A 68,707-nucleotide genomic window follows, 5' to 3' on the forward strand; every position below is an offset into this window, starting at 1 on the left:
ATGTCCTTCTTGTAGCGAGGGGCCCAAAACTGAACACGGCACTCGAGGTGCGGCCTCACCAGAGCCGAGTACAGGGGGACGATCACCTCCCTAGCCCTGCTGGTCACACTGTTTCTGATACAAGCCAGGATGCTGTTGGCCTTCTTGGCCACCTGAGCACACTGCTGGCTCATATTCAGCCGACTGTCCGCCATCACTCCCAGGTCCTTCTCTGCCTGGCAGCTCTCCAACCACTCATCTCCCAGCCTGTAGCTCTGCTTGGGGTTATTGCGCCCCAGGTGCAGGACCCGGCACTTGGCCTTGTTGAACTTCATGCAGTTGACCTCAGCCCATCGGTGCAGCCTATCCAGATCCTCCTGCAGAGCCTTCCTACCCTCAAGCAGATCGACACACGCGCCTAGCTTGGTGTCATCTGCAAACTTACTGAGGGTGCACTCAATGCCCTCGTCCAGATCATTGATGAAGATATGAAAGAGGACTGGCCCCAGCACTGAGCCCTGGGGGACGCCACTAGTGACCGGCCTCCAGCTGGACTTGACTCCATTTACCACGACTCTTTGGGCCCGGCTATCCAGCCAGTTTCTAACCCAACGAAGCGTGCGCCAGTCCAAGTCAAGAGCAGCCAGTTTCTTGAGGAGAATGCTGTGGGAGACGGTGTCAAAAGCCTTGCTGAAGTCAAGGTAGACCACATCCACAGCCTTTCCCTCGTCCACCCAGCGCGTCACTTTGTCATAGAAGGAGATCAGGTTCGTCAAGCAGGACTTGCCTTCTATAAACCCATGCTGACTGGGCCTGATCGCCTACTTGCCCTGCAGGTGCTGTGTGATGACTCTCAAGAGGATCTGCTCCATGAGCTTCCCTGGCACTGAGCTCAAACTGACCAGTCTGTAGTTTCCCGGGTCAGTCCTCCGGCCCTTCTTGTAGATGGGCGTCACATTTGCTAGCCGCCAGTCAACTGGGACCTCCCCCAATAGCCAGGAGTGTTGATAAATAATGGTAAGCGGCTTGGCCAGCTCCTCTGCCAGTTCTCTCAGTACCCTTGGGTGGATCCCATCCGGCCCCATCGACTTGTGCACATCCAAGTGGCGTACCAGGTCACCAACCAGTTCTTCCTGGATAGTGAGGGCCACATCCTGCTCCGCATCCCCTTCCACCAGCTCAGGGTACTGGGTATCCAGAGAACAACCGGTATTGCCACTAAAGACTGAGGCGAAGAAGGCATTAAGCACCTCCGCCTTTTCCTCATCTCTTGTAACTAGGTTTCCCCCCGCATCCAGTAAAGGATGGAGATTCTCCTTAGTCCTCCTTTTTGTGTTGATGTATTTATAAAAACATTTTTTGTTATCTTTAACGGCAGTAGCCAAATTGAGCTCCAGATGAGCTTTGGCCTTTCTAATTTTGTCCCTGCACAGCCTCGCAACATCCTTATAGTCCTCCCTAGTGGCCTGTCCACTTTTCCAAGGATTATAAACCCTCTTTTTTCTCCTAAGCTCAAGCCACAATTCTCTGTTCAGCCAGGCTGGTCTTCTTCCCCACCAGCTCGTCTTTGGGCACGTGGGGACAGACCGTTCCTGCGCCATTAAGATTTCCCTCTTGAAGAGCGCCCAGCCTTCCTGGACCCCTCTGCCCTTCAGAACTGCCTCCCAAGGGACTCTGCCAACCAGTGTCCTGAGCAACCCAAAGTCAGCCCTCCGGAAGTCCAATACAGCAGTTTTACTGGTCCCCTTCCTGGCCTCGCCAAGAATAGAGAACTCCACCATTTTGTGGTCACTCTGCCCAAGACAGCTCCCGACAATCACATCCTCCACCAGTCCTTCTCTGTTTGTGAAGAGAAGGTCTAGCGGGGCACCACCCCTGGTAGGCCCACTAACCAGCTGCGTCAGGAAGCTATCTTCCACGCTCTCCAGAAACCTCCTAGACTGCTTCTCTGGGCTGTGTTGTGCTTCCAGGATATGTCAGGGAAGTTGAAGTCCCCCATGAGAACAAGCGCTGAAGATTTCACAACTTCTGTCAATTGCCTGTAGAACTCCTCATCCGTCTCCTCATCCTGGTTTGGCGGTCTATAACAGACCCTGACCAGGACGCTAGCCTTGTTGTCCCTGCCGATCCTAACCCAAAGGGACTCGACCTTGTCATTCCCAGCCTCGAGTTTTACAACATCAAAAGACTCTCTCATATAGAGAGCCACACCACCACCCCTTCTGTGCTGCCTGTCCCTTCTGAAGAGCTTATAGCCAGTCATTGCAGCACTCCAGTCATGAGACCGGTCCCATCACGTCTCCGCGATGGCAACCAAGTCGTAGCCTGCCCGCCGCACGATGGCTTCCAGCTCCTCCTGTTTGTTACCCGTGCTGCATGCATTGGTGTAGATGCACTTCAGCTGGGCCATTGCCTTATCCCTCGGCCTTACTATTGTTCCCTCTGACACAGCTCCAACAATCCTTGCTTCAGCCCCATCCCCCTTCTTACCTAGTTCAAAGACCTCTCAACGAGCCCTGCCAGCTCCTGGCCCAGGATCCTTTTTCCCCTAAAAGATAGGGACCCGCCTGCAGCCATCAGGCCAGGTGCCGAGTAAAGTGCCCCATGGTCGAAAAACCCAAGATTTCTGCGTTGGCACCAGCCCCTGAGCCACGCGTTTAACAGGTGGGCTTTCCGTGTCCTCTCTGTACCCCTCCCTGCCACTGTAGGGATGGACGAAAACACCACCCGCACTCCTGCTCCATCCACTAACCGTCCCAGCCCCCTAAAGTCTTGTTTGATAGCCTTCAGGCGTCTCTCTTCAATGTCGTCACTACCTGCCTGGACTATCAAAAGAGGATAATAGTCAGAGGGGGGAACCAGGTTGGGAAGCTTCCTGGCAACGTCTCTGACCCTGGCCCCAAGAGGCAGCAGACTTCCCTATGGGTAGGGTCAGGCCAACAAATAGGGCCCTCTGTTCCCCTAAGGATAGAGTTTCCCACAACAATAACCCTTCTGTCTTTCTTGGTGGAGGCAGTCCTGAGGCGTGGAGTTGACCTCCTCACCCTAGGCATCCTCCTGGGAACACTTGCTACCTCTTCCTCACCCACGGGTCTCTCGAGCTCCAGGGCCTCAAACCTGTTTCGTAAGGGCACCTGGGAAGGTGGGACCGGAAGGGGAGGGCATCGCTTGCGATGTCGAGCAGGGACCTGTTTCCATTCCTCCTCAACTCCCAGATCCCCTCCCTCTGCCCAAGGGCGACAGGGCTGAGGTCTGTTAGGAAGCACGGCCGAAAGCACGACAGACACCGGTTGAGTCAGATCATGCTGCTCCATTTTATTGCCCAAATGGCCTAACTTTTATAGTGAACTTAACAGGGGCGGACAGTGTTTCACACAAGATTATTGGTCAAAAGCACTCAGACAAACAACTACAAGAAAACAACCCCCCTTGTGATTAGCGGTCACGTAGTTCTTGTCCTTGAAGCCAGCTGCTGGTAACAATATTTTTCTGAATTCCTCAATTGGGCAATGTGGGAATCATTGTCGTGGGAGCTTCTCATAGTTATTCTGGTAGCTTGGTTTGCTCAGCTACAGCAGGCCATGAGATTTTCTAAGGCCTACTCCTGGTTGCTTAAGGCAAGCTCAGATCGAACAATTGTTCCGCGGACTCATGTGCAGGCCCTGTATGCCAATTCCCAACAATTCCCCCTTTTTCTTTTTGTACGAGCAGTACTTGGCCGAAGGTTTTTTCATCAGACGTCGAATACAGAACATAACACAACTACAATGACATAACAAAACTTAAACCTAATAACACTACAATTACTGTAATCACTTAAAGGTAACACAACTTAAACCTAATCACACTACAATAACTATAGTCAATGAATGGTACCCCGACAAGGTATGTAACAGAAGGTGTGCTAGGGCTGGCTAGTCTTTCACAGAAGGTGGTGGTATTCAGTTTCCTAGCCAGGGATACCCAGACATTCTCCTTAGGATCGCAGGCTGTCCTTGGCAGTCCTTGAGGTGTCGCAGCCCATGTCATTGTCAGAATGATTATCAGGAACCTCTTCATGGTCGTCTTCGGCGTGTGCAGATTCTATGGCTGCTTCAGTCCACTTTGCAGGGATCCACGGGGTACCTGTTTCCAGCACCCCTTCAAGATCTCTATAACATTTTTGCAAGTAACCCTTTAACCACATTGTGTTGGGTCTGTCTGAGCTGGAGTCACCTTTTCCCTGCAGCAGCCCGCACAGTGCTGTGCTCTGCACTCGTAGCTGGAACAGCACTGATATCACTCCAGTGTTGTGTCTATTGCTGCGTAGTGCTGGCACAGCATCAGGACTCCTAAGCCCCCAAGAGCCAGCAGGCTGGGGGTGGGCAAGTGATGGGGAGGGGACATTGCCGGGGCAGCTGACCTAAACCAACCAAAGGGATATTCCATAACACCTGATGTCACACTCAGCAATAAAAGGGGGGGCTCTCGTGGGGGAGGGGGCTGTTCCTCCTGAACAACCACTACGCGTTTGAGGCCCTGCTTCCCAGGACGTGGCCGAACACCGCTCGCTGATGGGAAGTAGAGAATAATTTTTCTCTCTCTCTGTGCTTCCGCGCGGACTGATTGTTTCTTTTGTACCTGTTTCTCCTTCCCGTTCCCTTTCCCTTTAATTAAACCTTTCTCATCTCAAACCTCGAGTTCTCTGTGTTGTATTTTCTCCCCCTCCTTCTGAGGAGAGGGGGAGTGAGAGAGCGGTTGTGGTGGAGCTTGGCTGCCCACCTGAGTAAAACCACCACACACATTTATCACAATACTACATGCAATGATGATTGACACCACAGCGAACAGAATCCCTAATCCCTCTTTGACTAATACCAGTAACCATCTATGCATTGTTTCAACCAAATCAGTGAACCATTGATTGGAAGGGTTGATACCATATTGAATCTTTCTCATGTGCTCTTTCAGGAAAGTAATGAATTTGTGAATTGACTCATTATGATCAAAAAGGTTTAAACAGTACATTCCCTTAAATTTCTCCAAGTGGCTACTTCAAACACTGACTCCGTACTTGTGAAACATGATTTTGCTCGACCGATTGCAACTAGTCCTGCTAGTTGCTTACAATCGACTCCCCGTTTTTCTAAAAAGCACTGTAATAAATCTAGGGCTACTTCGGCCTTCATTTTCCTATGATTTTTGCCGGCACCAATTTCCTATGCTTTCAGCCTGCACTATGGCAATAACCTGCACTATGGCAAAAGCATGCTCTCACTCACACAGTACACAGCACAATCGCACACCCAGAGCACCCAGATGTCCCTCTGGCACATCCCAATCTCAGTCATACCACAATCTCATTCACAAGAATATAATTTAGCTGCTGACTCTATCTGCTGTTTACTCTTCAATATTCTCCTTCTGGCGACAGCCGCCTGTGTCTTCAACGGCTGGTTTTACGCATCGGCTAGGCACCCAGATTGCACCTGTAGGGGAAGAAACACAAGCGTAACCGCGCCCCAGGTAGATCACTTCAGCAGGGCCTAGCCATTGCCCTGTTTTCATGTCTCTGTATAACACCTTCACGCGTGGTGGCTTAGAAGTTTCTGCCCCGGCATGGTGACGTACTATAGGGGGCTCAGTGCTGTCCCCAAACACACATAAATGGTTAAGTACAAAGAGAGCCTTTCCTATTCTTTCTTTTACGTCTTCAACGTCTCTGAACTTTTCTAAGTATCGTTTCATTCTTCCATTTGCCCTTTCCACTATCGCCTGTCCTGTGGAGGAGTGTGGGATACCAGTGACATGATTGATACTCCATAATTGCATAAATTGTTTCAGTGGCCCACTAGTATAAGCTGGACCATTGTCAGTCTTGATAGTGCTAGGTACCCCTAACACAGCAAAACAACTAGTGAGGTGACGCCACACATCCCGAGCCTTTTCCCTGGGTTGTGCAGTAGCCCATATCATGTGGCTATAGGTATCTACCGTTACATGCAAGTATTTTAACCGTCCCAAGGCTGTAACACGAGTGACATCCATTTGCCACACTTCATTAGCTTTCAACCCTCTTGGGTTAACTCCACACCCGAGTCCCATTCCTAAATTATGATTACATATGGGACAAGCCTTCACGATTGCTTGAGCGTCAGCATTAGACAAATTGTAGGCTCGAGCTAGTCCCTTCGCGTTCTGTTGAAATTTGGAATGAGCTTCTCGAGCTCGGCAAAATGGTGATAGTGGAGCTTCAGTGACTGTAGCAGCAACTAATCGGTCGGCTCGGGCATTGCCTTCTCCGAGCCCTTGTTCCCACTGATGACTGCGAATATGAATCATTGCATACGGCTTACTTCTCTGTGCGATTGCAAGCTGCAAACTTGTCAATAGTTGAACCAGTCGTCCATTCTGCACTTCTCGCAAACTCGAGTCCTCAATGCGATTGGCTATGCCTACTACATAAAGAGAGTCAGATACAACATTCAATGGAACATCTTTCCATTTTACAAACGCCCATACTACTGCGAACAGTTCTAGTGTCTGTAATGAATCCTCTTTCTGAGCTTGCAAAATCTGATGTTGCCAGCCATGCTCATCCTTCCATGTCACTGCAGCAGTTCTGGAGCACTTACCGACATCTGTAAAGACTGTTATTGCATCTGCAACTGGTTGGGGTGATCGCTTTGGTCTACTTATCCAGCCCTGGTTTTTCATCCAGGACAAGACAGGAGATTGTAATGGTTTTGCTATTAACATGGCTCCATCATGCAATAGAGCAGTTTGCAGTTCCTCAGAATTTTGTATATACCATTCCACTTGACTTCATGGGTAACCATATGGTGTTAGGAGGGGCCCCGTCTCCTTGCAAGGTTCTACTTCGTCCCTTTTTAATTAATTCTGCTAGTGTGGTGATTTTTTCTTGAATTGTTTGTCGTGGCCGCAACGGAGGAGCTAGCCATTCTAGTACCACCGTATCTCCCTGCTTCTCCCCCGTTTTTTATTTTTTGCTGTGTTATCGCACCCATCAAATATTGGGGGCCACACAGAGTAGTTAGATCAAGAGGCGCACCCTCTATACGCCAATGTGTAGCCCGTGTTGTAATCATTGAGGCTATTAGCTGTAGTGCTTGTTTTTGTTGGTCTGTAAGCTGAATTGGTGCTGCTGGATCTGTCCCTCGTAGCAAAGGTCATAGCTGATTTAACAGCTCGTTGGGAATACCAACCACTGGTCGAATCCATTGCAAATCACCCATCAGCTTCTGGGCGTCGTTAAGAGTCTTAAGGTCTGATTGTATTGTCAATTTCTGCGGTTGGATCGTAGCATCGGTGATATGTCGTCCAAGATATTTCCATGGGCTTGTCTCCTGTACCTTCTCGGGGGCAACTACTAATCCTCTCTGTTTAAGTTGTTTCGTTAGTTCATCCTTTTGCTATGAAGAAAATGGTGTTGACTGGGCCAATAGAATATCGTCCATATAATGATAGATTATTGTTCCTGACCGTTTTCGTCGCAACGGCTGTAGAGCATCGTCGACATAGAGTCGACATAGAGTTGGCGAATTTCGCATTCCCTGCGGCAGGACCGTCCACTCAAATCTCTGGTCCGGCCCTTCTCGGTTTATTGCAGGAAGTGTAAAAGCGAATCTTTGTTTATCATTTTCATGGAGAGCAATTGTGAAGAAACAGTCCTTTAAGTCCACTATGAGTAAATGCCATCCTTCAAGTATCATCGCACGATTAGGCAACCCTGGCTGCACTGCTCCCATATCGTACATCTGCTTATTTACCGCGCGCAGATCGTGGAGCAGTCAATACTTTCCCGACTTCTTTTTAATCACAAAGATAGGTGTATTCCACGGGCTTGTTGACAACCTTAAGTGCCCCTGTTGAAACTGTTCTTTAACCAGCTCATGCGCTTGTATCAGGCTTTCCCTTTTTAACGGCCATTGCTCGACCCACACAGGATCATCATTCTTCCACCGGAGCGGGATCGGGAAAGTCCAAACAATGGCCATATCTATAAAGGGCGTTCCGAGGTAAGGACCATTCCCATTTGAGCAAGGATGTCCCGCCCTATTAGTGCGTGCACCCCGTCAGGCAACGGAATAACAGAGACACAACATTTCACCACTTTGTCCCCTATTGTCCACCGCAGGGGTGGTGGCTGACGGGCAAGTGTCATTCCTCCTACCCCGGCCACCGTGGCATTGGTTTCAGATGTTGGCCAATGCTGCGGCCAGTTTTGTGTGCTGATTATAGATACATCGGCTCCCTCTTGTGGCTGGTCGGAGAGGAACGGGTTCCCCCTCGGTGTTGCTGTGTATGCGGCAGCGTTTTGTGTCGTCACGGGGCGACTCTTCCCGCTCTTCCGGCCGTTTCCCAACACCTTGCGTCGACATGCCGCTTCATTGGGATTGCCCGACTGACAATTTGAGCACCATACTGCCCCAGCTTTGCAGTTTCGTCTCACGTGTCCAAAACCACCACAACCAGAACATCGCAAGCGGGGTGGTATTTGGCCACTAGGGGTGGTACTTGACCACCAGAGCGTGAACCGGCCGTTTGCAAAGGAGCAAGAGCTGCAAGGACCTGACTCTGTGTAAACTGAGCATGCTCTTTGATAGCCTGTGCCTGCTCTCGCATGCTGTCACCTAATTGCTTTACTGCTTCTACTAACATAGCCTGGGGGCCTACTGGTACCTGAGCCAATATTTCCAACCCTTCCTCGATTGTCCATGTCCCGGGTAAGGAAGCCAATATATTGCGAGTAGAGGGGTTGCTATTCTGAATTGCGCACTGTTTTAATATCATGCCCTGGAGGTAATCAGGCACCTCAGCCGCCTGTATGGCGTTTGCTACGCGGTCAATAAAAAGCCCAAATGGTTCCTCTCTACCCTGTTTGATTCCCATGTAGGAAGGTATTCCCCCTGGCCCCTTTATCCGATCCAATGCTCTTCTGGCCATTCTCATCGATTCCTTCGCTTTATCAGGTCCCCGCGAGGCCTGTGCTTCTGTCCTAAAATACGGTCCTACCCCCATCAACTCTTCCAGCGTGACCCCATGTAAAGGGTCCCCAGGTGCTCTTATCACTGCGACTGCTTCTTGACAAGCAGCCTGCCAATGGGCATTAAATAAGAGCTGCTGGTGTTGGGTCAATATTAACTTCATTATGCTACGTATGTCTCCTGGAAGCAAAATATTTGTTCCCCAAATATAGTCCAACATCTGTCTCGTGGGTTCACCTTTCAGACCTGAGTCGTTCACTGTGGACCACAGCTGAGTTAACAATTTCCAGTCCAAATTCACTAGATTAACCGTAACATTACCCTGGGCGTCCGGTGGTGAATATACTACCGGGAAGGCCTCTTGAACCAATTGTGCAGCTATCCCGTGTTCACCCTCGTGTAGAGCCTCATCTGCTATTTGCTTCCACACCCTCTGCCTCTCTTGAACACCTTCTATAAACGGGCTTGTATTTTTTCTTTCTGGTTTTTGCTCTCTTATTTCCTCATCCATTTCCCCACTTTTGTGAGAAGGAGCCGGTGGTGCTGCTGGTGATGGCGAGAGCACCAACGCCGACTCTGAGAAGGATGATGAGAGAGGAGGAGGCTCCCATTGCCCCATAGCCCCCTGAGGCAGCGTTATCGTCCTCACTGAAGGCGGCAATGGGTAATCCCCAGCTCCCCCCATCCCTCCCTGTTGAGGGTTAACACTACCAGCACTTCCTGGCAATCCCAGTCGCTCTGTAGCAGCAGCAGCGACTCTCTGCTCAGCCTGATGTATAGCTAAGGCATTAGTGACTGCTCTCCAAGGCTTCAATAATTTTTTAGCAGCCTTATTTTCATTAATAACTTCATCAAACAATTTGTCCCCAAATTTACGCCACTCTGTTTGTTCAAAAACTGTATCCGGATTGATAAAACAACCCTTTGTTACTCCATATTCTAATAATCCTGGTAAATCCTTTTTGCAGTCTATACCCTGCGTGCTCCGCTTTTCTAAAAAGCGTTTGAGCAAATCATACGCCGCTTCTCTCTCCATACCTTTATTTATGCTGTTGCAGCCTTTGCGAGACCTCGTTCCCGCGTCCCTGCGCAGTTCCGTTTCCCGCATTTCCCCGCGGATCTCTTCCCACGCTCCCCACGGTTTCTTTTCCCCGTGTCTCACCGTGAGTCCTTTGTCCGGGTCCGTGCGTGGAGTTTCTCAGTGCCTCTCAGGTGTTCCAGCTTCTGTCAGGTCTGTGTCTTTCAGAGCCGTCCGTGGCTCTGCAGCGTCTCTCAGGGCTCTCTCCGTCCGGCAGGAGTCCCTCTGTGTGCCTCGGGTGTCCCGGCGCCGCTCCGATGTGCCGATGCTGCCGCTCTGATGTCCCGGAGCCGCTGCTCTCCCTGGGCTCCCGGCGCCGCCGGTCTCCCGCTGTGCTGCGATGTCCCGGCGCCGCTGCGATGTCCTGTTCAGGTCTCAGCCTGTTCGGGCGCCATTTGTTAGGAAGCACGGCCGAAAGCATGACAGACACCGGTTGAGTCAGATCATGCTGCTCCATTTTATTGCCCAAATGGCCTAACTTTTATAGTGAACTTAACAGGGGCAGACAGTGTTTCACACAAGATTATTGGTCAGCAGCACTCAGACAAACAACTAGAAGAAAACAACCCCACCTGCAAGAAAACAACCCCCCTTGTGTTTGTATGGGTGGGGAGAACGCTCTGCCCTTCCTGCTCCCCCTACCTGCGCTAACTGCTGCGCCACAGCCTTCTGACACGCCGTGCCCTGTTTGCCCAGCCATGCCCTGCGCCCCACATTTGGGGACCTTGCAGTAGCACGATTCTCAGAGAACCCCTTTCCCCCCCATTATTTTTATTCCCAACTCAGGTAGCCATGCCTTTAACAGCAGCTTCAATTTTTCTTCCTTTACTCTCACCGTCTCTGCATGGTCACGCTGGTAGAACCACAGGGTGGCACGGGCCGTGGTCCCGCTCTGCTCTCTTCCTTTCACAGAAGGACGCTTTCCCCAATACCTCAGAAACTGGTTTGTACAGCTCGATAGGCATGAGCCAGGCCCCAGCATGTTACAATGATTTGTGTTACTTTGGAACTGCCAGAGTCAAGACACCTTTTTTTCAAGCATTCTATCAGTTTTTTAGGATTTTGCAGTTGTTCGGGGGTGAATTTCCAGAACACTGGAGGTGCCCGCTGCTCTAGATGCCTGCCCATATCCTCCCATACTCCCTGCCACTCGCAACTATCCTGCCTCCAGGCAGATATCTGGATGAGATTCCTCAATAGTTGTTTAACTTCAAGCAAAACCTGAAGCATATTCAGGAGGCATAACAACAAGAACATGCTGGTCTGAGTATCCCAAGGATATTCAATATCTTGGAGAACTATTGTAACTAGCTTGGAGGATTAGAGGGTGGTGAAGGAGAAAGGGAGAGTGAACGAGTATGAAAAAGTATCTTCCCCTTTCCCCGCCACAGACTGACTCCACGATGAAAAAAGGCGATAGGTATAATTGCTAATAGTTTCCGAGATATGGTTTCCAGAGTATAGAGTTGACGACATCACTGAGTACAAATACCAAGTTAGAGTCATGACCAGATATTTCATCGTCTCATAAGCCACTGCTACAACACACAGTACCATAATGATCTTAAACCAGGGCCCAGAGAGGATAAACAACATGACAGAGAGCCCATACGGAAAACAATGTGCTATAATGCTCAATTTGGAAAACAGGCACAGCAGACTTGGGATAAAAGCAATCAGTATTATGACAACTAACTATTAAGCAAGTCTAATACTTATAACAATTTTAGTTTAACACACTCTGGTCAGATCTGTTATTATCTCAAAACTTTGTGCCCCACGTTGGGCGCCAGAATGGACTGTTGTGGTTTAACCTGGCTGGCAGCAAAACACCACATAGCCATTTGCTCAACATCCCCCCTCCCTCTCTGGGATGGGGGAGAGAAACGGGAAAGTGAAGCCCGTGAGTTGAGATAAAGAGAGTTTATTAAGACACAACAACACTACTAATACTGTGTAAAAACAAGTGATGCGCAACGCAATTGCTCACCACCCGCTGACCGATGCCCGGCCTAAACCCGTGCAGTCCGGCACACCTCCCCAGGCTAGCCAATCCTATATATTGTTTAGCATGACGTCAGATGGTATGAAACACAGCTTTGGCTAGTTTGGGTGACCTACCCTGAGTCTGACCCCTCCCTTCTCTTGCTGCGCAGCCAGCCTGCAGATCTGGGGACCTTGCAGTAGCACGATTCTCAGAGAACCTCTTTTCCCTCTTTTTTTTTTTTTTTTTTTTTTTTTTTTTTTATTTACAACTCAGGTAGCCATGCCTTTAACAGCAGCTTCAATTTTTCTTCCTTTACTCTCACCGTCTCTGCATGGTCACGCTGGTAGAACCGCAGGGTGGCACGGGCCGTGGTCCCGCTCTGCTCTCTTCCTTTCACAGAAGGACGCTTTCCCCAATACCTCAGACACTGGTTTGTACAGCCTGGGAGAAAGATAGTCTCTCCTCACTGGTGGACCTATTCCAAATCTTTCTCCACAGCCGAGACGCAGGCCTGCAGGGAAGAGGAGAGGCTTTCTTCACACTGCTTTTGACTTACATGTTGTGAAAGCGGCATTTCTTTTAGGAACAGCACAGTCTCGCAACTTCCACTTAGTGAAAGTTATGATAACTCCACCTGTACCTTCCCCATCGGTTTCTACTCACTGCAAGGCATAATCTGAGTGCACATTAAGGCACCTTTTTCCACACTGCCTGTTGTTGAATCCTAACAAATAGTTAAGAACATTCTTCAAAGTCATGCTTACCTGTAAGCACTTGAGCTTCTGAGTTGGTGGGGCTTTCTTTTTAGCTTTCATTCTCATTATATTTGGAAGGGCTGGAAAGGGAGCTTAGAAGCCACAGAAGTAATTTCACTGAAAACAGACAAGGTGAAGGAAGTACTCAAACTCCTCGACATTAAAGAACCGTAGAACCCAGGAACACTTACCTGCCAGCTCCTGAACTTGAGTCACTTCCACGCTGCTTCACAGTGACTTCGCGTAACCAGGGTCTCACTGTACTGAGAGGGCACCAACAACGTAGCTAGCTCATAGAGTCACTAAAACTGTTTCACAGAGATGGGAGAAAACGTGAAGAAATAGCAGCCCACCGAGGAACACTGAATCCGCTCCACCACAACAGCAGAAAAGCACCCTAGAGAACCTGAGCCTCAAACTCTCCCACCGGGAAGGCAATTCCCCACAAGTCCTCAGGCTTCCTATATAGCAAAAGTCAAATGATCCACACCTGGCAGGTTTCACTTCACAAGGGTGGAGCCAAGAGACCTCCTGGAATAGGCTCATCTACCTGGCTTCAGTCTTTTAAGCTTAATTGCTCCTTGTCACTACTAGAAATAACCTGACAAGGGGCTTAGTGGTTAGAGCTGACCTAATGAATTAACTACAAAAAGTGCACAAGGGTCATATTTCTGTTAGTCATTCTGTGAGGACAAGTAGTACAGAGCCTGTTTAAATAAATAAATAAATAAATAAACAGACAAACAAACAAACGAAAGAAAAGACATCAAAGAAAAAAAGAAAATGACCTTAAAGGCAAAATTGCTCTCATAGATTTTCATCTGTCTAGTCATGACAGATAAAGAATATAGCAATCAGAGTTACTTTTCTTGGCATTAATGGTATTTAAATCTGCTTTTCTGAGATGTCTTCTTTATGCAGGACTTTTCAAAATCTAGCCCCGTGACCTCCGACTACACTGTTTACTTCCACTGCGTATAAGCTATCACGTATGAATGCCAGGATCCGGATCGTCACTCACTATTCAGGTCAAGGACTGGTCCAAAGGTTTGGGTTTTGATTTGGGTACATGCCTACCTTGCTGTTTCCTGGCAGGTCACGGGAAGAAGATTGGCTGGCTTGGGGGAGCTCCTGTACACGTGGCTTTTAGGCTGCAGCCAAAGTGTTCCTCTAGATCTGGAAGTCTGAAGAGGGTTGCAGCCTCTAAGCTCAGATACAACCACATGTTAGTCTGGCGCAACTGATTTTTGTGTTCCTTGCACTGGCTGTGCAAGGAACCTCCTCTCCAGAGGCAAGGACATGCGTCTCTTTCGTGCTCCTTCGTTAGTGTCGCATTAAGGGGTGTAGCTGATTAACCGTTATGGGACCGGTCGGATTCAGGGTACCGAACCTGTCAGATACACCAATGACGCGTTAACTGTCTGGGGTCCGGTCAGATATTCACCAATAACGTGTTAACCGTCTGGGGTCTGCTTGGATTCAGAACACTGAACTATCACGGTCACAGATGCACCAATAACGTATAACCACCCTTACCCTAGTTGCACTTAATGAGAGCTATGACAATGCAATCAAGTGTGGTTTATTACAGCAACAGATAACCAGGTTCTTTGGATTGCCGGCGATAGTGCCTGTCTGCAAAAGCAAGCTAGCATGCATGAAATACACAGGTGTTACAGGTGCGCAGCCTAGAAATTAATGTGTTAAATGGATCAAAGATTCTAGAAAGATTTATAACTGTTATATATGGAGTGGTAATTCGTGTCGAGGAAACGGTTGATATTAATAAAGAAGGGGAACTTTGGGAATGTGGCCATGGGCGTTGGAAAGCCCTGTGGTTGAGATAACATTAGACTCTTAACGACGAGGCCATCAGGAATATAAAAATGTTTAGAGGGAACAAAGAAGGGTGATTCAGGAGACTCCATGCAGTCTCCCGTTTCTTGTTCTCCAGTTAAGGCGTGGATGTTTCTGGGTGTTTGCTGTTGTCGTTACATTCAAAGTTGTTTGAGCAATGAAAAGTTGTTTTGAAAAGAACTGCTGTGGAGAGAAGGGTATAAGAGGAGAGCCTGCCCTCAAAATAAAAAAAAAAGGCAACACGATGAAGTTGCATCAATAAAGAAGCAGGAACAAGAAGCGAAGAGGAAAAGGCTGGCAGAATGGAGACCAGGACGGGAACAGGCACTTTGATTGCCTCATGAAGATAGGTTCGGCCAAACTCAGCAAACTGCTCAGAGAAGCTCGTACAGAAAGTCGCTGGAAATAGGCGCACTGGAGCTGGAGAGAAGCTCGAGCTGAGAGAAGCGGAGCTGTGCACACAACTGCCTCTCGCTGGTAAGCAGTTGTGCATTATGGGGAATCATTCGTCCTTAGGAACAAAGACCGTCCTGGTAACCTTACAGCTTATTCTCCTTATTAACAATTGGACAGTTTATGAGCCTCAAATATGGGACCAAACTGAGGTTAAGGTGTGGGTCTCTGCAACTAAAAATGACAAGGTTGCAGTGGGATTTATCGGCACCTGGCGAGCAGTCTCTGAGGCCTTAAAGAGCCACGTGGAGCCACAATCACAAACGTGTGGCTTGCCAGATAGTGAGGGAGCTGCAGGCCCCTTTACTGATCCGACTGCTACGCCATGGGCCCCTCTGCTGTTACAGCCATCGAAGGCTTTTGCTGTTTCGCCCCCTGCTGACCTGAACGTGCCTTTTGACCCAGGCCTATTGGCCTTGAAAAGGAGATGGATATGCTTTTCTTCGATCTGGGAAGAATGAGATACATAAGGCCTGAAGACCGAGTTGCTTGACAACTTAAAGCGAGACACATCGCCCAAAAGGAATGGAAAATGGAGACTGTTAAGGCATGGAACTTAAAGGATTGTTTGTTACCTTTTCTGATCGTGCATATGTATAGGCGTACTCGATTTTTATTAAGTTATGGAACATAGAGGATTGTTTGCTACCTTTCCTGATTGTACATATGTAGAGGCATACTTGCGTTTAGTATGTAAAGCAATGTTCTGTATATTTAGAACGTTTGATGTTTGTGTGTGAGTGTTGGTGGAGCGTAGACCCCCCGCACGCCCAGCGCTGTTTACTTGCTGTTTATGCTTTTTATAGCTTTTATACCTTTTAGAAATGTTTGTTTTATAAATATTACAAAATTCAGATTGAGTTGAGACCTCATTTATAACAATGACCAAGTGTTCAAATCTCACCCAAAGGCATTCCAAATGGAAGGTGGGGGGGGGGGGGAGAGAGAGTCTCAGCCCATCGACTGGTCCCAGGAGTCAGGAGGTCCTAAGGATGTTGTATTCCCTCGGGGTGGTATCTCCCCTGATGGTGGTATCTTCCCTAACATCCCCTCTCTCTTAGGCCAATTTATATTATTTTCTCTCTTTTGGGTGGAGCTTGAGTGGCTCTAGTCAAGCATATCTTAGTTATGATTGGTGAAAAGTTCTCCCGTCTCCGTTTAAAGTAATAGGCTCCGAGAAATTCAGAGCGCATGCTCGGTGAGGGGTGGTTGCTAGTGAACAAAGCAGGAGAGATTAAAGCCTCCTTCTTCAAGTCAGTAAGATACTGGGCTACAAAGATGGCGAAGGGCCTAGAGGGGAAGTCGTATGAGGAGCGGCTGAGGTCACTGGGCCTGTTCATCCTGGAAAAGAGGTGGCTGAGGGGAGGCCTCGTCGCAGTCTACGGCTTCCTCGAGAGGGGGAGTGGAGGGGCAGGGACCGATCTATTCTCTTCAGTCACCACTGATAGGACCCACGGCAACGGTGTCAGCCTGAGGCAGGGGAGGTTTAGGCTAGACATCAGGAAGAGGTTCTTCACGGAGAGGGTGGTCGCACACTGGAACAGGCTCCTCAGGGAAGTAGTCACTGCACTAAGCCTGTCAGCATTCAAGAAGTATTTGGACTGCGCACTTGGTCACGCGGCCTGAATTTTTGGGTACACCTGGGTGGTGCCAGGAGTTGGACTCGATGATCCTTATGGGGCCCTTCCAACTCGGGATAATCTATGATTCTATACCCGCCTTTGGTTTCAGTGAGAATTCAGGCCCTGAAAACAACCAAAGTTTCTTCTGGGTGGTGTTTTTTTTTCTGAATAGGGTAACTTCATTTCCCTTTGAAGACTTACGAGGATGTCCTAACAAAAGTTACAAGGGCAGGAAACAGTACCTGAGGCATAGGCTACTTTGCAGCCGGCAACAGACTATAGGTATGATATTATCATTGCAGACAACTATAATCTATGTAATGTGAAGTGTTCCGGCATGCTTACGCTCTGCCAGAGGCCAGAAAATGGGACCTTCATTTTAAGACTGTATCAAAAAGGAAACAGAAACAACAACAAAACAATGGCAGCAAGGCCTGGCGGCGGCGGCGCTGCCACCGCCCGCCTGGTAACGACCACGGAGGCGGCTGCGTCACTTCTGGCCGCCTCCGGGTCACCGGTGCGCAAGGCCCATGCCAAGCGCACGGCGGCCGCGTCCCTGCCGCAGGCTCCCGAGCAGAAACGGCGCCGCTCCGGGCCCCTAGCGGCCTGGGCTCCCAGCAACCGCGCCCCGTTGCGGGCTATCAGCATCCCGACAGCACCAGGCCCAGGGCTTCCCTGCAAGGCCGTGACCCTCACCGTGACCCCGGCCAGTGAAAAGGACTCGGGGGCGGCTTCGGGATTGGCAGTGCCGCCTCCGGTACCGGGGGTGCTGCGGTGGGCGGCGGGGGACCCGAGGGGGCAGCTGGCGGAGCTGCGGGAGAAGACGAGGGGCCTGGAGGATGACATGCGCTCTCTGCGCACGGAGCTGCAGCAGTCCCGGGAGGAGTGCTCCAGGTGGCAACGGGAGGCGGAGGCGGGCGTGTGGTGGCGGCTGGCGGCCGAGCTCCAGCAGCGGAGCGCGGCCAAGCAGCAGCGGCTGGCGGCTGAGCTCCAGCAGCGGCACCGGGAGCTGGAGGAGCTCCGGGTGGTGGCCGTCCAGATTTTGGGGGTTCTTCCCCGAATTCTGCTTGGCTTTTCCTGCAAACTTTGGGGGAGTTTCCACCAATTCTGTGCGTTTCCCAACCAAATCTTGGCAAAGCTGCGGGAGTTGTCGGGGGTGCTGTCGCGGCGCGAGGCGGAGGTGTCGGAGCTGCGGTAAAATTCTTCTGTTACTTTAATTTTTCCAGGGAACTACAGGCTGGTCAGTTTGACCCCAGTACCAGGGAAGCTCATGGAGCAGATCCTCTTGAGAGTCATCACACAGCACTTGCAGGGCAAGCAGGCGATCAGGCCCAGACAGCATGGGTTTATGGAAGGCAGATCCTGCTTGACGAACCTGATCTCCTTCTATGACAAAGTGACGCGCTGGGTGGACGAGGGAAAGGCTGTGGATGTGGTCTACCTTGACTTCAGCAAGGCTTTTGACACCGTCTCCCACAGCATTCTCCTCAAGAAACTGGCTGCTCTTGACTTGGACTGGCGCACGCTTCGTTGGGTTAAAAACTGGCTGGATAGCCGGGCCCAAAGAGTCGTGGTAAATGGAGTCAAGTCCAGCTGGAGGCCGGTCACTAGTGGCGTCCCCCAGGGCTCGGTACTGGGGCCGGTCCTCTTTCATATCTTCATCAATGATCTGGACGAGGGCATTGAGTGCACCCTCAGTAAGTTTGCAGATGACACCAAGCTAGGTGCGTGTGTCGATCTGCTCGAGGGTAGGAAGGCTCTGCAGGAGGATCTGGATAGGCTGCACCGATGGGCTGAGGTCAACTGCATGAAGTTCAACCAGGCCAAGTGCCGGGTCCTGCACCTGGGGCGCAATAACCCCAAGCAGAGCTACAGGCTGGGAGATGAGTGGTTGGAGAGCTGCCAGGCAGAGAAGGACCTGGGAGTGATGGCAGACAGTCGGCTGAATATGAGCCAGCAGTGTGCTCAGGTGGCCAAGAAAGCCAACGGCATCCTGGCTTGTATCAGAAACAGTGTGACCAGCAGGGCTAGGGAGGTACTCGGCTCTGGTGAGGCCGCACCTCGAGTGCTGTGTTCAGTTTTGGGCCCCTCGCTACAAGAAGGACATCGAGGTGCTTGAGCGGGTCCAGAGAAGGGTGACGAAGCTGGTGAGGGGCCTGGAGAACAAGTCCTACGAGGAGCGGCTGAGGGAGCTGGGCTTGTTCAGCCTGGAGAAGAGGAGGCTCAGGGGTGACCTTATTGCTCTCTACAGATACCTCAATGGAGGCTGTAGCGAGATGGGGGACGGCCTGTTCTCCCACGTGCCTGGTGACAGGACGAGGGGGAACGGGCTTAAGTTGCGCCAGGGGAGTTTTAGGTTAGATGTTAGGAAGAACTTCTTCACTGAAAGGGTTGTGAGACGCTGGAACAGGCTGCCCAGGGAGATGCTGGAGTCACCATCTCTGGAAGTCTTTAAAAGACATTTAGATGTAGAGCTTAGGGATATGGTTTAGTGGGGACTGTTAGCATTAGGTCAGAGCTTGGACTCGATGATCTTGAGGTCTCTTCCAACCTAGGAATTCTGTGATTCTGTGAACAAAAAGAGAGAAGGAAGTTTTCCTTCACCTAAAGTTTATTATAATTTTGCAACTCCAGCAGGTGTCCACAAGAAATTTTGCCCATGCCCCCAAACTCCCCCAAAGAGAATAAAAAAATAAAAAATAAAAAAACACACAGAAAAAAAGAGCGACTCTGCGCCCCAGCGACTCTGCGCCCCAGCGACTCTCTGCGCCCCAGCGACTCTCTGCGCCCCAGCGACTCTCTGCGCCCCAGCGACTCTCTGCGCCCCAGCGACTCTCTGCGCCCCAGCGACTCTCTGCGCCCCAGCGACTCTCTGCGCCCCAGCGACTCTCTGCGCCCCAGCTCCAGATATCCATCATTGTCTGTTTCTACTGACCACAATGCAAATTCTGCGTTCACATTAATGGAGCTTTTTTACACAGCCTGTTTTTCAATCTTCCAAATACTTAAGAACATTCTTCTAAGTCAGGCTTACCTGTGTGCACTTGGGTGTAGGAGGCCTTTTTTTTCCCCCCCCAGTGCTTTGAATGGGGCCTAGAACCCACGTAAGGAATTTCACGGAAAACAGACAAGGTGAAGGAAGTACTCAAACTCCTCAACAGTAACAACCACAGAACCCAGGAACACTTACCTGTAGTCTTCTGAACTCGAGTCACTTCCAAAGCGCTTCGCTGTGAAATAGTGCCACCAGCGTTTTACTGAAGAAGGTGCCACCAATGTAACTAGCTCACAGAGACGCTAAAACTATTGCACAGAGAGGGCAGAAAACATGAAGGAAAAGCAGCCTACTGGGGAACGCTGAGCCCAATTCACCACAAGAGCAAAATACCCCAGGCAACCTAACCCTCAGTCTCTCCTGGGGGAGGCAATTCCCCCCACACCTCCTCAGGCTTCCTATATAGCAAAGGTCAAATGACCCACACCTGGCCGGTTTCACTTAACAAGGGTGGAACCAAGAGACCTTGTGGAATAAGCTCGTCTACCTGGCTTCAAAGTTTTAAGGTCAATTGCTCCTTATCACTAGTAGAAATAACCTGACAAGGGGCTTAGTGGTTAGAGTTGACCTAATGAATTAACTACAAAAAGTGCACAAGGGTCATATTTCTGTTAGTCATTCTGTGAGGAACATTAGTACAGAGCCTGTTAAAAAAATAAATACAAATAAACAAAAGATATGAATAAAAAAGAAAATGACCTTAAAGGCAAACTTGCCATCATAGATTTTCATCTGTCTAGTCATGACAGATAAAGAATTTAGCAATCAGAATTCTTTTTCTTGATATTAATGTTATTTAAATTTTCTTTTCTGAGATCCCTTCTTTATGCAGGACTTTTCTAAATCTAGCCCCATGACCTCTGACTGCACTATTCATAGAATATCCCGAGTTGGAAGGGACCCTTAAGGATCATCAAGTCCAACTCCTGGCACCGCACAGGTCTACCCAAAAGTTTAGACCACGTGACTACGTGCACAGTCCAATCGCTTCTTAAATTCAGACGGGCTTGGTGCAGTGACTGGTTCCCTGGGGAGCCTGTTCCAGCGTGCAACCACCCTCCTCTCGGTGAAGAACCTCTTCCTGACGTCCAGCCTAAACCTTCCCTGCCTCAGCTTAACACCATTCCCGTGGGTCCTATCACTGGTGATTACAGAGAATAGGTCAGCACCTGCCTCTGCACTCCCCCTCGCGAGGAAGTTGTACGCTGCAATGAGGTCCCCCCTCAGCCTCCCCTTCTCCAGGCTGAACAGGCCCAGTGACCTCAGCCGCTCCTCATACGGCTTCCCCTCTAGGCCCTTCACCATCTTTGTCGCCCTCCTCTGGACGCTCTCCAGCAGTTTACTGTCCTTTTTGTACTGTGGTGCCCAGAACTGCACGCAGTACTCGAAGTGAGGCCGCACCAGCGCAGAGTAGAGCGGGACAATCGCTTCCCTTGATCGACTAGCAATGCTGTGCTTGATGCACCCCAGGATACGGTTGGCCCTCCTGGCTGCCAGGGCACACTGCTGGCTCATGTTCAACTTGCTGTCAACCACCGCCCCCGGATCCCTCTGTGCGGGGCTGCTCTTCGGCATCTCGTCACCCAGTCTGTACGTATAGCCAGGGTGGCCCCGTCCCAGGTGCAGGACCCGGCACTTGCTCTTGTTAATCTTCATGAGGTTGGTGATCGCCCAGCTCTCCAATCTGCCCAGATCTCTCTGCAAGGCCTTTCCACCCTCAGCCCCTCAGCTGAGTCTACAACTCCTCCAAGTTTGGTGCCATCAGCAAACTCGCTCAAAACACCTTCTAGTCCTACATCTAAATCGTTTATAAAAACATTGAAGAGGACTGGCCCTAAAATGGAGCCTTGAGGGTCCCCACTAGTGACCATGTGCCAGCCTGGTGTGGCCCCATTTACCACAAGCCCTTGAGCCCTGCCTGTCAGCCAATTGCTCACCCATCGCATGATGTTTTTGTTAGGTTGTATGCTGGACATTTTGTCCAGTAGGATCCCACGGGAAACCATGTCAAAAGCTTTGCTCAGGTCCAAAAAGATCACGTCAGCTGGTTTCCCTTGATCGACCAGATGGGTGATCTTATCATAAAAGGAATTCAGATTTGTTAGGCAGGACCTACCCCTCATGAACCCGTGTTGGCTGGGACCAATGACTGCATTGTCCCCCAGGTGCGCTTCAAGAACTTCAAGGATCATCTTCTCCATAATTTTACCAGGTGCTGATGTGAGACTAACAGGCCTGTAGTTGCCACGGTCTATTTTCTTGCCCTTCTTGAAAATTGGTACGACATTTGCCAGCTTCCAGTCCACTGGGACCTCTCCAGATTCACAAGACTGTTGAAAAATAATTGAGAGAGGTCCCGCGATGGCGTCAGCCAGCTCCTTAAGCACCCTGGGATGAATCCCATCTGGACCCACAGACTTGTATAGATCCAGGTAGAGCAGCAAATCCCGCACACGTTCAGGGTCGGTTGGGAGTTTATCGTTCCCACCGTCATGGTCCTCCAGCTCAGGGCACCCGGGGTGTATTTACTTCGGCTGCATAGAAGCTATCACGCATAAATGCCAGGATCCGGATCCTCACTCCCTATTCAGGTCAAGGACTGGGCTGCAAGTTTTGGCTTTAATTTGGTTACCTGCCTACATTGCTGTTTCCTGGCAGGTCATGGGAAGAAGATTAGCTGGCTTGCGGCAGCTTACATACACGTGGCTTTTAGGCCGCAGTCAAAGCGTTCCTCTAGATCTGGAAGTTTGAAGATGGTTGGAAAAGCCATCTGAGTGGTTAGAAAGCTGCCTGGCAGAGAAGGACCTGTGGCTAGTCGACTCAATATGAGCCAGCAGTGTGCTCAGGTGCCCAAGAAGGCCAACAGCATCCTGACTCGTATAAGAAACAGCGTGGCCAGCAGGACTAAGGAATTTAAGAAGAGATTGGACTGTGCACTTAGTCACATGGTCTGAACTTTTGGGTAGACCGGTGCGGTGTCAAGAGTTGGACTTGATGATCCTTAAGGGTCCCTTCCAACTCAGGATATTCTATGATTCTATGAAGCGATTGTCCCCCTGTACTCGGCTCTGGTGAGGCCGCAGCCCAAGTACTGTGTTCAGTTCTGGGCCCCTCGCTACAAGAAGGATATTGAGGGGCTCCAGTGAGTCCAGGGAAGGGCAACAAAGCTGGTGAGGGATCTGGAGAACAAGTCCTACGAGGAACGGCTGAGGGAGCTGGGATTTTTCGGTCTGGAGAAAAGGAGGCTCAGGGGCGACCTTATCGCACTCTACAGATACCTTAAAGGAGGCTGTAGCGAGGTGGGGGTTGGTCTATTCTCATATGTGCCTGGTGATAGGCTGAGGGGGAATGGGCTAAAGTTGCATCAGGGGAGGTTTAGGATGGGTGTCAGGAAGAACTTCTTCACCAAAAGGCTTGTTAGGCATTGGAATGGGCTGCCCAGGGGAGTGGTTGAGTCACCATCCCTGGAGGTCTTTAAAAGATGTTTAGGTGTAGAGCTTAGGGCTACGGCTTAGTGGAGGACTTGTTAGTGTTACACCAGAGGTTGGACTACGTGATCTTGGAGGTCTCTTCCAACCTAGAAATTCTGTGATTCTGTGGTTCCCAGCCTGTCTCTAAAGATAGTTGTTTAGTGCTAAAATGTGAGTTTCCTTTCTGGTACGTGACCATCCTAGTCTTAAGATTTCCAGTACTCAGTCGTGTACCCCAGACTCCCGTGTTTTGAGAGGGATTGTACTCCCCTTACCTAATATGGGAATCCTGTTTTTGTGCCTCAAGTGTCAATGGTGTAAGGCACTTAGAAATCATTGCGGATTGTGGTTGTTGTCAATTGCCACGTAAATTAAGGCCATGCAAGTACCTTCTACTCTTTCATCTTCCCTTTCATTTGTTGTCAGGTTACTACTCAATATTACACCTTTGGTGAGAAGTCCTAAAAAAAACAACATTACATCTTAATGTTAACAACTCTTGTTTTATATTCGACGATATATTTATATTCTTGTTTATATTCGAAATATATTTATTATTATTTATTATTTTTTTAATGAAACAATAAATACTTGATGATTTCTATTTGTTGTCAATATATTTCACTTTGTGTTAGAGAATACTATTTCTACAGAATTGTCTATGCTGCCTTACTAGAGGAAAAATTTAGCCCAGTTTACTGGAAGTCACTTGAGATTGACACCAAGATATAACCTGAACGTGTTTTTTGAAACTGTACTTGACATATTGTAGTAACTATTTCTCAGTGGAATAAAATCTGGAGCATTTGGTATAGTCCTGTAGAAGAGGGACTGAATTGCTGGTGACTTCAGATAACTACATTAATCATAAGGCTTAGACATGCTGGTCATAGGACTCTGTTAAAATTAGGTTGCAAGAAAGAAAATTGCGTGAGACTGCCGCTTGGGGGGAGGAGGTGGAAGAGGGTGGATGGCATTTTGGGTTTCTTTCCTTTGTTTCTCGCTTCTCTAGCTTGTTAGGAGTAGGCAATGAATGTGACTGTCTCCCTACTCTGTTTGGCCTGTCACGATCATTGCTGAGCAATCTCCCCGTCCTTATCTCAACCCTCAAGCCCTTTGCATCCTCTTTTCTCCCTGTTCCTCTTGGAGGAGGGGGAGTGAGAGAGCGGTTGTGGTGGAGCTCAGCTGCCCACCCGAGTAAAACCATCCCAGAAGCACATGTTGAGAACTGCTTTGGAGAGCAGTTTTCCAAAGATGCCCAAGATGAGTTCCTGGAAGGTGCAAAGGGTGCAAAGGGCTCTTCAGTGAAACCTGGGGGAAAAAGGTAAGATCCAGGTTACAGTAGTATACGTCCTCTACGCTCCCCACGAAATGGACACGTTGGGAACAGGAGTGGCAAGCAGTTTCTTTTTAAGGGAAGAAACCAATTTGGAGGGGCGACGTTTGCTTTCTCCCGTTTGCCAGCAGCCTCTCCTGATCGCGGTGACGTTTGCTGGATAACCCTGGGAGGCCTCATGGTGAGGTCCACCAGCTCCTTCAGAACCCATTTGTGCATCCTGCCAGGCTTTTCCCCACAGGCCCCAACGTGCCCCCCTGGCCCTACGAAAAAGACCCTTTGTCCGCAGAGGGGAGGCCACGTTGAGTTGGATTTCCCCAAGGACACAGCGAGCGCTGAGACCACGTACATGTACAGAGTTTTATTGTCCACAGGGTGCCACGGCCACAGAGGGCCTTGTCTGCCTTCTCCACACTTGGGCGTCCTCAGTGCTGCTCGGGCCCTGGAAAGCTGCAACAAGACAGACAGAGCTGTGAGCAGCCAGCCCAGGCAGCTGTGCCCCCTGCCACCCTGGAGCTGCTCTCCAGATTCTCCAGATCACTCCCCGATGGTTGCTCAAGCTTTTGAAGGAACTCGGAGGCAGGTTGCAAGGAAAAGCCCTGCGTCCCTGTCTACCCCATCTTCAGCCCATGGGACACAGCACGGTGTCTGCCCTGTTCTGCAAAGGCAGGGCCCGGAGGAAAGAGAAAGCAGAGGCCCCTACAGCTCTCTGGTCAGGAAAGGGAGCGGTAAGTTCCAGTGCGGGCTCTCACCAAGGATTTCGAAGGTCGATGGGTGCAGCCTCTGCCCGTTCTCTAGGCAGCCTCTCCTGGCTACGGTACGGAGCCTCTCCAACTTTGAGGGGGCGTATCTGGCCTAGGGCAAGACAGGAAGGCACAAGTTCACGGGGGTCCAAAAAGATGCCTTCTGTTGCCCCTCAGCCAGCTGGGGCAGGGGGAAGGGGAGAGGCAGTGGGTGGCCAGGAGGGATGGCCATGGCCCAGTCCCGGCCAGCCCCACGTGCATCACCGCGCACTCCCCTGAGGGAGCCCGGGCAGGGCCCTGACGTCTCGCTGGAGCACAGCTTCCTTACCAGGTGAGTGCAGAGCGCATCCTGCAGCTCTTGTGCACCCAGCCTCTTGCACAGAGAGATGATCTCCCGTGGCCGCCTCAGCCCCATAAATGGAACACAGAGCCTGAAGGTGATCTTGCACATCTGAAGAGGAGAGTTGTGCCGTCATTCCTCCTCCAGCAGCGGGTGTGGGACCTGCCCAGGGAGCTCAGCCAGCCATGTGCTGCTGAGCTCCAGCTGGCGGGGGGCTGCCCGAGGGGCACTCGCTGGCAGGGGAACGCACTGGCGGCAGCAGAGGGGACCTGCTCCATCCCTTCGGCCGGCACCCAACCCAGTCCTGATGCCTGGCGGCCGAATCCGTGGGCTTGCTCCCCACTGCCTGCTCCCAGGGGAGCACCAGCTCCGGGAGGCAAAGGCAGGCACGAAGGCGCGTGGCCAGCAAAAGGGCCCAGAGGCCTGAGATGCTCGCTGGTAAGACTGCCCTGGGCAGCACAGCGCAAGGCTCGCTGGCACACTTTTAGGGGGGATCTGCAGAGACGCCCGGCAGCCGCTGAGCAGGCAGCAGTGGCAGAACGCCTCGGCCCTGGCCACGCAGCTTTCTGGGGCTTTGGGAGCAAGCTGCAAGGGCACTTACGCTGGCAACTGCCAAGTCGGGATCCCGGAGGTGCAGGAAAAGGCTGACCCATGTTTCTGCCACTTCTCTGGCAAAGAACAACCCCTTGGTCGAGGCTGAGGAGGCCAGGACTGAATAGAGGCGCAAGGCCGAGTAGCGAAGGTACTCTTCTTCCTGCAAGCAGAAAGCCGTTTGTCAGCTGGGTAACGAGGCCGAAGCAGGCACTCAGCCAGCAGAGGCCATCCAGGTGGCGCGTGCAGGCCCCTGCCCACCCCACGCTTCTCAGAGCAGCGGCAGCAAGAGCTGGCTTCACTCACAGACTCGAAGAACATCTTGGTGGACCTGGCGATGTCTTCAAAGGCCGATCCCAAGTTCACCACCTGCAGCACCCTCACAAGCTCAGCTAGCGCCAGCATGCTTTCTGCAACCACCTCGGGACGGGCAGTGCCCGCCAGGCTCTGTTGCAGCACCCGGACAACTCGTCTCCTGCACTTCCGCACCTGCAAAGCCAAAGACGTGCACAGACTTTTTGACTCTGACATTTGGCACCCAATTTGCCCTCGGCAGCCCTGCTGGCATGAGGGAAAGGAGCGCGGCCTTAGGAAGGAGCCCTGCTTTTGCCTTTGCCGCTCTGTCCAGGCCCTTGAAGCAGCTCTCCCCTGGGGTCTTGCTAGGGAGGGGAATATCCCTGCAGTCAGAGCGCAGGGAAATCCGTCTCACCTCCATGGGCACGCTGCCGGCTGCGTTGCCCAGAGCTCTCGCTGCCAGCTGCCTGATGGTGCTGCTTCGGTGGTATGCTTTCTCAGCCAAGACACGCAGAGTCTTCAGGACGTTCCTCTTCTCAAGAGGCGGCTCCTTCATCAGCTGCAACAGAGCAACACAGCCACGAGAGTCAGGACACAACCTCAGCCCAGGCACAGCACACAAGCAGGCTTCGCACAAAGGAGTCTCGATGGGGGCGCTTGCTTCTCATCTCTCCCCACAGCGAGAGGCAGCCCAAGCAGCAATCTCTTTCAGAAAAGCCCTGGGGAGCCCCCCTGCCCTCCTACTGCCTCACCTCAGCAAAGAAAGCCATGGCCGTCAGCTGCAGGTTTGCTGATGGGTAGAGCAGCCACTGGGAGAAGATCTCAATCAGCTCCCAGGAGATGAGCTGGGCACGGAGCAGGACACTGCACAAAGAGCACAAGGGGCAACGCCCGGTCAAGTGGGAAGGCTGCAGGCTGCCACCGCGGACTTCCCCTCCTCCAGCACAGGCGCTGCTCTGCCCTGCAAAGAGCTCCCCAAGCACGCAGGAACGGGCCCCGGCAGCTGTTCCCCTGGGCGCAGCCACCGAGAGGAAGGCGAGATGCTGCCCTGGGGCTCTCACCTCGTCAGGAGGCACATGCCCTCAGCATAAGTGCGGGGGCTCTCCAGCAGCGCCGACATTTTCTGCCTCCAGAACGGCGTCAGCCAGCTCTTCTCAGCGCATTTGGTCAGCACTGACAGGAGAGTTTCGCAGAAAGGCCTGGGAAAGAGCAAGAGCCAGAGAAGTCTCAGATCAGAGCAGTGTTCTGCAGGGGAAGACTTAGCAGAGCAAGAACGCTCAGCAGCTTTACAAGCTGGTTTTTCACTCCTCCCAAGCTCCAGCGAGGGAGGGAGAGGCAAAGAAGTGCAGAGGCAACGCTCTGTAGCCACCAAGTCTGTGGCAAAAGCTGGCCAGAAAAGCAACTGTGTGGCAAGGTGCCCTGTTGTGTTGTGTTGTGTTGTGTTGTGTTGTGTTGTGTTGTGTTGTGTTGTGTTGTGTTGTGGGGGAACTGATCTGAGCACTCGAACCTCCCCAGTGAGGCAGCACCGCCTGAGTGCAATGCTTGGTACACCCTGACAGGCCGGGAATTACACCGGCAGAGCCTCCACAGCTGCCCGTGGCCAGAGCTGGGCCACAAAGCAGGACAGGAAACACACAACCATGCTTGGCTAGGCCATTCAAGCCCCCCTTGCCCTGCTCCTCCTGCCCCTGACCTGCACACGTTGCCCTCTTGCCGCTGATCCTCAGCGTGCCCTCTCCAGGGGCTGAGGGGCGCAAACAGCATCTCTTCCCCCAGTGCCTTGCTGAGCTGCAGCAGGAGCCCAGGGAGGAGGGAGGGAAGCAAGCTCTGGACCCCCTCTTTGGACTGCACGGACACCATTTCGGAGATGGCACGGGTGACCTGCAGGGAAATGAGAGCACCTGACAAGCACCCGTTAAACAAGAGCTTTGCCACCAGCCCCAGCCCGCTGGCTGCCTGGGGCACTTCTACTGCCTGCACGCCCCGTCTCCGGGACAGCCTTGCAGCCTGGGAGCAGCGGCTGTCCCGGCCGTCCCCAACTGCTACCGCTGAGACACTGCAGCAGTGTCCTGGCAGTGTCCAGAGACACTTGCAAAGGGCACCCAACGCCTTGCCCTCGGACTGGCAGTGGGGGAGCAGGCACAAAGCCTCTGAACGTACAGTCAAGGACTCCGCAGAAGGCTGCTGGGCGTGCAGCCTGCCACTGGACGAGCTGGGCTGGGAGCTGTCGTCTCCCACTCTCCTCAGCTTCCTCGCTAAGCGCTTCAGCACACTGAGGCCAATGCTGTCTCTCCCCAGAGTCCTCCACAGCTCCAGTGTGTTTCTGCCAAGAGATGTGCAACCATGAGCCCGTATGCTCTGTTCCCAGTGCTACAAGCACACCTCCGACATTTGGCTGGAGGACAAGGAGCTGCTGCTTCCCTTGGATCGCCCGAGGGGAGGGGAGGCAAGCTACGGCTCTCTGAGCCCAGCAGGAAAGGGAGGAGCGCATGTACCTGTCCATAGGCACAAACTGCTCGAGGATGACATTCATCGTGAGCCTCTCGTGATGGCGGGCCAGGATCAGCACCGCATGGTGCACGAAGGACATGAACGAGGGCTCCCGCATGGACTCTGCGCAGGTGTGCAGGGTGGAGAGGATTCCTCGCACCTGAAAGAAGCAGGGGAGAAAGAATGTCTTGGCACGGGAACATGGACGTTCAGCCCATGAGCCACGCCTGCTCCCTTGCCACACTTTCATGCTCGAAGGCGAAATTTCACCCCTAGCACCCTGCCCGAGCCCTGACTCTGCCCCAAGAGCTTCTTTAGCACACAACCGGCAAGATGTGTGGTGCGACAGCCAAAGCGAGAAAGTCCAAGGCATGGAAAAAGGTCTCTTACGTCTGGACCAATGTCCTTTCCCCGTGTTGCCAGAAAGGTGAGCATCCAGTTGCCTGCAGCACTCACGCGGCTTCCTCTGGCACGCCGGAAGGGCTCCTGGATGGCATTCATGAAGTCTGCGGCCTGTTCTTTGGGGATGTTTTTGCAAACCATCTGGAAAGATGCAAGAACCAGGAGAGATCGAGATCCCGTCACGGCTCCGCTCCAGCTCTTCAGAACAGAAGGCAAGCTTGAGGGCACTCCTTACCTCTGCGATTTGGATGGAGGTCTGGAGCTGCTGAGAGGCGTCGCTGCGAGCACTCAGCCCCTCACACAAGCTCGCAGGGTCGTCTGTCTGCAACAGCCTGTTCGTGGCCTTGGCTGGAACGAGCACGGGGAGAAAAGGGGAGTCCCACTTAGGGCAACTGAACTTCCCTTCCCAGCCTTTGCTGAAGGCCAGGGGAGTCAGTCTTGAACTCGCTGCAGCGGGATGGCCCTTGCCAGGTTCCCGCTAGGGCCAGGCGGGGCAGAGGGCCGGCAGGCGCCTGCTCTACTCACACTCACCTTGGATGTGGAGAACGGAGCTGAGGCAGGCAGCGGCCAGCTGGCGGGAGCTGCTCGTGGGCTCACAGGTCAGAGGCCCCAGCAATCCCGCCAAGGCGCCAAACGGCAGGTAGGCACCTCTTGTCTGCAGGGGCGAGAGGAAGAACAAGGGCTGGAGGTGGCCCCAGCACTCCCTTGCGTCTCCCACCCGCGCCCTGCTCAGGCCAGGACTGGGCAGAGTGGGGCTGGGCACTGGGGGACCCGACAGCCCGTGCACAGCTGGGCAGAGCTGCCCTGCCAGGCCCCCTTGCAGCTGGGAGCACACGCTGGGCATCCTTCCTCACCTGAAAAGCCACTCCATCTCTGCAGTCCTCCAGCAGCTGGGCGCAGACCTGCAGGGCCCTCTTGCACACCCACGGCTTGTCCGAGGAGAGCCAGAACCACAGCACCTGGGGCAGAGCAGCTCTGGCTGCCAAGGGGCATCTTTCCCTTCCCGCCATCCCTTTCCATTTCCCTCCCTTCCTGGCACTTGCCCTGAGGGCCTGCCCTGCGGCACTGCCCCACTCTCTTCAGACGCACCTGCTCCCACCCAGGAGCTTTTCCCTGCAGCCAGCTCCCTGCTGCAGCCAGCTCCCTGCTGCAGCCAGCCAGGGGCTGCCTCTTGGCTTCCCCCGTGCAGGGCCCACTTCTTGGCCTCCCCGAGCTCACAGTCACCTGGCATGGCAGCAGGAGGTTCCTGCTCCTCTGCTAATTCCCCAGGGGCCCCACTGCTGACAGGAGGGACGCTTGCCCCAGCACCCCATGGATACTCACCTCGGCGATGTCTACAAAGTGGACAGGGCTTGGCTTTGTCTTCAGCAGGACTGCCATGAGCCGGCCCAGAGCCTTCGTGGCCATGTGCAGGGACTGAAAGCGCAGGAGAGGGACGGAGATGCAGGATCACGGCTGCTGCCAGCACACAGCTTGTGCTGGGAAGGGACAGCAAGTTACCTGGAGCTGCAGCACTGCCTGCTCTGCGTTCCTGATCTTCCCAAGCTGCTCAGCCGCTGAGGGAAGTGGCAGGATGGCCCGGCAGCAGTCAGACAGCAGGCTGCAAATTTCCTTGCTGCTGAACGAGATCTCCAGCTTGCTGGCAAGGGGAAACAAACAAAGAGGAGTTCCTAGCGCTCTCCAGAGAGGGTCACGTGGCATCTGGGCTTGTCCTCATCGACAGCCCCAAATGCAAGCAGCCTAGGCTGTGGCAGGGAGTGCTGCTCTTTGGGAGCTCCCCGACAGGAGGAACGTCATCCCACCTCACAGCCCCCGCAGCTCCTCGCTCTTACCTCCACTGCTCCAGGGCCAGAATCACCTTCAGGTGCAGGGACGCTGCTGGGAAGTCCCAGAGAGTCGTCTTCATCAAGTTCTGCAAGAGAAAGTTGCCAAGTGGGCATTGAGCACAGGAGAGCTCTCACACCCTGCCCGGGGACGGGCACTCCTGCCAGACACTGGCTGCAGCGCTCAGGAGCTCCCACGCAGCTGAGGGAGACCTTCCTGCCTCCTGGCATGGCCCCAAACTCCCCTGCAAGACAGCCCTGGCTCTGGGCACTCACCTGCAGGATCAGCAGCAGCTTGTGCTTCAGGACAGGATGGAAGCTGCCCAAGTTCCCCACAGCTTGGATGGCACAGCCGACCTCAAGGATGCTCTGCGCCACAGCAAGATTGGTCTGCAAGTTCTGGGGCCCAGGAGAGAAGAAGAAAACCCTTGGAACTGGAGGAAGGGCCACAGGCTGCGAGAGGAACATGTGCACACGGGGGAAATCTAGGGGAAGGGCTTGCATCTTCCTGCTGGGAAGGGGAAGAGATTTCCTAGGGGAAGGGCTTGCATCTTCCTGCTGGGACAAACCATTCCTCGGGGGACCTTTGGAAAGAGACGGCCCGGCTCAGGATGCCCTAGCACGGAGGGCTTGGAGCTGGGATTGCACCCAGCAGCCCTGCCCCTGCACGCCCCGAGCTCTCACCTGGCTGCTGGAGATGGAGAGCAGCAGGATGTTGCCCGCGATGTCTGCCTCCACGTGGGCGAGCAGTTGTTCCTTGGAGGCACGCAGTGCCATGCTGCTGTGGGCGAGCATGACAGCACTGCAAGTGGCCTCAGCTCTCCTGCTGGCCTGGGTCGTCTGCGTTGCAAGAGATGCTGTGAGACGTCCGCCCCATGGCCCCCCACAGCCCACGATGAAAAGCAGGTGGAAGACAGCCAGGGAGGGAAACCCCAAATGCCTCACCTTCCTGCGTCTGGAAACCCTCAAGCCCCGGCCACTGCACGAGGTGGCAGCAAATGCTGTCAGTGTCTCCAAGACCAGGCCGAAGTGGCTGTCGGCGGCTTGGCAGACGAGAGAAATGATTCCCTGCAACAAGAGACCGAGGGACATTCGGCACGGGCCCAGCCGTTCAGTCATGGCCAGCCACAGTGGCGGGCAGCGATGAGGAGCCTGGAGCAGGGCTGGGAGAAGCCCCTTCCCCCAGGGACAGAGCAGGGAAGCTCACCTGGGCCTCAGATGGCTCCTCCGGTTGTGCTCTTGTCAGATGCTGCAGCAGGTTCTCTTGGACGTGTGGCAGTTCCTGACAAGCTCCCAGCGTCGTCCCAAGAGCCTTGTACAGGAAAGCCTGCAAGGGAACAAGCCGAGCCCGAGATGCAGCAACAGCCTGGCGTGCTGCAACGGGGCCAGCGCACGGGGAGCAGCCGAGCCCGGACGCAGGGATGGGCTTTCGCCAGCCCCGCTCAGCACGAGAGGAGGGAAAGGCCGCGGGGGGCAAGGGCCGGGGAAGCAGCGCAGACAGCCCTCGTGGGCAGAGCACCGCCTGCAGCCCCAGCCCCAGCCCCGCACGTGGGCGGGGGCCCCGTGGCTGCGCTGCCAGGGGAGAGCCGGGCAGGGAACCGACCTTCTCCCCAGAGCTGCTGGGAGAGCTGTCCAGCCACTGGCTCAGCGCACAGCTCAGGCGCTTGATCCAGGCGTCGTCCCCGATGGTTTCCAGGGATGCCCTCAGGAACTGCAGGAGAGAACAGGAGAGGAAGCGAATGCTTCTTGGCCTTTGACAAGCAGGAAGAGGCAGTGCCAAGGCACACGGCCATGCCAGAGTGGCCTTCCACGAGAGCTGTGGCCCGTGTGAGAAAGGAGAGACTCCTCTAGGAGGAGGAGTGGGGCGCCTGGGAAACACCCCTGCCACCTCTAGATGCTACGCCTCCCAGGGCTGCAGTACCTGAAGCAGACGGCGCTCCCACTCAGCAGCGTCTGGGATGTTCCCCTTTCCTCCTAGAAAGAAGACAAAAACCTCGCTTGGGACCAAGCCACAGAAGAAGAGCTGCTGCAAAGCTGGCCTGGCCCAGGGAAGCTGGTGGCTGCACCCGCTCCAGAGGCAGCCGTCCGTCCCTCCCCACGAGCACCGCCCCAGCAGGGCCATGGAGGTGCCACCAGGACCAGCACGCTGTCCAAGGGGATGGGAAGGGCCCCATCCATGTGCCGCGACGAATGGATCGCTGTGGGACTGCTCCCACAGCGATCCAGTGCTGGTTCCCGGGCAGGGAAACAAAACGGCAGCAGAACAAGCTCTGGGCACCAGGCGGGGATTCCCCTTAGCCATGCTGGGAAGCTGACTTGCCATGCCCTCCCTCCCTCTCCCCCTCCCCAGCAGCACTTTACCTTGGAGGTACTGCAGCAGCAGGGGAATCTCGCTGTTCCACATGGCCCCCACAGCTGCGTGGATCCTGCTGTGGAGGCTCTGCATCAGCAGCAAGGCAGCAGCTTGGAGTTTGCTGCCCGCAAAAGGAGACCCCGCCACCACCAGCAGGCGAGCCAGCAAGTTGTGCGGAGTCAGCGTCGTCTCTGCGGGGAGAAAGAAATGCTGGGTGAGATGCCGAGCCACACCGTGCCCTGCCACGCTGCCGTCCCTGCAGGACGCAGACCCCGAGGTCAGCAGAGCTCCTTGGGGGAGTTGCTACTCCTACCTTGCAAGCAGGCGTTGAGGACATCGGGATCCAGCTCGTGATGCTCATGCCCTGCTGTCAGCTCATTGCTCTCAGCCAGGGCGCGCAGACAGCGCGAGAGGGGGATCAGCATGCCCGTGTACTTGGCTGGCATCACATAGATCAGCAGCCTCGGCCACAGGAGCTGTAGGCAATGAGACAATTCAGCCCGTCAGCATTTCTGCCTCAGCTCAGAGATGGGGAGGACGGTGTGCATCTCCCTGAGCACTTCCAAGCATGCTGGGGGGGAGCTTTCAGGTGTGCAAAGGGGACTAGGAACAAATGGCCTGAAGAGAGGAGAGGAGCAGCAGCAGCAGCAGCAGGACAGAGGAGGACTTACTTTGGCCATCCCTCTCACAGAGATGTCCAGGGACCCCAGGACGTCCATGCACAGCCCTTGGAGACCTCCTTCTTCCTGGGCTTCCTGGGCAGACAGGAGTCCTGCAGCCTGCAAGACAACATTGGGAACCCCCTGCCCCGCTTGCTCTCAGTTCCTGCCCCAGAAGGCTCAGGCGTGGCCCCAGCAGGCTCCCATGCCAGCCTCCTGGCAGCAGATCTCCCCAGGGAAGATGTTGCACGCTGTCCTTACCCTTCTGCTCGAGCTCTGGCTGAACTCGCTGAAGATGTAGCCCACAACGTCCCACGCTGAGCAGCTCTGGGCATTGGCACTGAGCAGCTCCCTGATGAAGTGCAGAAGTGCCCTCCTCACCTGCCAGGGGTCAAGTGTGCTTAGCACAGGGACACCGGGACCTGCCCATGCTGGCAGCGGCATCACCTCTGGCCGTCAGCCCTCCCTCCGCTAAACACGAAGGAGCGGGGAAATGGCTGCCTGGGTCCGAGCCCTTCTAGTCCAGCCTTGCCAGGCTCTGCCTCTGCCCTGAGGGAAAAGGTTTCTCTCCCACCCCGGCCCCGACCCCGACCCCGACCCCGACGGCACAGTCCCTTCCCAAAGCAGCTCACCCGGATGCTGGGGTCCCTGCACACACGCTTGACAGCCTCCACCACCTGGGGCAGCTTCTCTGCAATCGCGGGCTCTGCAAGAGGTCCAGTGAGGCATGCGTGGAGGCACAGCCCAGAGGGCGGAAGAGAGCCCTCCAAGCCCTGACCCCGCAGTACTGACCGTCACAGCGTGCCAGAGCACCGAGCAGACCCAGGGCTGCCACGCGCACGGCCTCCCTCTTGTGGCCCAGCTGGGACTCCAGGAACAGGATCGTCTCCTCTGGGCAGATCCGAGCTGTGGGGAGGAAATCCCATCCTGCATTAGCAAGCAGCTTTGGGAGAGAGCTGCCGGGACACCACGGGGCATCGCCACAGCTCCTCTCCTTACCTTGCAGCAGGATGCACTGGCTCAGCTCTGCCTTCTGCTCCTGGCTGTGCTCTGTGCTGTCGGCAGTGAGCTGTGGGAACAAGGTGGGAACATGGTGGAGCAAGTCCCAGCAGCACTGAGAGGGCCCGAAAAGAAACGGCGCTGCCAGCTCTCATCTCCCTGGGCACTGGTGGCAAGAGGACCCCCAGCCAAAACCCAGCCCACCCCACAGCGTCCCCAGGGACACACGCACAGGTCTGGAGCACCCAGCAGCCAAGGCTGAGCAGCATTCAAAGACTCGGGGCTCTGGAGTCCTCCCGAGACTCAGCCAAGAGGGAATTGCTGTGGCTGTGTGGCTGCAGGCTCCCCTTACCTTGCTGTACACGACACTGCTGATGGCAAGACACTTGCCCTTGGGGACGGGGATCTGAGCTTGCTCCAGGGCCTCCAGGAAAGAAAGGAGGCTCTGCAAGAGAACAGGAGAGGAAGAAAGGGCCGAAGCCATGTCAAGCCACTTGCGAATGGAGCAACTGTCACAGCAACACAGCTCCCCGTGCAAACAGCCCCCAGGGAGGTGGGGGCAAAGCCTCCCATCTCCCAGAGGTGGGCCCCACTGCCTCTTGGCTCCCTCCTGGCCCCAACACGCTTGCTCTTCCCTTGCCTGAAGAGCCGAGGGAGCCTCGCATCTCCACGGACCTCCCTGTTGCACGTTTCTCTAAGGGGAGCTCCCTGGCTCCTCCCTGCATGCCACAGATCCCTGAGCCCTCGTGCCACTTGCACAGACCCCACGGCCGTGCCAGGCCCTGCGCCACACCTCACCTTGGTCACCCTGGAGGTGTCTTGGACAGTCCGGTAGTGGTGCAGGAGCCAGAGAAGCTGCTCCCAGACATGCTCCCGGTGCTCCTCCTTGTGCAGGAGGACACGCATCAAGGGAGTCATGGCCCCGATGACAGCTTGCTTGTCCTGGAGAGGAAGCGGGGAGGCCCAGCGTCAAAGGCTGAAGGTCTGCCCTGCCCACAGAGCAGAAGGGCAGGGCAGAGAGGTTTTCCCCACCCCTCACCCCCCCGCCCTGCCTGCCCAAATGCCCTGGGCTTCAGCTGCTTCCCCGCAGGGAGCCCCCAGCCCCAGGCACAGAGCCAGGCTGGGGCCTTCTGCAGCCAGCCCGCTGGGCACAGACAGAGGCACAGGCACAGGGGACATCCCTGCTGCCGTCCCCAGCTGGGAAAGCAGCACTTCTCACCTCTTCCTCCTGGCAGTCCAGCAAGGTGCTTGCCACAGAGCACAACACCTGGGAAAGGCTTTCGTAGAGCTGCTCCTTCTGCGTAGCAGGCAAGGAGCATCCTTTCCAGGTGCAGATGTAAACGTTGACCGCTTTGGCCCACTGCTCCAGAGCTGCACCAAGAGAAGAGAAAAAGGAGCCTGGAGCAGGGAAGGGAGCGGCACCCCCCGCCAGCCTGCTGGAAGCCCAATTTTTGCCCATCAGGGCACATGAACCCGGTAGGAAAGCCCAGGAAGGGGACCCAGGAGTTCCCGGGCACCTTCACCTCCAGCCCACAGAAACCTTCAGCCACCCTTTCCAGGCGCCCCCAATGCTTTGGGATGGCCCAGGGCTGGCAGCAGCGTGGGCTCAGGCCCGCCATGCCCGCTCTGAGACCAGAGCGAGGTGCCAGGGGCTGCCCTGCCCCTGCCCCTGCCCCTGCCCCTGCCCCTGCCCCTGCCCCTCCCCGGGGTCCACTCACCACCGCAGGCAGCACGCAGGATCCGGCCGCTCCCTAACTGGCCCAGCACGGTGCGCAGCCCCAACAGCACCACGCGCATGAAGGGGATGCACTGCAGGGCTGTGAAGACAACGGAGAGTGGCCACGGTCAGAGCCCCCAGCCGGCACTGGCAGCAAGGGAGGAGGCAAAGCAGCCATGGTGCCCCCCAGCTCAGCACAGCTTGCGTGGAGAGGGGAAGGATCCCTTTCTATCCCAGCTCTCCCAGCCTGGCCCAAAGCAGGAGGGGAGGGGAGAAGGGAGGGAGGGAGGATGGCGGTGCTGGACCGTACCGTTGGTGCTGAGGAGTTTGCCCACAGTGATGAGCACGAACTCCTTGGAGATTTGCCCTGGGGCATTCAGCTGGGCCAGCAGCTCGGCTAGCACGAAGCTGAAGTGGGAGCAGGCCAGAGCCACCAGGACGTCACTGGCAGCCACCTTCGTGTCTTCCGTCACGCCCTGCAAAAGAGGCTCAGGTGAATTGCCCCCCGGGAGACAGGCTGCGTGAGGCACTTGGACGGGCTGAACAGCTGCAGGTGCCGGAGCACTGGCACAGAGACACTGTGGGGGCTCCTCCTTGGAGATCTTCAGAAGCCGCCTGGACGCGGTCTTGGGCAGCCTGCTCTGGGTGGCCCTGCTGGAGCAGGGCTTGGAGCAGGTGGCCCCAGAGGGCCCTGCCAGCCTCAGCCATCCTGCAGGGGATCTGTGAGGCAGCCAGCCCCGGCTACGAGGCTTCAGCTCGAATGGGCTTTGTGTGCTGGAGGCACTGGGGAGATGGCCCCTACTCCCCCACAACACCCCTTGGGGACAGCTGTGCCTGGGGCTGGGCGGCTGCCACCTCTGCTCCCCTGGGGAAGGAAGGCGAGCAGCTCCCCAGCTGTTGCTCCCCGCCTAGCCCGGCAGGCTTCTCCCCAGCCGCTTGATCGAGGTCAGGGCCACTGGGGAGACTCTGTGGGGCCCCAAGGCCAGAAAAACCTGTCTGTGTGCTCCGCATTGCCCTCCAATAAATGCCTGGCAGGCTGCTCCCCTCGCCTTCCAAGAGCACCGTCTCACCTGGCCAGCTGTCAGGTCCCAGGACACCTCTGCTAGCAGCCGGTTGACGACACCGCACTGCAGGCAGCTGTCATCTCCCCACAAGACGCTCTCCAGCTCGCAGTAAGTCTGCGCTCTGTCGCCCTGGGGACAGAGCACCATAGGGATCAGTTGCACTTGCTTTGCTCCTCTTGCCAGCGCGCCGCCAGCTGCCCGCCCTCACTCTGCAGAGCCTAGGGATGTGCTGCTGGGGCTGGGAAGCTGCAAGAGGGACACAAAGCCCCTGGCCTCTGGGCTTGGGCAGCCAGGGGACCTTGAGATGGGGCCCGGGCAAATGACTGCTCCTTGAGAAGCTCCAGGCTGGGCACTGCCCTGTGCCGGGGCTTCTGGACGAGAAAACCAGGAGGGCAGAGGTGCCGCCAGGCACAGGCTCCCCCTGCTCCCCCCGCTGCATCATGGTGGGGAGCCCCCAGCTCACCTCCTCGTCTTGCAGGCGCTCCAGCAAAGTCGCAACAGTGCCAGAGGTCAGGGCCGCTTCAGGGACAGGCCCTGGCACCCTGCCTCTGCCCTGGCGACGGCTCCGTCTGGGCCAGCAGCCCACACCTGGAAGGAAGGAAAGAACGGAGCAGGTGGCATCGGTGCTGCTGGCTGCAGGGGGCTGGAGCTGGTAGGGACGAGGATCTTGGCCAGCTGGGAGAGAAATCTCCGCAGGAGACGCAGCCCCGAGCAGCCTGCTGGCAAGGGTCCTGCTTCAGCCCCCAACCTCCCTCCCGCTGCCCCTCACCGCTAAGGGCTCTCAGCCTCTCCATCGCAGCAGGATGTCCCCAGATAGATACAACGCTCTCTCTGGGTCCTCCTCCTACCAGCCCCACAAGCAACTGGGCCACAGCTGGCACGCACGGCAGAGGGATGTAGGAGGGATACACTGTGACCTCAGCACCAGGGCCTCTTACCACACAGAGGGCCGTCCCTAGCTCATGGCTGAAGTAGACTTGAGGAGGAAACTTCGGCACTGAAATCCATCCTGGCAAACCTACCGTATCTTGGTCTGGTTGTCCCTTTCACCACTTCTCCCCTGGGCTCATAGAATCACAGAACGTCCTGAGCTGGAAGAGACCCAAGAGGATCGCTGAGGCCAACTCCTGAGTCTCCAAAGTGTTATAAATGAGGTCTCAACTCAATCTGAATTTTGGAATGTTTATAAAACAAATATTTCTAAAAGGTAGAAAAGCTATAAAAGGTATAAAAGGCAAGTAAACAGCGCTGGGTGTGCGGGGAGTCTACGCTCCACCAACACGCACACACAAACATCAATTTTCTAAATATACAGCACATTGCTTTACATACTAAACCCAAGGATGCCTCTACATACGCACAACCAGGAAAGGTAACAAAGAATTCTTGAAGTCCCATGCCTTAACAGTCTCCATCTTCCATTCCTTTTCTTGATTACATACAAGTCTCCATTTTCCATTCCTTTTGAACAATATGTCTGGCTTTAAGTTGTCAAGCAACTCGGTCTTCAGGCCTTCTGTATCCCGTCGTTCTTCCCAGATCGAAGAAAAGCATATCCATCTCCTTTTCAAGGCCAATAGGCCTGGGTCAAAAGGCACGTCCAGGTCAGCAGGGGGTGTAACAGCAAAAGCCTTCGATGGCTGTAACAGCAGAGGGGCCCATGGCGTAGCAGAAGGATCAGTAAAGGAGCCCGCAGCTCCCTCACTGTCTGGCAAACCACACGTTTCTGACTGTGGTCCCACAGGGCTCTTTAAGGCCTCAGATATTGCTCACCAGGTGCTGAGCAGTCCCACCGCAACCTTGTGGTTTTTAGTAGCAGAGTCCCACACTTTGACCTCAATTTGGTCCCATATTTCGGGCTCCTAAACTGTCCGGTTGTCAATAAGGAGAATAAGTTGCAAGATTACCAGGACAGTCTTTGTTTCTAAGGACGTACATGTATGATTCCCCACAATGTGCAGCTGCTTACCAGCGAGGGGCAGCTGTGTGCACGGGGCCGCTTCTCTCAGCTCGAGCTTCTTCTGAGCACCGGTGCTCCCATTTCCAGCGACTTTCTGTGCGAGCTTCTCTGAGCGGTTTGCTGACTTTGGCTGAAGCTATCTTCCTGGGGCGATCAATGTCCCTGTTCCCGTCCTGCTCTCCGTTCTGCTAGCCTGTTCCTTTTCATTCCTTCTTTCTACTTCTTTATTGATGACATAACTTCATTATATTGTGCTGCCATTTTTTTATTTTGAGGGCAGGCTCCCCTCTTATACCCTTCTCCCCACAGCAGTCCTTTTCAACTTTTCATTGGTCAAACAACTTTGCATATAACAGCAACAGCAAACACCCAGAAACTTCCATGCCTTAACGGCTGGAGAAGAAGGAACCCGAGACTGCATGGCGTCTCCTGAATCACCCTTCTTTGTTCCCTCTAAGCTCTTTTACATTCCTGAGGGCCTCATCAATAAGAGTCTGATGTTACCATCATTCTGTATCCCAGCTTGGAGACCACAACACAGAATCACCTAGGTTGGAAGAGACCTCCAAGATCACGTAGTCCAATCTCTGGCGTAACACTAACAGTCCCCACTAAACCATATCCCTAAGCTCTACATCTAAACGTCTTTTAAAGACCTCCAGGGATGGTGACTCAACCACTTCCCTGGGCAGCCTGTTCCAGTGCCTAACAACCCTTTTGGTGAAGAAGATCTTCCTGACACCCAACCTAAACCTCCCCTGATGCGCAGAGTCGCTGGGGCGCAGAGTCGCTGGGGCGCAGAGTCGCTGGGGCGCAGAGTCGCCTTTTTTTGTGTGGTTTTTTTTTTTTATTTTTTATTTTTTTATTCTCTTTTGGGGAGTTTGGGGGCAGGGGCAAAATTTCTTGTGGACACCTGCAGGAGTTGCAAAATTATAATAAACTTTAGGTGAAGGAAAACTTCCTTCTCTCTTGTTGTTCACAGAATCACTGAATTTCTAGGTTGGAAGAGACCTCAAGATCATCGAGTCCAAGCTCTGACCTAACACTAACAGTCCCTACAAAACCATATCCCTAAGCTCTACATCTAAATGTCTTTTAAAGACTTCCAGGGATGGCGACTCCAGCACCTCCCTGGGCAGCCTGTTCCAGTGTCTAACAACCCTTTCGGTAAAGAAGTTCTTCCTAACATCTAACCTAAAACTCCCCTGGCGCAACTTAAGCCCATTCCCCCTCGTCCTGTCACCAGGCACGTGGGAGAACAGGCCATTCCCCATCTCGCTACAGCCTCCATTGAGGTATCTGTAGAGAGCAATAGTCTCCCCTGAGCCTCCTCTTCTCCAGGCTGAACAAGCCCAGCTCCCTCAGCCGCTCCTCATAGGACTTGTTCTCCATGCCCCTCACCAGCTTCGTCGCCCTTCTGGGGACCCGCTCAAGCACCTCGATGTCCTTCTTGTAGCGAGGGGCCCAGAACTGAACACAGCACTCGAGGTGCGGCCTCACCAGAGCCGAGTGCAGGGGGACGATCACCTCCCTAGCCCTGCTGGTCACACTGTTTCTGATACAAGCCAGGATGCCGTTGGCCTTCTTGGCCACCTGAGCACACTGCTGGCTCATATTCAGCCGACTGTCCGCCATCACTCCCAGGTCCTTCTCTGCCTGGCAGCTCTCCAACCACTCATCTCCCAGCCTGTAGCTCTGCTTGGGGTTATTGCGCCCCAGGTGCAGGACCCGGCACTTGGCCTTGTTGAACTTCATGCAGTTGACCTCAGCCCATCGGTGCAGCCTATCCAGATCCTCCTGCAGAGCCTTCCTACCCTCGAGCAGATCGACACACGCACCTAGCTTGGTGTCATCTGCAAACTTACTGAGGGTGCACTCAATGCCCTCGTCCAGATCATTGATGAAGATATGAAAGAGGACCGGCCCCAGTACCGAGCCCTGGGGGACATCACTAGTGACCAGCCTCCAGCTGGACGTGACTCCATTTACCACGACTCTTTGGGCCCGGCTATCCAGCCAGTTTTTAACCCAACGAAGCGTGCGCCAGTCCAAGTCAAGAGCAGCCAGTTTCTTGAGGAGAATGCTGTGGGAGACGGTGTCAAAAGCCTTGCTGAAGTCAAGGTAGACCACATCCACAGCCTTTCCCTCGTCCACCCAGCGCGTCACTTTGTCATAGAAGGAGATCAGGTTCGTCAAGCAGGATCTGCCTTCTATAAACCCATGCTGACTGGGCCTGATCGCCTGCTTGCCCTGCAAGTGCCGCAAGATGACTCTCAAGAGGATCTGCTCCATGAGCTTCCCTGGTACTGGGGTCAAACTGACCGGCCTGTAGTTCCCTGGAAAAATTAAAGTAACAGAAGAATTTTACCGCAGCTCCGACACCTCCGCCTTGCGCCGCAACAGCACCCCCGACAACTCCCGCAGCTTTGCCAAGATTTGGTTGGGAAACGCACAGAATTGGTGGAAACTCCCCCAAAGTTTGCAGGAAAAGCCAAGCAGAATTCGGGGAAGAGCCCCCAAAATCTGGACGGCCGCCACCCGGAGCTCCTCCAGCTCCCGGTGCCGCTGCTGGAGCTCAGCCGCCAGCCGCTGCCGCTTGGCCGCGCTCCGCTGCTGGAGCTCGGCCGCCAGCCGCCACCACACGCCCGCCTCCGCCTCCCGTTGCCACCTGGAGCACTCCTCCCGGGACTGCTGCAGCTCCGTGCGCAGAGAGCGCATGTCATCCTCCAGGCCCCTCGTCTTCTCCCGCAGCTCTGCCAGCTGCCCCCTCGGGTCCCCCGCCGCCCACCGCAGCACCCCCGGTACCGGAGGCGGCACTGCCAATCCCGAAGCCGCCCCCGAGTCCTTTTCACTGGCCGGGGTCACGGTGAGGGTCACGGCCTTGCGGGGAAGCCCTGGGCCTGGTGCTGTCGGGATGCTGATAGCCCGCAACGGGGCGCGGTTGCTGGGAGCCCAGGCCGCTAGGGGCCCGGAGCGGCACCGTTTCTGCTCAGGAGCCTCCGGCAGGGGCGCGGCCGCCGTGCGCTTGGCGTGGGCCTTGCGCACCGGTGACCCGCAGGCGGCCAGAAGTGACGCAGCCTCCTCCGTGGTCGTTACCGGGCGGGCGGTGGGAGCGCCGCCGCCGCCAGGCCTCGCCGCCATTGTTTCTGTTGTTGTTTCTGTTTCCTTTTTGATACAGTCTTAAAATGAAGGTCCCATTTTCTGGCCTCTGGCAGAGCGTAAGCATGCCGGAACACTTCACATTACATAGATTATAGTTGTCTGCAATGATAATATCATACCTATAGTCTGCTGCCGGCTGCAAAGTTGCCTATGCCTCAGGTACTGTTTCCTGCCCTTGTAACTTTTGTTAGGACATCCTCGTAAGTCTTCAAAGGGAAATGAAGTTACCCTATTCAGAAAAAAAAACACCACCCAGAAGAAACTTCGGTTGTTTTCAGGGCCTGAATTCTCACTGAAACCAAAGGCGGGTATAGAATCATAGATTATCCCGAGTTGGAAGGGCCCCATAAGGATCATCGAGTCCAACTCCTGGCACCACACAGGTGTACCCAAAAATTCAGGCCACGTGACCAAGTGCGCAGTCCAAATACTTCTTGAATGCTGACAGGCTTAGTGCAGTGACTACTTCCCTGAGGAGCCTGTTCCAGTGTGCGACCACCCTCTCCGTGAAGAACCTCTTCCTGATGTCTAGCCTAAACCTCCCCTGCCTCAGGCTGACACCGTTGCCGTGGGTCCTATCAGTGGTGACTGAAGAGAACAGATCGGTCCCTGCCCCTCCACTCCCCCTCTCGAGGAAGCTGTAGACTGCGACGAGGCCTCCCCTCAGCCACCTCTTTTCCAGGATGAACAGGCCCAGTGACCTCAGCCGCTCCTCATACGACTTCCCCTCTAGGCCCTTCGCCATCTTTGTAGCCCAGTATCTTACTGACTTGAAGAAGGAGGCTTTAATCTCTCCTGCTTTGTTCACTAGCAACCACCCCTCACTGAGCATGCGCTCTGAATTTCTCGGAGCCTATTACTTTAAACAGAGACGGGAGAACTTTTCACCAATCATAACTAAGATATGCTTGACTAGAGCCACTCAAGCTCCACCCAAAAGAGAGAAAATAATATAAATTGGCCTAAGAGAGAGGGGATGTTAGGGAAGATACCACCATCAGGGGAGATACCACCCCGAGGGAATACAACATCCTTAGGACCTCCTGACTCCTGGGACCAGTCGATGGGCTGAGACTCTCTCTCCCCCCCCCCATTTGGAATGCCTTTGGGTGAGATTTGAACACTTGGTTATTGTTATAAATGAGGTCTCAACTCAATCTGAATTTTGTAATATTTATAAAACAAACATTTCTAAAAGGTATAAAAGCTATAAAAAGCATAAACAGCAAGTAAACAGCGCTGGGTGTGCGGGGGGTCTACGCTCCACCAACACTCACACACAAACATCAAACGTTTTAAATATACAGAACATTGCTTTACATACTAAACGCAAGTATGCCTCTACATATGTACAATCAGGAAAGGTAGCAAACAGTCCTCTAAGTTCCATAACTTAATAAAAATCGAGTACGCCTATACATATGCACGATCAGAAAAGGTAACAAACAATCCTTTAAGTTCCATGCCTTAACAGTCTCCATTTTCCATTCCTTTTGGGCGATGTGTCTCGCTTTAAGTTGTCAAGCAACTCGGTCTTCAGGCCTTATGTATCTCGTTCTTCCCAGATCGAAGAAAAGCATATCCATCTCCTTTTCAAGGCCAATAGGCCTGGGTCAAAAGGCACGTTCAGGTCAGCAGGGGGCGAAACAGCAAAAGCCTTCGATGGCTGTAACAGCAGAGGGGCCCATGGCGTAGCAGTCGGATCAGTAAAGGGGCCTGCAGCTCCCTCACTATCTGGTAAGCCACACGTTTGTGATTGTGGCTCCACGTGGCTCTTTAAGGCCTCAGAGACTGCTCGCCAGGTGCCGATAAATCCCACTGCAACCTTGTCATTTTTAGTTGCAGAGACCCACACCTTAACCTCAGTTTGGTCCCATATTTGAGGCTCATAAACTGTCCAATTGTTAATAAGGAGAATAAGCTGTAAGGTTACCAGGACGGTCTTTGTTCCTAAGGACGAATGATTCCCCATAACGCACAACTGCTTACCAGCGAGAGGCAGTTGTGTGCACAGCTCCGCTTCTCTCAGCTCGAGCTTCTCTCCAGCTCCAGTGCGCCTATTTCCAGCGACTTTCTGTACGAGCTTCTCTGAGCAGTTTGCTGAGTTTGGCCGAACCTATCTTCATGAGGCAATCAAAGTGCCTGTTCCCGTCCTGGTCTCCATTCTGCCAGCCTGTTCCTCTTCGCTTCTTGTTCCTGCTTCTTTATTGATGCAACTTCATCGTGTTGCCTTTTTTTTTTATTTTGAGGGCAGGCTCTCCTCTTATACCCTTCTCTCCACAGCAGTTCTTTTCAAAACAACTTTTCATTGCTCAAACAACTTTGAATGTAACGACAACAGCAAACACCCAGAAACATCCACGCCTTAACTGGAGAACAAGAAACGGGAGACTGCATGGAGTCTCCTGAATCACCCTTCTTTGTTCCCTCTAAACATTTTTATATTCCTGATGGCCTCGTCGTTAAGAGTCTAATGTTATCTCAACCACAGGGCTTTCCAACGCCCATGGCCACATTCCCAAAGTTCCCCTTCTTTATTAATATCAACCGTTTCCTCGACACGAATTACCACTCCATATATAACAGTTATAAATCTTTCTAGAATCTTTGATCCATTTAACACATTAATTTCTAGGCTGCGCACCTGTAACACCTGTGTATTTCATGCATGCTAGCTTGCTTTTGCAGACAGGCACTATCGCCGGCAATCCAAAGAACCTGGTTATCTGTTGCTGTAATAAACCACACTTGATTGCATTGTCATAGCTCTCATTAAGTGCAACTAGGGTAAGGGTGGTTATACGTTATTGGTGCATCTGTGACCGTGATAGTTCAGTGTTCTGAATCCAAGCAGACCCCAGACGGTTAACACGTTATTGGTGAATATCTGACCGGACTCCAGACAGTTAACGCGTCATTGGTGTATCTGACAGGTTCGGTACCCTGAATCCGACCGGTCCCATAACGGTTAATCAGCTACACCCCTTAATGCGACACTAACGAAGGAGCACGAAAGAGACGCATGTCCTTGCCTCTGGAGAGGAGGTTCCTTGCACAGCCAGTGCAAGGAACACAAAAATCAGTTGCGCCAGACTAACATGTGGTTGTATCTGAGCTTAGAGGCTGCAACCCTCTTCAGACTTCCAGATCTAGAGGAACACTTTGGCTGCAGCCTAAAAGCCACGTGTACAGGAGCTCCCCCAAGCCAGCCAATCTTCTTCCCGTGACCTGCCAGGAAACAGCAAGGTAGGCATGTACCCAAATCAAAACCCAAACCTTTGGACCAGTCCTTGACCTGAATAGTGAGTGACGATCCGGATCCTGGCATTCATACGTGATAGCTTATACGCAGTGGAAGTAAACAGTGTAGTCGGAGGTCACGGGGCTAGATTTTGAAAAGTCCTGCATAAAGAAGACATCTCAGAAAAGCAGATTTAAATACCATTAATGCCAAGAAAAGTAACTCTGATTGCTATATTCTTTATCTGTCATGACTAGACAGATGAAAATCTATGAGAGCAATTTTGCCTTTAAGGTCATTTTCTTTTTTCCTTTGATGTCTTTTCTTTCGTTTGTTTGTTTGTCTGTTTATTTATTTATTTAAACAGGCTCTGTACTAATGTTCCTCACAGAATGACTAACAGAAATATGACCCTTGTGCACTTTTTGTAGTTAATTCATTAGGTCAACTCTAACCATTAAGCCCCTTGTCAGGTTATTTCTACTAGTGATAAGGATCAATTGACCTTAAAACTTTGAAGCCAGGTAGACGAGCTTATTCCACAAGGTCTCTTGGTTCCACCCTTGTTAAGTGAAACCGGCCAGGTGTGGGTCATTTGACCTTTGCTATATAGGAAGCCTGAGGAGGGGTGGGGGGAATTGCCTCCCCCAGGAGAGACTGAGGCTTAGGTTGCCTGGGGTATTTTGCTCTTGTGGTGAATTGGGCTCAGCGTTCCCCAGTAGGCTGCTTTTCCTTCATGTTTTCTGCCCTCTCTGTGCAATAGTTTTAGCGTCTCTGTGAGCTAGTTACATTGGTGGCACCTTCTTCAGTAAAATGCTGGTGGCACTATTTCACAGCGAAGCGCTTTGGAAGTGACTCGAGTTCAGAGGACTACAGGTAAGTGTTCCTGGGTTCTGTGGTTGTTACTGTTGAGGAGTTTGAGTACTTCCTTCACCTTGTCTGTTTTCCGTGAAATTCCTTACGTGGGTTCTAGGCCCCATTCAAAGCACTGGGGGGGGAAAAAAAGGCCTCCTACACCCAAGTGCACACAGGTAAGCCTGACTTAGAAGAATGTTCTTAAGTATTTGGAAGATTGAAAAACAGGCTGTGTAAAAAAGGTACATTAATGTGAACGCAGAATTTGCGTTGTGGTCAGTAGAAACACACAATGATGGATATCTGTCCATCGCGGAGTCGCTGGGGCGCGGAGTCGCTGGGGCGCGGAGTCGCTGGGGCGCGGAGTCGCTGGGGCGCGGAGTCGCTGGGGCGCGGAGTCGCTGGGGCGCGGAGTCGCTGGGGCGCGGAGTCGCTGGGGCGCGGAGTCGCTGGGGCGCGGAGTCGCTGGGGCGCGGAGTCGCTGGGGCGCGGAGTCGCTGGGGCGCGGAGTCGCTGGGGCGCGGAGTCGCTGGGGCGCGGAGTCGCTGGGGCGCGGAGTCGCTGGGGCGCGGAGTCGCTGGGGCGCGGAGTCGCTGGGGCGCGGAGTCGCTGGGGCGCGGAGTCGCTGGGGCGCGGAGTCGCTGGGGCGCGGAGTCGCTGGGGCGCGGAGTCGCTGGGGCGCGGAGTCGCTGGGGCGCGGAGTCGCTGGGGCGCGGAGTCGCTGGGGCGCGGAGTCGCTGGGGCGCGGAGTCGCTGGGGCGCGGAGTCGCTGGGGCGCGGAGTCGCTGGGGCGCGGAGTCGCTGGGGCGCGGAGTCGCTGGGGCGCGGAGTCGCTGGGGCGCGGAGTCGCTGGGGCGCGGAGTCGCTGGGGCGCGGAGTCGCTGGGGCGCGGAGTCGCTGGGGCGCGGAGTCGCTGGGGCGCGGAGTCGCTGGGGCGCGGAGTCGCTGGGGCGCGGAGTCGCTGGGGCGCGGAGTCGCTGGGGCGCGGAGTCGCTGGGGCGCGGAGTCGCTGGGGCGCGGAGTCGCTGGGGCGCGGAGTCGCTGGGGCGCGGAGTCGCTGGGGCGCGGAGTCGCTGGGGCGCGGAGTCGCTGGGGCGCGGAGTCGCTGGGGCGCGGAGTCGCTGGGGCGCGGAGTCGCTGGGGCGCGGAGTCGCTGGGGCGCGGAGTCGCTGGGGCGCGGAGTCGCTGGGGCGCGGAGTCGCTGGGGCGCGGAGTCGCTGGGGCGCGGAGTCGCTGGGGCGCGGAGTCGCTGGGGCGCGGAGTCGCTGGGGCGCGGAGTCGCTGGGGCGCGGAGTCGCTGGGGCGCGGAGTCGCTGGGGCGCGGAGTCGCTGGGGCGCGGAGTCGCTGGGGCGCGGAGTCGCTGGGGCGCGGAGTCGCTGGGGCGCGGAGTCGCTGGGGCGCGGAGTCGCTGGGGCGCGGAGTCGCTGGGGCGCGGAGTCGCTGGGGCGCGGAGTCGCTGGGGCGCGGAGTCGCTGGGGCGCGGAGTCGCTGGGGCGCGGAGTCGCTGGGGCGCGGAGTCGCTGGGGCGCGGAGTCGCTGGGGCGCGGAGTCGCTGGGGCGCGGAGTCGCTGGGGCGCGGAGTCGCTGGGGCGCGGAGTCGCTGGGGCGCGGAGTCGCTGGGGCGCGGAGTCGCTGGGGCGCGGAGTCGCTGGGGCGCGGAGTCGCTGGGGCGCGGAGTCGCTGGGGCGCGGAGTCGCTGGGGCGCGGAGTCGCTGGGGCGCGGAGTCGCTGGGGCGCGGAGTCGCTGGGGCGCGGAGTCGCTGGGGCGCGGAGTCGCTGGGGCGCGGAGTCGCTGGGGCGCGGAGTCGCTGGGGCGCGGAGTCGCTGGGGCGCGGAGTCGCTGGGGCGCGGAGTCGCTGGGGCGCGGAGTCGCTGGGGCGCGGAGTCGCTGGGGCGCGGAGTCGCTGGGGCGCGGAGTCGCTGGGGCGCGGAGTCGCTGGGGCGCGGAGTCGCTGGGGCGCGGAGTCGCTGGGGCGCGGAGTCGCTGGGGCGCGGAGTCGCTGGGGCGCGGAGTCGCTGGGGCGCGGAGTCGCTGGGGCGCGGAGTCGCTGGGGCGCGGAGTCGCTGGGGCGCGGAGTCGCTGGGGCGCGGAGTCGCTGGGGCGCGGAGTCGCTGGGGCGCGGAGTCGCTGGGGCGCGGAGTCGCTGGGGCGCGGAGTCGCTGGGGCGCGGAGTCGCTGGGGCGCGGAGTCGCTGGGGCGCGGAGTCGCTGGGGCGCGGAGTCGCTGGGGCGCGGAGTCGCTGGGGCGCGGAGTCGCTGGGGCGCGGAGTCGCTGGGGCGCGGAGTCGCTGGGGCGCGGAGTCGCTGGGGCGCGGAGTCGCTGGGGCGCGGAGTCGCTGGGGCGCGGAGTCGCTGGGGCGCGGAGTCGCTGGGGCGCGGAGTCGCTGGGGCGCGGAGTCGCTGGGGCGCGGAGTCGCTGGGGCGCGGAGTCGCTGGGGCGCGGAGTCGCTGGGGCGCGGAGTCGCTGGGGCGCGGAGTCGCTGGGGCGCGGAGTCGCTGGGGCGCGGAGTCGCTGGGGCGCGGAGTCGCTGGGGCGCGGAGTCGCTGGGGCGCGGAGTCGCTGGGGCGCGGAGTCGCTGGGGCGCGGAGTCGCTGGGGCGCGGAGTCGCTGGGGCGCGGAGTCGCTGGGGCGCGGAGTCGCTGGGGCGCGGAGTCGCTGGGGCGCGGAGTCGCTGGGGCGCGGAGTCGCTGGGGCGCGGAGTCGCTGGGGCGCGGAGTCGCTGGGGCGCGGAGTCGCTGGGGCGCGGAGTCGCTGGGGCGCGGAGTCGCTGGGGCGCGGAGTCGCTGGGGCGCGGAGTCGCTGGGGCGCGGAGTCGCTGGGGCGCGGAGTCGCTGGGGCGCGGAGTCGCTGGGGCGCGGAGTCGCTGGGGCGCGGAGTCGCTGGGGCGCGGAGTCGCTGGGGCGCGGAGTCGCTGGGGCGCGGAGTCGCTGGGGCGCGGAGTCGCTGGGGCGCGGAGTCGCTGGGGCGCGGAGTCGCTGGGGCGCGGAGTCGCTGGGGCGCGGAGTCGCTGGGGCGCGGAGTCGCTGGGGCGCGGAGTCGCTGGGGCGCGGAGTCGCTGGGGCGCGGAGTCGCTGGGGCGCGGAGTCGCTGGGGCGCGGAGTCGCTGGGGCGCGGAGTCGCTGGGGCGCGGAGTCGCTGGGGCGCGGAGTCGCTGGGGCGCGGAGTCGCTGGGGCGCGGAGTCGCTGGGGCGCGGAGTCGCTGGGGCGCGGAGTCGCTGGGGCGCGGAGTCGCTGGGGCGCGGAGTCGCTGGGGCGCGGAGTCGCTGGGGCGCGGAGTCGCTGGGGCGCGGAGTCGCTGGGGCGCGGAGTCGCTGGGGCGCGGAGTCGCTGGGGCGCGGAGTCGCTGGGGCGCGGAGTCGCTGGGGCGCGGAGTCGCTGGGGCGCGGAGTCGCTGGGGCGCGGAGTCGCTGGGGCGCGGAGTCGCTGGGGCGCGGAGTCGCTGGGGCGCGGAGTCGCTGGGGCGCGGAGTCGCTGGGGCGCGGAGTCGCTGGGGCGCGGAGTCGCTGGGGCGCGGAGTCGCTGGGGCGCGGAGTCGCTGGGGCGCGGAGTCGCTGGGGCGCGGAGTCGCTGGGGCGCGGAGTCGCTGGGGCGCGGAGTCGCTGGGGCGCGGAGTCGCTGGGGCGCGGAGTCGCTGGGGCGCGGAGTCGCTGGGGCGCGGAGTCGCTGGGGCGCGGAGTCGCTGGGGCGCGGAGTCGCTGGGGCGCGGAGTCGCTGGGGCGCGGAGTCGCTGGGGCGCGGAGTCGCTGGGGCGCGGAGTCGCTGGGGCGCGGAGTCGCTGGGGCGCGGAGTCGCTGGGGCGCGGAGTCGCTGGGGCGCGGAGTCGCTGGGGCGCGGAGTCGCTGGGGCGCGGAGTCGCTGGGGCGCGGAGTCGCTGGGGCGCGGAGTCGCTGGGGCGCGGAGTCGCTGGGGCGCGGAGTCGCTGGGGCGCGGAGTCGCTGGGGCGCGGAGTCGCTGGGGCGCGGAGTCGCTGGGGCGCGGAGTCGCTGGGGCGCGGAGTCGCTGGGGCGCGGAGTCGCTGGGGCGCGGAGTCGCTGGGGCGCGGAGTCGCTGGGGCGCGGAGTCGCTGGGGCGCGGAGTCGCTGGGGCGCGGAGTCGCTGGGGCGCGGAGTCGCTGGGGCGCGGAGTCGCTGGGGCGCGGAGTCGCTGGGGCGCGGAGTCGCTGGGGCGCGGAGTCGCTGGGGCGCGGAGTCGCTGGGGCGCGGAGTCGCTGGGGCGCGGAGTCGCTGGGGCGCGGAGTCGCTGGGGCGCGGAGTCGCTGGGGCGCGGAGTCGCTGGGGCGCGGAGTCGCTGGGGCGCGGAGTCGCTGGGGCGCGGAGTCGCTGGGGCGCGGAGTCGCTGGGGCGCGGAGTCGCTGGGGCGCGGAGTCGCTGGGGCGCGGAGTCGCTGGGGCGCGGAGTCGCTGGGGCGCGGAGTCGCTGGGGCGCGGAGTCGCTGGGGCGCGGAGTCGCTGGGGCGCGGAGTCGCTGGGGCGCGGAGTCGCTGGGGCGCGGAGTCGCTGGGGCGCGGAGTCGCTGGGGCGCGGAGTCGCTGGGGCGCGGAGTCGCTGGGGCGCGGAGTCGCTGGGGCGCGGAGTCGCTGGGGCGCGGAGTCGCTGGGGCGCGGAGTCGCTGGGGCGCGGAGTCGCTGGGGCGCGGAGTCGCTGGGGCGCGGAGTCGCTGGGGCGCGGAGTCGCTGGGGCGCGGAGTCGCTGGGGCGCGGAGTCGCTGGGGCGCGGAGTCGCTGGGGCGCGGAGTCGCTGGGGCGCGGAGTCGCTGGGGCGCGGAGTCGCTGGGGCGCGGAGTCGCTGGGGCGCGGAGTCGCTGGGGCGCGGAGTCGCTGGGGCGCGGAGTCGCTGGGGCGCGGAGTCGCTGGGGCGCGGAGTCGCTGGGGCGCGGAGTCGCTGGGGCGCGGAGTCGCTGGGGCGCGGAGTCGCTGGGGCGCGGAGTCGCTGGGGCGCGGAGTCGCTGGGGCGCGGAGTCGCTGGGGCGCGGAGTCGCTGGGGCGCGGAGTCGCTGGGGCGCGGAGTCGCTGGGGCGCGGAGTCGCTGGGGCGCGGAGTCGCTGGGGCGCGGAGTCGCTGGGGCGCGGAGTCGCTGGGGCGCGGAGTCGCTGGGGCGCGGAGTCGCTGGGGCGCGGAGTCGCTGGGGCGCGGAGTCGCTGGGGCGCGGAGTCGCTGGGGCGCGGAGTCGCTGGGGCGCGGAGTCGCTGGGGCGCGGAGTCGCTGGGGCGCGGAGTCGCTGGGGCGCGGAGTCGCTGGGGCGCGGAGTCGCTGGGGCGCGGAGTCGCTGGGGCGCGGAGTCGCTGGGGCGCGGAGTCGCTGGGGCGCGGAGTCGCTGGGGCGCGGAGTCGCTGGGGCGCGGAGTCGCTGGGGCGCGGAGTCGCTGGGGCGCGGAGTCGCTGGGGCGCGGAGTCGCTGGGGCGCGGAGTCGCTGGGGCGCGGAGTCGCTGGGGCGCGGAGTCGCTGGGGCGCGGAGTCGCTGGGGCGCGGAGTCGCTGGGGCGCGGAGTCGCTGGGGCGCGGAGTCGCTGGGGCGCGGAGTCGCTGGGGCGCGGAGTCGCTGGGGCGCGGAGTCGCTGGGGCGCGGAGTCGCTGGGGCGCGGAGTCGCTGGGGCGCGGAGTCGCTGGGGCGCGGAGTCGCTGGGGCGCGGAGTCGCTGGGGCGCGGAGTCGCTGGGGCGCGGAGTCGCTGGGGCGCGGAGTCGCTGGGGCGCGGAGTCGCTGGGGCGCGGAGTCGCTGGGGCGCGGAGTCGCTGGGGCGCGGAGTCGCTGGGGCGCGGAGTCGCTGGGGCGCGGAGTCGCTGGGGCGCGGAGTCGCTGGGGCGCGGAGTCGCTGGGGCGCGGAGTCGCTGGGGCGCGGAGTCGCTGGGGCGCGGAGTCGCTGGGGCGCGGAGTCGCTGGGGCGCGGAGTCGCTGGGGCGCGGAGTCGCTGGGGCGCGGAGTCGCTGGGGCGCGGAGTCGCTGGGGCGCGGAGTCGCTGGGGCGCGGAGTCGCTGGGGCGCGGAGTCGCTGGGGCGCGGAGTCGCTGGGGCGCGGAGTCGCTGGGGCGCGGAGTCGCTGGGGCGCGGAGTCGCTGGGGCGCGGAGTCGCTGGGGCGCGGAGTCGCTGGGGCGCGGAGTCGCTGGGGCGCGGAGTCGCTGGGGCGCGGAGTCGCTGGGGCGCGGAGTCGCTGGGGCGCGGAGTCGCTGGGGCGCGGAGTCGCTGGGGCGCGGAGTCGCTGGGGCGCGGAGTCGCTGGGGCGCGGAGTCGCTGGGGCGCGGAGTCGCTGGGGCGCGGAGTCGCTGGGGCGCGGAGTCGCTGGGGCGCGGAGTCGCTGGGGCGCGGAGTCGCTGGGGCGCGGAGTCGCTGGGGCGCGGAGTCGCTGGGGCGCGGAGTCGCTGGGGCGCGGAGTCGCTGGGGCGCGGAGTCGCTGGGGCGCGGAGTCGCTGGGGCGCGGAGTCGCTGGGGCGCGGAGTCGCTGGGGCGCGGAGTCGCTGGGGCGCGGAGTCGCTGGGGCGCGGAGTCGCTGGGGCGCGGAGTCGCTGGGGCGCGGAGTCGCTGGGGCGCGGAGTCGCTGGGGCGCGGAGTCGCTGGGGCGCGGAGTCGCTGGGGCGCGGAGTCGCTGGGGCGCGGAGTCGCTGGGGCGCGGAGTCGCTGGGGCGCGGAGTCGCTGGGGCGCGGAGTCGCTGGGGCGCGGAGTCGCTGGGGCGCGGAGTCGCTGGGGCGCGGAGTCGCTGGGGCGCGGAGTCGCTGGGGCGCGGAGTCGCTGGGGCGCGGAGTCGCTGGGGCGCGGAGTCGCTGGGGCGCGGAGTCGCTGGGGCGCGGAGTCGCTGGGGCGCGGAGTCGCTGGGGCGCGGAGTCGCTGGGGCGCGGAGTCGCTGGGGCGCGGAGTCGCTGGGGCGCGGAGTCGCTGGGGCGCGGAGTCGCTGGGGCGCGGAGTCGCTGGGGCGCGGAGTCGCTGGGGCGCGGAGTCGCTGGGGCGCGGAGTCGCTGGGGCGCGGAGTCGCTGGGGCGCGGAGTCGCTGGGGCGCGGAGTCGCTGGGGCGCGGAGTCGCTGGGGCGCGGAGTCGCTGGGGCGCGGAGTCGCTGGGGCGCGGAGTCGCTGGGGCGCGGAGTCGCTGGGGCGCGGAGTCGCTGGGGCGCGGAGTCGCTGGGGCGCGGAGTCGCTGGGGCGCGGAGTCGCTGGGGCGCGGAGTCGCTGGGGCGCGGAGTCGCTGGGGCGCGGAGTCGCTGGGGCGCGGAGTCGCTGGGGCGCGGAGTCGCTGGGGCGCGGAGTCGCTGGGGCGCGGAGTCGCTGGGGCGCGGAGTCGCTGGGGCGCGGAGTCGCTGGGGCGCGGAGTCGCTGGGGCGCGGAGTCGCTGGGGCGCGGAGTCGCTGGGGCGCGGAGTCGCTGGGGCGCGGAGTCGCTGGGGCGCGGAGTCGCTGGGGCGCGGAGTCGCTGGGGCGCGGAGTCGCTGGGGCGCGGAGTCGCTGGGGCGCGGAGTCGCTGGGGCGCGGAGTCGCTGGGGCGCGGAGTCGCTGGGGCGCGGAGTCGCTGGGGCGCGGAGTCGCTGGGGCGCGGAGTCGCTGGGGCGCGGAGTCGCTGGGGCGCGGAGTCGCTGGGGCGCGGAGTCGCTGGGGCGCGGAGTCGCTGGGGCGCGGAGTCGCTGGGGCGCGGAGTCGCTGGGGCGCGGAGTCGCTGGGGCGCGGAGTCGCTGGGGCGCGGAGTCGCTGGGGCGCGGAGTCGCTGGGGCGCGGAGTCGCTGGGGCGCGGAGTCGCTGGGGCGCGGAGTCGCTGGGGCGCGGAGTCGCTGGGGCGCGGAGTCGCTGGGGCGCGGAGTCGCTGGGGCGCGGAGTCGCTGGGGCGCGGAGTCGCTGGGGCGCGGAGTCGCTGGGGCGCGGAGTCGCTGGGGCGCGGAGTCGCTGGGGCGCGGAGTCGCTGGGGCGCGGAGTCGCTGGGGCGCGGAGTCGCTGGGGCGCGGAGTCGCTGGGGCGCGGAGTCGCTGGGGCGCGGAGTCGCTTTTTTATTTTTTTATTCTCTTTGGGGAGTTTGGGGGCATGGGCAAAATTTCTTGTGGACACCTGCTGAGTTGCAAATTATAATAAACTTTAGGTGAAGGAAAACTTCCTTCTTTCAAGACTACTCTAAAACCTATAATCTAATGTCTTTAAAGACTTCAGAGATGGTGACCCCGCTGGGGCGCGGAGTCGCTGGGGCGCGGAGTCGCTGGGGCGCGGAGTCGCTTTTTTTATTTTTTTATTCTCTTTGGGGGAGTTTGGGGGCATGGGCAAAATTTCTTGTGGACACCTGCTGAGTTGCAAAATTATAATAAACTTTAGGTGAAGGAAAACTTCCTTCTCTCTTGTTGTTCACAGAATCACAGAATTCCTAGGTTGGAAGAGACCTCAAGATCATCGAGTCCAAGCTCTGACCTAATGCTAACAGTCCCCACTAAACCATATCCCTAAGCTCTACATCTAAATGTCTTTTAAAGACTTCCAGAGATGGTGACTCCAGCATCTCCCTGGGCAGCCTGTTCCAGCGTCTCACAACCCTTTCAGTGAAGAAGTTCTTCCTAACATCTAACCTAAAACTCCCCTGGCGCAACTTAAGCCCGTTCCCCCTCGTCCTGTCACCAGGCACGTGGGAGAACAGGCCGTCCCCCATCTCGCTACAGCCTCCATTGAGGTATCTGTAGAGAGCAATAAGGTCACCCCTGAGCCTCCTCTTCTCCAGACTGAACAAGCTCAGGTCCCTCAGCCGCTCCTCGTAGGACTTGTTCTCCAGGCCCCTCACCAGCTTCGTCGCCCTTCTCTGGACCCGCTCAAGCACCTCGATGTCCTTCTTGTAGCGAGGGGCCCAAAACTGAACACAGCACTCGAGGTGCGGCCTCACCAGAGCCGAGTACCTCCCTAGCCCTGCAGGTCACACTGTTTCTGATACAAGCCAGGATGCCGTTGGCTTTCTTGGCCACCTGAGCACACTGCTGGCTCATATTCAGCCGACTGTCCGCCATCACTCCCAGGTCCTTCTCTGCCTGGCAGCTCTCCAACCACTCATCTCCCAGCCTGTAGCTCTGCTTGGGGTTATTGCGCCCCAGGTGCAGGACCCGGCACTTGGCCTTGTTGAACTTCATGCAGTTGACCTCAGCCCATCGGTGCAGCCTATCCAGATCCTCCTGCAGAGCCTTCCTACCCTCGAGCAGATCGACACACGCACCTAGCTTGGTGTCATCTGCAAACTTACTGAGGGTGCACTCAATGCCCTCGTCCAGATCATTGATGAAGATATGAAAGAGGACCGGCCCCAGTACCGAGCCCTGGGGGACGCCACTAGTGACCGGCCTCCAGCTGGACTTGACTCCATTTACCACGACTCTTTGGGCCCGGCTATCCAGCCAGTTTTTAACCCAACGAAGCGTGCGCCAGTCCAAGTCAAGAGCAGCCAGTTTCTTGAGGAGAATGCTGTGGGAGACGGTGTCAAAAGCCTTGCTGAAGTCAAGGTAGACCACATCCACAGCCTTTCCCTCGTCCACCCAGTGCGTCACTTTGTCATAGAAGGAGATCAGGTTCGTCAAGCAGGATCTGCCTTCCATAAACCCATGCTGTCTGGGCCTGATTGCCTGCTTGCCCTGCAAGTGCTGTGTGATGACTCTCAAGAGGATCTGCTCCATGAGCTTCCCTGGTACTGGGGTCAAACTGACCGGCCTGTAGTTCCCTGGAAAAATTAAAGTAACAGAAGAATTTTACCGCAGCTCCGACACCTCTGCCTCGCACGACGGCAGCGCCCCCAACACCTCCCGCAGCTTTGCCTTGAGCTCCTGCAGCTGGTTGTGTAGGCGGTGCCGCTCCAGCTCCGACACCTCCGCCTCGCGCCGCGACAGCGCCCCTGACACCTCCCGCAGCTTTGCCAAGTTTTGGTTGGGAAACGCACAGAATTGGTGGAAACTCCCCCAAAGTTTGCAGGAAAAGCCAAGCAGAATTCGGGGAAGAGCCCCCAAATTCTGGACGGCCCCCAGCCGCTCCTCCCGGTCCCATGCCGCCACCCGGAGCTCCTCCAGCTCCCGGTGCCGCTGCTGGAGCTCAGCCGCCAGCCGCTGCCGCTTGGCCGCAGTCCGCTGCTGGAGCTCGGCCGCCAGCCGCCACCACTCGCCCGCCTCCGCCTCCCGTTGCCACCTGGAGCACTCCTCCCGGGACTGCTGCAGCTCCGTGCGCAGAGAGTGGATGTCATCCTCCAGGCCCCTCGTCTTCTCCCGCAGCTCCGCCAGCTGCCCCCTCGGGTCCCCCGCCGCCCACCGCAGCACCCCCGGTACCGGAGGTGGCACTGCCGATCCCGAAGCCGCCCCCGAGTCCTTTTCACTGGCTGGTGAAAAGCCCTGGGCCTGGTGCTTTCGGGACGCTGATAGCCCGCAACGGGGCGCGGTTGCTGGGAGCCCAGGCCGCTAGGGGCCCGGAGCGGCGCCGTTTCTGCTCAGGAGCCTCCGGCAGGGGCGCGGCCGCCGTGCGCTTGGCGTGGGCCTTGTGCACCGGTGACCCGCAGGCGGCCAGAAGTGACGCAGCCTCCTCCGTGGTCGTTACCGGGCAGGCGGTGGCAGCGCCGCTGCTGCCAGGCCTCGCCGCCATTGTTTCTGTTGTTGCTTCTGTTTCCTTTTTGATACAGTCTTAAAATGAAGGTCCCATTTTCTGGCTTCTGGCAGAGCGTAAGCACGCCGGAACACTTCACATTACATAGATTATAGTTGTCTGCAATGATAATATCATACCTATAGTCTGCTGCCGGCTGCAAAGTAGCCTATGCCTCAGGTACTGTTTCCTGCCCTTGTAACTTTTGTTAGGACATCCTCGTAAGTCTTCAAAGGGAAATGAAGTTACCCTATTCAGAAAAAAAACACCACCCAGAAGAAACTTTGGTTGTTTTCAGGGCCTGAATTCTCACTGAAACCAAAGGCGGGTATAGAATCATAGATTATCCCGAGTTGGAAGGGCCCCATAAGGATCATCGAGTCCAACTCCTGGCACCACACAGGTGTACCCAAAAATTCAGGCTGCGTGACCAAGTGCGCAGTCCAAATACTTCTTGAATGCTGACAGGCTTAGTGCAGCGACTACTTCCCTGAGGAGCCTGTTCCAGTGTGCGACCACCCTCTCCGTGAAGAACCTCTTCCTGATGTCTAGCCTAAACCTCCCCTGCCTCAGGCTGACACCGTTGCCGTGGGTCCTATCAGTGGTGACTGAAGAGAATAGATGGGTCCCTGCCCCTCCACTCCCCCTCTCGAGGAAGCTGTAGACTGCGACGAGGCCTCCCCTCAGCCACCTCTTTTCCAGGATGAACAGGCCCAGTGACCTCAGCCGCTCCTCATACGACTTCCCCTCTAGGCCCTTTGCCATCTTTGTAGCCCAGTATCTTGCTGACTTGAAGAAGGAGGCTTTAATCTCTCCTGCTTTGTTCACTAGCAACCACCCCTCACCGAGCATGCGCTCTGAATTTCTCGGAGCCTATAACTTTAAATGGAGACGGGAGAACTTTTCACCAATCATAACTAAGATATGCTTGACTAGAGCCACTCAAGCTCCACCCAAAAGAGAGAAAATAATATAAATTGGCCTAAGAGAGAGGGGATGTTAGGGGAGATACCACCCCGAGGGAATACAACATCCTTAGGACCTCCTGACTCCTGGGACCAGTCGATGGGCTGAGACTCTCTCTCTTCTCTCTCCCCCCCCCCCCCCCCCCCCCATTTGGAATGCCTTTGGGTGAGATTTGAACACTTGGTCATTGTTATAAATGAGGTCTCAACTCAATCTGAATTTTGTAATATTTATAAAACAAACATTTCTAAAAGGTATAAAAGCTATAAAAAGCATAAACAGCAAGTAAACAGCGCTGGGCGTGCGGGGGGTCTACGCTCCACCAACACTCACACACAAACATCAAACGTTCTAAATATACAGAACATTGCTTTACATACTAAACGCAAGTATGCCTCTACATATGTACAATCAGGAAAGGTAGCAAACAATCCTCTATGTTCCATAACTTAATAAAAATCGAGTACGCCTATACATATGCACGATCAGAAAAGGTAACAAACAATCCTTTAAGTTCCATGCCTTAACAGTCTCCATTTTCCATTCCTTTTGGGCGATGTGTCTCGCTTTAAGTTGTCAAGCAACTCGGTCTTCAGGCCTTATGTATCTCGTTCTTCCCAGATCGAAGAAAAGCATATCCATCTCCTTTTCAAGGCCAATAGGCCTGGGTCAAAAGGCACGTTCAGGTCAGCAGGGGGCGAAACAGCAAAAGCCTTCGATGGCTGTAACAGCAGAGGGGCCCATGGCGTAGCAGTCGGATCAGTAAAGGGGCCTGCAGCTCCCTCACTATCTGGCAAGCCACACGTTTGTGATTGTGGCTCCACGTGGCTCTTTAAGGCCTCAGAGACTGCTCGCCAGGTGCCGATAAATCCCACTGCAACCTTGTCATTTTTAGTTGCAGAGACCCACACCTTAACCTCAGTTTGGTCCCATATTTGAGGCTCATAAACTGTCCAATTGTTAATAAGGAGAATAAGCTGTAAGGTTACCAGGACGGTCTTTGTTCCTAAGGACGAATGATTCCCCATAATGCACAACTGCTTACCAGCGAGAGGCAGTTGTGTGCACAGCTCCGCTTCTCTCAGCTCGAGCTTCTCTCCAGCTCCAGTGCGCCTATTTCCAGCGACTTTCTGTACGAGCTTCTCTGAGCAGTTTGCTGAGTTTGGCCGAACCTATCTTCATGAGGCAATCAAAGTGCCTGTTCCCGTCCTGGTCTCCATTCTGCCAGCCTTTTCCTCTTCGCTTCTTGTTCCTGCTTCTTTATTGATGCAACTTCATCGTGTTGCCTTTTTTTTTTTATTTTGAGGGCAGGCTCTCCTCTTATACCCTTCTCTCCACAGCAGTTCTTTTCAAAACAACTTTTCATTGCTCAAACAACTTTGAATGTAACGACAACAGCAAACACCCAGAAACATCCACGCCTTAACTGGAGAACAAGAAACGGGAGACTGCATGGAGTCTCCTGAATCACCCTTCTTTGTTCCCTCTAAACATTTTTATATTCCTGATGGCCTCGTCGTTAAGAGTCTAATGTTATCTCAACCACAGAGCTTTCCAACGCCCATGGCCACATTCCCAAAGTTCCCCTTCTTTATTAATATCAACCGTTTCCTCGACACGAATTACCACTCCATATATAACAGTTATAAATCTTTCTAGAATCTTTGATCCATTTAACACATTAATTTCTAGGCTGCGCACCTGTAACACCTGTGTATTTCATGCATGCTAGCTTGCTTTTGCAGACAGGCACTATCGCCGGCAATCCAAAGAACCTGGTTATCTGTTGCTGTAATAAACCACACTTGATTGCATTGTCATAGCTCTCATTAAGTGCAACTAGGGTAAGGGTGGTTATACGTTATTGGTGCATCTGTGACCATGATAGTTCAGTGTTCTGAATCCAAGCAGACCCCAGACGGTTAACACGTTATTGGTGAATATCTGACCGGACCCCAGACAGTTAACGCGTCATTGGTGTATCTGACAGGTTCGGTACCCTGAATCCGACCAGTCCCATAACGGTTAATCAGCTACACCCCTTAATGCGACACTAACGAAGGAGCACGAAAGAGACGCATGTCCTTGCCTCTGGAGAGGAGGTTCCTTGCACAGCCAGTGCAAGGAACACAAAAATCAGTTGCGCCAGACTAACATGTGGTTGTATCTGAGCTTGGAGGCTGCAACCCTCTTCAGACTTCCAGATCTAGAGGAACACTTTGGCTGCAGCCTAAAAGCCACGTGTACAGGAGCTCCCCCAAGCCAGCCAATCTTCTTCCCATGACCTGCCAGGAAACAGCAAGGTAGGCATGTACCCAAATCAAAACCCAAACCTTTGGACCAGTCCTTGACCTGAATAGTGAGTGACGATCCGGATCCTGGCATTCATACGTGATAGCTTATACGCAGTGGAAGTAAACAGTGTAGTCGGAGGTCACGGGGCTAGATTTTGAAAAGTCCTGCATAAAGAAGACATCTCAGAAAAGCAGATTTAAATACCATTAATGCCAAGAAAAGTAACTCTGATTGCTATATTCTTTATCTGTCATGACTAGACAGATGAAAATCTATGATGGCAATTTTGCCTTTAAGGTCATTTTCTTTTTTTCTTTGATGTCTTTTCTTTCGTTTGTTTGTTTGTCTGTTTATTTATTTATTTAAACAGGCTCTGTACTACTTGTCCTCACAGAATGACTAACAGAAATATGACCCTTGTGCACTTTTTGTAGTTAATTCATTAGGTCAGCTCTAACCACTAAGCCCCTTGTCAGGTTATTTCTAGTAGTGACAAGGAGCAATTAAGCTTAAAAGACTGAAGCCAGGTAGATGAGCCTATTCCAGGAGGTCTCTTGGCTCCACCCTTGTGAAGTGAAACCTGCCAGGTGTGGATCATTTGACTTTTGCTATATAGGAAGCCTGAGGACTTGTGGGGAATTGCCTTCCCGGTGGGAGAGTTTGAGGCTCAGGTTCTCTAGGGTGCTTTTCTGCTGTTGTGGTGGAGCGGATTCAGTGTTCCTCGGTGGGCTGCTATTTCTTCACGTTTTCTCCCATCTCTGTGAAACAGTTTTAGTGACTCTATGAGCTAGCTACGTTGTTGGTGCCCTCTCAGTACAGTGAGACCCTGGTTACGCGAAGTCACTGTGAAGCAGCGTGGAAGTGACTCAAGTTCAGGAGCTGGCAGGTAAGTGTTCCTGGGTTCTACGGTTCTTTAATGTCGAGGAGTTTGAGTACTTCCTTCACCTTGTCTGTTTTCAGTGAAATTACTTCTGTGGCTTCTAAGCTCCCTTTCCAGCCCTTCCAAATATAATGAGAATGAAAGCTAAAAAGAAAGCCCCACCAACTCAGAAGCTCAAGTGCTTACAGGTAAGCATGACTTTGAAGAATGTTCTTAACTATTTGTTAGGATTCAACAACAGGCAGTGTGGAAAAAGGTGCCTTAATGTGCACTCAGATTATGCCTTGCAGTGAGTAGAAACCGATGGGGAAGGTACAGGTGGAGTTATCATAACTTTCACTAAGTGGAAGTTGCGAGACTGTGCTGTTCCTAAAAGAAATGCCGCTTTCACAACATGTAAGTCAAAAGCAGTGTGAAGAAAGCCTCTCCTCTTCCCTGCAGGCCTGCGTCTCGGCTGTGGAGAAAGATTTGGAATAGGTCCACCAGTGAGGAGAGACTATCTTTCTCCCAGGCTGTACAAACCAGTGTCTGAGGTATTGGGGAAAGCGTCCTTCTGTGAAAGGAAGAGAGCAGAGCGGGACCACGGCCCGTGCCACCCTGCGGTTCTACCAGCGTGACCATGCAGAGACGGTGAGAGTAAAGGAAGAAAAATTGAAGCTGCTGTTAAAGGCATGGCTACCTGAGTTGTAAATAAAAAAAAAAAAAAAAAAAAAAAAAAAAAGAGGGAAAAGAGGTTCTCTGAGAATCGTGCTACTGCAAGGTCCCCAGATCTGCAGGCTGGCTGCGCAGCAAGAGAAGGGAGGGGTCAGACTCAGGGTAGGTCACCCAAACTAGCCAAAGCTGTGTTTCATACCATCTGACGTCATGCTAAACAATATATAGGATTGGCTAGCCTGGGGAGGTGTGCCGGACTGCACGGGTTTAGGCCGGGCATCGGTCAGCGGGTGGTGAGCAATTGCGTTGCGCATCACTTGTTTTTACACAGTATTAGTAGTGTTGTTGTGTCTTAATAAACTCTCTTTATCTCAACTCACGGGCTTCACTTTCCCGTTTCTCTCCCCCATCCCAGAGAGGGAGGGGGGATGTTGAGCAAATGGCTATGTGGTGTTTTGCTGCCAGCCAGGTTAAACCACAACAGTCCATTCTGGCGCCCAACGTGGGGCACAAAGTTTTGAGATAATAACAGATCTGACCAGAGTGTGTTAAACTAAAATTGTTATAAGTATTAGACTTGCTTAATAGTTAGTTGTCATAATACTGATTGCTTTTATCCCAAGTCTGCTGTGCCTGTTTTCCAAATTGAGCATTATAGCACATTGTTTTCCGTATGGGCTCTCTGTCATGTTGTTTATCCTCTCTGGGCCCTGGTTTAAGATCATTATGGTACTGTGTGTTGTAGCAGTGGCTTATGAGACGATGAAATATCTGGTCATGACTCTAACTTGGTATTTGTACTCAGTGATGTCGTCAACTCTATACTCTGGAAACCATATCTCGGAAACTATTAGCAATTATACCTATCGCCTTTTTTCATCGTGGAGTCAGTCTGTGGCGGGGAAAGGGGAAGATACTTTTTCATACTCGTTCACTCTCCCTTTCTCCTTCACCACCCTCTAATCCTCCAAGCTAGTTACAATAGTTCTCCAAGATATTGAATATCCTTGGGATACTCAGACCAGCATGTTCTTGTTGTTATGCCTCCTGAATATGCTTCAGGTTTTGCTTGAAGTTAAACAACTATTGAGGAATCTCATCCAGATATCTGCCTGGAGGCAGGATAGTTGCGAGTGGCAGGGAGTATGGGAGGATATGGGCAGGCATCTAGAGCAGCGGGCACCTCCAGTGTTCTGGAAATTCACCCCCGAACAACTGCAAAATCCTAAAAAACTGATAGAATGCTTGAAAAAAAGGTGTCTTGACTCTGGCAGTTCCAAAGTAACACAAATCATTGTAACATGCTGGGGCCTGGCTCATGCCTATCGAGCTGTACAAACCAGTTTCTGAGGTATTGGGGAAAGCGTCCTTCTGTGAAAGGAAGAGAGCAGAGCGGGACCACGGCCCGTGCCACCCTGTGGTTCTACCAGCGTGACCATGCAGAGACGGTGAGAGTAAAGGAAGAAAAATTGAAGCTGCTGTTAAAGGCATGGCTACCTGAGTTGGGAATAAAAATAATGGGGGGGAAAGGGGTTCTCTGAGAATCGTGCTACTGCAAGGTCCCCAAATGTGGGGCGCAGGGCATGGCTGGGCAAACAGGGCACGGCGTGTCAGAAGGCTGTGGCGCAGCAGTTAGCGCAGGTAGGGGGAGCAGGAAGGGCAGAGCGTTCTCCCCACCCATACAAACACAAGGGGGGTTGTTTTCTTGCAGGTGGGGTTGTTTTCTTCTAGTTGTTTGTCTGAGTGCTGCTGACCAATAATCTTGTGTGAAACACTGTCTGCCCCTGTTAAGTTCACTATAAAAGTTAGGCCATTTGGGCAATAAAATGGAGCAGCATGATCTGACTCAACCGGTGTCTGTCATGCTTTCGGCCGTGCTTCCTAACAAATGGCGCCCGAACAGGCTGAGACCTGAACAGGACATCGCAGCGGCGCCGGGACATCGCAGCACAGCGGGAGACCGGCGGCGCCGGGAGCCCAGGGAGAGCAGCGGCTCCGGGACATCAGAGCGGCAGCATCGGCACATCGGAGCGGCGCCGGGACACCCGAGGCACACAGAGGGACTCCTGCCGGACGGAGAGAGCCCTGAGAGACGCTGCAGAGCCACGGACGGCTCTGAAAGACACAGACCTGACAGAAGCTGGAACACCTGAGAGGCACTGAGAAACTCCACGCACGGACCCGGACAAAGGACTCACGGTGAGACACGGGGAAAAGAAACCGTGGGGAGCGTGGGAAGAGATCCGCGGGGAAATGCGGGAAACGGAACTGCGCAGGGACGCGGGAACGAGGTCTCGCAAAGGCTGCAACAGCATAAATAAAGGTATGGAGAGAGAAGCGGCGTATGATTTGCTCAAACGCTTTTTAGAAAAGCGGAGCACGCAGGGTATAGACTGCAAAAAGGATTTACCAGGATTATTAGAATATGGAGTAACAAAGGGTTGTTTTATCAATCCGGATACAGTTTTTGAACAAACAGAGTGGCGTAAATTTGGGGACAAATTGTTTGATGAAGTTATTAATGAAAATAAGGCTGCTAAAAAATTATTGAAGCCTTGGAGAGCAGTCACTAATGCCTTAGCTATACATCAGGCTGAGCAGAGAGTCGCTGCTGCTGCTACAGAGCGACTGGGATTGCCAGGAAGTGCTGGTAGTGTTAACCCTCAACAGGGAGGGATGGGGGGAGCTGGGGATTACCCATTGCCGCCTTCAGTGAGGACGATAACGCTGCCTCAGGGGGCTATGGGGCAATGGGAGCCTCCTCCTCTCTCATCATCCTTCTCAGAGTCGGCGTTGGTGCTCTCGCCATCACCAGCAGCACCACCGGCTCCTTCTCACAAAAGTGGGGAAATGGATGAGGAAATAAGAGAGCAAAAACCAGAAAGAAAAAATACAAGCCCGTTTATAGAAGGTGTTCAAGAGAGGCAGAGGGTGTGGAAGCAAATAGCAGATGAGGCTCTACACGAGGGTGAACACGGGATAGCTGCACAATTGGTTCAAGAGGCCTTCCCGGTAGTATATTCACCACCGGACGCCCAGGGTAATGTTACGGTTAATCTAGTGAATTTGGACTGGAAATTGTTAACTCAGCTGTGGTCCACAGTGAACGACTCAGGTCTGGAAGGTGAACCCACGAGACAGATGTTGGACTATATTTGGGGAACAAATATTTTGCTTCCAGGAGACATACGTAGCATAATGAAGTTAATATTGACCCAACACCAGCAGCTCTTATTTAATGCCCATTGGCAGGCTGCTTGTCAAGAAGCAGTCGCAGTGATAAGAGCACCTGGGGACCCTTTACATGGGGTCACGCTGGAAGAGTTGATGGGGGTAGGACCGTATTTTAGGACAGAAGCACAGGCCTCGCGGGGACCTGATAAAGCGAAGGAATCGATGAGAATGGCCAGAAGAGCATTGGATCGGATAAAGGGGCCAGGGGGAATACCTTCCTACATGGGAATCAAACAGGGTAGAGAGGAACCATTTGGGCTTTTTATTGACCGCGTAGCAAACGCCATACAGGCGGCTGGGGTGCCTGATTACCTCCAGGGCATGATATTAAAACAGTGCGCAATTCGGAATAGCAACCCCTCTACTCGCAATATATTGGCTTCCTTACCCGGGACATGGACAATCGAGGAAGGGTTGGAAATATTGGCTCAGGTACCAGTAGGCCCCCAGGCTATGTTAGTAGAAGCAGTAAAGCAATTAGGTGACAGCATGCGAGAGCAGGCACAGGCTATGAAAGAGCATGCTCAGTTTACACAGAGTCAGGTCCTTGCAGCTCTTGCTCCTTTGCAAACGGCCGGTTCACGCTCTGGTGGTCAAGTACCACCCCTAGTGGCCAAATACCACCCCGCTTGCGATGTTCTGGTTGTGGTGGTTTTGGACACGTGAGACGAAACTGCAAAGCTGGGGCAGTATGGTGCTCAAATTGTCAGTCGGGCAATCCCAATGAAGCGGTATGTCGACACAAGGTGTTGGGAAACGGCCGGAAGAGCGGGAAGAGTCGCCCCGCGACGACACAAAACGCTGCCGCATACACAGCAACACCGAGGGGGAACCCGTTCCTCTCCGACCAGCCACAAGAGGGAGCCGATGTATCTATAATCAGCACACAAAACTGGCCGCAGCATTGGCCAACATCTGAAACCAATGCCACGGTGGCCGGGGTAGGAGGAATGACACTTGCCCGTCAGCCACCACCCCTGCGGTGGACAATAGGGGACAAAGTGGTGAAATGTTGTGTCTCTGTTATTCCGTTGCCTGACGGGGTGCACGCACTAATAGGGCGGGACATCCTTGCTCAAATGGGAATGGTCCTTACCTCGGAACGCCCTTTATAGATATGGCCATTGTTTGGACTTTCCCGATCCCGCTCCGGTGGAAGAATGATGATCCTGTGTGGGTCGAGCAATGGCCGTTAAAAAGGGAAAGCCTGATACAAGCGCATGAGCTGGTTAAAGAACAGTTTCAACAGGGGCACTTAAGGTTGTCAACAAGCCCGTGGAATACACCTATCTTTGTGATTAAAAAGAAGTCGGGAAAGTATTGACTGCTCCACGATCTGCGCGCGGTAAATAAGCAGATGTACGATATGGGAGCAGTGCAGCCAGGGTTGCCTAATCGTGCGATGATACTTGAAGGATGGCATTTACTCATAGTGGACTTAAAGGACTGTTTCTTCACAATTGCTCTCCATGAAAATGATAAACAAAGATTCGCTTTTACACTTCCTGCAATAAACCGAGAAGGGCCGGACCAGAGATTTGAGTGGACGGTCCTGCCGCAGGGAATGCGAAATTCGCCAACTCTATGTCGACTCTATGTTGACGATGCTCTACAGCCGTTGCGACGAAAACGGTCAGGAACAATAATCTATCATTATATGGACGATATTCTATTGGCCCAGTCAACACCATTTTCTTCACAGCAAAAGGATGAACTAACGAAACAACTTAAACAGAGAGGATTAGTAGTTGCCCCCGAGAAGGTACAGGAGACAAGCCCATGGAAATATCTTGGACGACATATCACCGATGCTACGATCCAACCGCAGAAATTGACAATACAATCAGACCTTAAGACTCTTAACGACGCCCAGAAGCTGATGGGTGATTTGCAATGGATTCGACCAGTGGTTGGTATTCCCAACGAGCTGTTAAATCAGCTATGACCTTTGCTACGAGGGACAGATCCAGCAGCACCAATTCAGCTTACAGACCAACAAAAACAAGCACTACAGCTAATAGCCTCAATGATTACAACACGGGCTACACATTGGCGTATAGAGGGTGCGCCTCTTGATCTAACTACTCTGTGTGGCCCCCAATATTTGATGGGTGCGATAACACAGCAAAAAATAAAAACGGGGGAGAAGCAGGGAGATACGGTGGTACTAGAATGGCTAGCTCCTCCGTTGCGGCCACGACAAACAATTCAAGAAAAAATCACCACACTAGCAGAATTAATTAAAAAGGGACGAAGTAGAACCTTGCAAGGAGACGGGGCCCCTCCTAACACCATATGGTTACCCATGAAGTCAAGTGGAATGGTATATACAAAATTCTGAGGAACTGCAAACTGCTCTATTGCATGATGGAGCCATGTTAATAGCAAAACCATTACAATCTCCTGTCTTGTCCTGGATGAAAAACCAGGGCTGGATAAGTAGACCAAAGCGATCACCCCAACCAGTTGCAGATGCAATAACAGTCTTTACAGATGCCGGTAAGTGCTCCAGAACTGCTGCAGTGACATGGAAGGATGAGCATGGCTGGCAACATCAGATTTTGCAAGCTCAGAAAGAGGATTCATTACAGACACTAGAACTGTTCGCAGTAGTATGGGCGTTTGTAAAATGGAAAGATGTTCCATTGAATGTTGTATCTGACTCTCTTTATGTAGTAGGCATAGCCAATCGCATTGAGGACTCGAGTTTGCGAGAAGTGCAGAATGGACGACTGGTTCAACTATTGACAAGTTTGCAGCTTGCAATCGCACAGAGAAGTAAGCCGTATGCAGTGATTCATATTCGCAGTCATCAGTGGGAACAAGGGCTCGGAGAAGGCAATGCCCGA

The 68,707-nt window shown here is 55.9% G+C and overlaps 2 protein-coding genes and 1 long non-coding RNA gene across 3 annotated transcripts; all 3 read right to left on the reverse strand.

Moving 5' to 3' along the window:
• Window positions 1-3,890: 3,890 nt before the first annotated feature.
• On the reverse strand, window positions 3,891-13,486 carry LOC139999641 (uncharacterized). Its single transcript, XR_011805144.1, has 3 exons — window positions 12,978-13,486; window positions 12,354-12,542; window positions 3,891-5,447 (listed from the first exon to the last, which is right to left on the reverse strand). It is a non-coding gene; the product is annotated as an uncharacterized lncRNA (long non-coding RNA).
• Window positions 13,487-24,925: 11,439 nt separating this feature from the next.
• LOC140001462 (protein maestro-like) lies at window positions 24,926-27,334 on the reverse strand. Its single transcript, XM_072033068.1, has 7 exons — window positions 27,300-27,334; window positions 26,963-27,106; window positions 26,560-26,742; window positions 26,264-26,416; window positions 25,651-25,773; window positions 25,332-25,434; window positions 24,926-25,029 (listed from the first exon to the last, which is right to left on the reverse strand). The coding sequence occupies exons 1-7, from the start codon at window positions 27,315-27,317 to the stop codon at window positions 24,941-24,943; spliced, it is 813 nt and encodes a 270-aa protein (XP_071889169.1). The 5' UTR covers window positions 27,318-27,334; the 3' UTR covers window positions 24,926-24,940.
• Window positions 27,335-27,604: 270 nt separating this feature from the next.
• Window positions 27,605-38,201, reverse strand: LOC113840952 (maestro heat-like repeat-containing protein family member 2B). Its single transcript, XM_072032954.1, has 30 exons — window positions 38,061-38,201; window positions 37,301-37,466; window positions 36,992-37,090; window positions 36,493-36,644; window positions 36,072-36,215; window positions 35,626-35,718; window positions 35,274-35,343; window positions 35,067-35,180; window positions 34,907-34,980; window positions 34,536-34,655; window positions 34,287-34,394; window positions 33,929-34,091; window positions 33,624-33,806; window positions 33,184-33,236; window positions 32,866-32,973; window positions 32,470-32,589; window positions 32,208-32,330; window positions 31,947-32,102; window positions 31,539-31,661; window positions 31,272-31,351; window positions 30,940-31,078; window positions 30,763-30,855; window positions 30,294-30,398; window positions 29,971-30,094; window positions 29,675-29,787; window positions 29,428-29,580; window positions 29,043-29,197; window positions 28,708-28,870; window positions 28,241-28,428; window positions 27,605-27,746 (listed from the first exon to the last, which is right to left on the reverse strand). The coding sequence occupies exons 1-30, from the start codon at window positions 38,199-38,201 to the stop codon at window positions 27,605-27,607; spliced, it is 3,765 nt and encodes a 1,254-aa protein (XP_071889055.1).
• Window positions 38,202-68,707: the final 30,506 nt, after the last annotated feature.

The sequence above is a fragment of the Anas platyrhynchos genome, chromosome 1, assembly GCF_047663525.1.
Source record: "Anas platyrhynchos isolate ZD024472 breed Pekin duck chromosome 1, IASCAAS_PekinDuck_T2T, whole genome shotgun sequence".
In the NCBI taxonomy this organism is placed as follows: Eukaryota; Metazoa; Chordata; class Aves; order Anseriformes; family Anatidae; genus Anas; species Anas platyrhynchos.

Excerpts from the sequence above, each read along its gene's own strand:
- LOC113840952 (XM_072032954.1), bottom strand. The coding sequence starts at position 38,201 with ATGGTGCTCTGTCCCCAGGGCGACAGAGCGCAGACTTACTGCGAGCTG. Across the intron at positions 29,788-29,970 it reads CTCCGTTCTCCACATCCAAG|CCAAGGCCACGAACAGGCTG; the intron begins GTGAGTGTGAGT and ends TGCTCGTTCCAG. Across the intron at positions 27,747-28,240 it reads CAAGAGGGCAACGTGTGCAG|GCCTTTCTGCGAAACTCTCC; the intron begins GTCAGGGGCAGG and ends GCTCTTTCCCAG.
- LOC140001462 (XM_072033068.1), bottom strand. Across the intron at positions 26,743-26,962 it reads CCGGCAGCGTGCCCATGGAG|GTGCGGAAGTGCAGGAGACG; the intron begins GTGAGACGGATT and ends TTGGCTTTGCAG. Across the intron at positions 25,774-26,263 it reads CCGACTTGGCAGTTGCCAGC|ATGTGCAAGATCACCTTCAG; the intron begins GTAAGTGCCCTT and ends TCTCCTCTTCAG.